This window comes from Arachis hypogaea, chromosome 8, assembly GCF_003086295.3.
Source record: "Arachis hypogaea cultivar Tifrunner chromosome 8, arahy.Tifrunner.gnm2.J5K5, whole genome shotgun sequence".
Taxonomy (NCBI): domain Eukaryota; kingdom Viridiplantae; phylum Streptophyta; class Magnoliopsida; order Fabales; family Fabaceae; genus Arachis; species Arachis hypogaea.
In genome coordinates this window covers 30,613,501-30,685,589 of record NC_092043.1, presented here as the reverse complement: position 1 = coordinate 30,685,589, position 72,089 = coordinate 30,613,501, and the positions used below count along the sequence as shown (strand labels likewise).

Sequence of the window (72,089 nt, the reverse complement as noted above, 5' to 3'; positions counted from 1 at the left end):
AATTTAATAATCTAATAATATATTTTATCCCATACTTAGATTACACTTTTAAATATTGATGTCCAATTGATGGTTAAAAATAATAAATTCTAATGGCCCTCTAGTATTTTTCTAATATAAATAACATCTTATTTCTTAAATTTCTTAATATACCCATACGAAAAGAAAAAAATTATGCAATAGATCATATGTTATAAAAATTAGATAATTTGTACATAAATTAACTATATGATTATTACAAAATACTAAAAAATTATTTATCATGCATAATAGTCCTATATATATGTAATGTCATGTATGTATTAATATGATCTATTTTAATTATGTGAATGTAACTTATTATTATTTTTTATTACATTAATAAATAATAATTAAACCTAAAAAACAAGAAAGAGATAATTACACAAGTTTTCTAATTTGAATTAAAATAATTTCTCGTAACTGTATCCAACTTTTATATATACTAAATAATTATAATATTGAATAATATTGTATTTATTTAGCAATGACTCAAAATATTAATTTAAAATATAACTAGGTCCAATAATCATAATCATATTTACTTCAAGATTCGTATTTCGAAAAACTCAAAGTACTAATATCTTATATTTTTACTTTCTTATATTTAGACTATCATAAATATTAATTTTTTCGACGACAATTCATTAAAAACAATGAACATATAAACATAATTAAGCCATTCTAAAAATATGTAACAATTTTTATTGTATATATATGTATATTAAAATAAAAAATAATTATTCATAAATAAATAAAAATTACTATCAAAAGTTGAATATGCAAATAAAAATAATAAATTATAACCTTTAAAAACTATTTCTAAAATTTTACACAAATAGTAAAGTCATATATTTATATGATGATGTCACTAACCACTAATATGAATTATACAATACAAGTAAGGTGAATTCTATGGTGTAGAATAAAAATTCTTTCTACACCTATAGATGTCAGGTGTCAATTTTTCCAAATAGCCATGAAGCCATGTTATAATTATGATGCACTGTTGAGCGTTAGAAATAACATGATGATAGGAGAACAACTCCTGTGTTATTTTCAGAAGTAGTAGGTTCAGTTAAAAAGGATTACAAGATTATTATTATGAAAATCAATGATGATTAATTAATATGTGGCACGTTAATAAGATGGACTTAGTAGTGTTGTTTGTGGGTCTTAGTTTATGTCTCATGTGGGTCATTTGTAGTTTTTTTATAAGTAGGAATGAGTTGTTGTCAATTGGAGCTCACTTGCAATTAAATATCTATCATGGTTTATCATTTATTCAATTATTATCTATTGTAATAATTATTTTTAAAATATTTAAAATTTAAAATGATATCTCTTTAAAGTTAGAATATTTAAATTTAAATTTAATAAAATAAAAATAACAAACTAAAATTAAACTTTAACTAAATTAAAATTAAAATAATATTATCAAAATCATTTTTTCGTTTTAAGATTGGTATATATAATTTTTTCAATTCTAATTAACGAGAGCAATGAACACAATTATTTTTGGATAAATTTCAGATGTATTAAGAAATTATTTATTATGTAATTTTGTAATTTTAGATGTGTATAAAATTATTTATATTAAGAAAAATATAAACATGAATTTGTTTTGGATGTATACTAAAAATATTTTGTGTATTATCTTATTATTTTGAATGTGTTAAAAATTTATTTATGTTAAAAATAATATAAACACAAATTTAAATAAATTTTGGATATGTACTAAAAGTATTTTATGTATTATCATGTTATTTTAGATGTGTTATGAATATCTGTAAAATAATAAAAAAAAGCCTACCACAAAAATTAATCATGAAAAAAAGAAAAAAATAATGTTCAAGGAAAAAAATAAAATATAAAAATATATTTAGAGACTTACTGATCTTGAGAAAAAAAGATGTAAGGCGATTAGTTTGGTTATTTTCATTTTTATTTTTAACGAAAAGAAAAATAAAATGTAAAAATATATTTAATTAAATAAACTAATATTGTTTTCAATAAATATTTTAAATGATAAATTATGATAGATATTTAGTTGCAAGCAAGCTCCAATTGACAACAACTCATTTCTACTTATAAAAGAACTACAAATAGTCCACATCAGACATAAACTAAGGCCCACAAACAACACTACCAAGCCCATCTTATTATCGTGTCACACATTAATTAATCATCATTGATTTTCATAATAATAATCCTGTAATCTTTTTTAACTGAACCTACTACCTCTGAAAAGTGAAAACAACACAGAAATTGTTCCCTATCACCATGTTATTTCTGACACTTAATAGTGCATCATGATTATAGCATGGTTTCATGGCTATTTGAAAAAGTTAACACCTAACATCTATAGATATAGAAAAAAATTTTATTCTACACCATATAATTCACCTACAAGTAAATGCAAGAAAGTAGAAATAAAATCTCTAAACTCAATCAATATAAAAATTAGAATGAGAGTCTTGATTTTTTCTTTTCAAATGTTGTATTAAATAGAGGATAGAATGAAATCATATTTTTCACGATTACAAAGGTGCATGTTACCGACGACAGCCGTTATGACAGCGTGTCACGCGGTCGAGTTACCAACAACATAACGTCAGCAATCAGGGTATTTCGTCGTTACAATTAAAATTTTAACGATATTTTTCGGACATTAATTTTATCAACGGCTATATCATAGATTGATCCGTCCGTTGGTTATAATTCGGCTCAGGACTATAAATCGGAATCATACATGTTTTGCTTTCCTAACGAACTTATCATATACAATCATATAACTATGTGCCGCACAAGAATCTCTCCGCAAATCTCTCTAAACAAGCTCAGTAAAGAGCAGTTATCACATAATTAGACCCACTAACAGCTCTCCACAATATCAGTACTACAACAATTCTATAAATACGTCTACCTCCAATCTTAGGTACACAACACTATTCATTCTGAGTTATTTGATATTCATCTTATACTCTTACTAACTTGAGCGTTGGAGTCTCTTTGCAGGTCCCAACCTCCTCCGGTGTTTCTTGACGGCTGAAGTATAACTACGGAAGAAAGAGTTATATCTCGGCATTAGAAGGAGTTATACCTCGGCTCAACATAGATAATTGTTGGTAAAGTTTCGCACCACTTTGACGCCAATTAGTGCTCATTATTAACGTCTTGGTCATCAATAAATTATCTAATTTATTTTATATAATTAATTTTTTAATTTATTTTTAAAAAAATTTAGTATAACGTTAATGGTCGTTCGTAAATTTGTCAGTTGAAATTTTTTAATTTTGATGCTTGATCCTAGTCATCCATAATGACGTTTAATGAAATTAAACACACTAAACAATGTAAATAATAAATGGTAAAATATAACCTAAAAAGGAATCACTTAAATCCAAGAAAAACATGTGACGAAATATAATAAATTTATACTAACCGTTTAATAGACACTACTGTAATTGTTCAGTCGTTTTTCTATTAAATTTAAAAAATTATTTTTATATTTTTATTTTTAAAAATTAAAAATCTAATATTAATAATTAAAAAATAAATTATGAAAAAATAAAATGTCTTAAGTTATTTAATATGTAAATGTATAAAATAAATAAATTTAAATTTAAATTAAAAAAAGTAAGATTAAAAAAGAATTACATTGTGTAATAAAATTAAGATAAAAATTTTACTATAAAAAAAACGCTGAATACCGTCGGATTTATCGTCATTCTTGGGTTTACGGTACAAACATTGTCGAAAACTGCTTACTGTCGGATTTATTTTGTCCGACACTAATTAGCTACGAATTTTTCATCGGTTTTTTCAATGGATTTGGCGAGATTATGTTAATGGTTACCGTCAGATTTATCCAGAGTAATGTTAATTTTATAAACCCTAAATTTTTTTGGCACAATCAAGCCATAATTAGGAGACTCTTGTTAACAAAATTGTTAGCAGAAATTTAACATCGCCAGAAATTAAGAAATTATTTTTATTAAAAAATAAATGCTCTGAATGAAATAAAATGTCACAAATGTATAATACAATGAAGTAGGCGTTGTTGTCGCCAGTTCCCCCGAAGGGGCGCCTCTCTTGTGATCATGAAGACAGCTCGGTTCGTCGTGGAGGGAATTTCGTTCGTTCCCGGGAGGAAGCTACCGAGGCTTCCCCTCTCCGCTCGGCCCCGTGGCCTGGTTTTGTGGAACCCAGTATGACGTCCATTTGGGCGAGTCTCCACAGACGGCGTCAATGTACGGTAGGTCGGGTACCGGACAGTTTGGGTTAGTATTTTGATTGATGAGAGGGGGCTCTCGCCTGGTTCCGGGTTACTGGGTTGGAGTACACGACGTCCCGAGCACTTCGTGTGGAGAAGGGGGTGTCACCTGCAAAGACACTCCGACGCTCTAGTCAGTCAAGTGTGTAGGTGAAAGGCGTGAGAATGGTATGTGACGTACTTTGGGGGGAGGGGTAGGACCCTCCCCGTATATACCGTGTCAGAAGTGGGTCCCACAAGGACAGAACCCACCTTCCTCGAAACTTTCTTATACAGCTGTAGTAGAGAGCTGTCCAAGACGCGTGTCCGAGTCGTTATTTGAACGTCTCGCACTCGACCGTTCGAGTCGGGTGGTTCGTGGGTCGGGTCGGCCCATATTTTATTTGGGCCAGACCGTAACAAATTCTATCACTAATGTAATTATGCAGAATCATATTCATTCTATACGAATTCAATTCATCTTCACATCTTTGTTTACATATGCATCTTACTCATTCTCTCATACTCACTTTAAAAGTTCAAGTTAGTTGTTGTATTCCATCATTGAGCATCGTGATTCTTGGATACACGGCATCCACCTCTCAGCTGATACTTCACTAACAACAAAGTATATAAATAAATCCAAAAATACTATTCGTACACTAAAATCAGCTATTAAAATCAGCTACTAATATATTTATGTATAAATACATATGTAGCTTTAATTTATTTCAATGTGTATTATTCCAACATGTATTTTATATTAGTAATTGACTTTGATAATAATTTTAGTATACACGTAACATAGTGGAAATAAATTATTAGAAATAGTACTGGTTACTATACTTATTTGGTTTTAGATTTATTAGTTACTTAACTAATTGTTTTTATATAATTTAACTCAAGCCTAATTCGGTACATTCTGTTCTTTAAAAAGACTATTTTTATTTTATTTGGTTTTTACACACACATATATATATAATTAAATGAAGTGTTCAAGAGTCACCATCTTGATCATTGCATCTTTATTATCATGGTTCTAAAAATCGAACCAGACCGGCCGGTTCAACCGGATTAATCGGGAACCAATCACCTAGTCGATCCGGATAAAGTCAGAAATCGTTTGACAAAAAACCGATAAAAAATGGTCGAACCGGCGATTAACTGGTAAACCGGTAGAACCGTCTGATTTTTTAGCGGGTTTTTGATTAGAATACTCCATCAAAATGACGCTGTTTTATACTTTATTTAAAAAAAAAAAAACCTAAATGGCTACCCGTCCCCCAAGACCCCCAACCCACTCCCACTCTCACCCCTCTCGATGTCTCCTCTCTCAACAGTCAAACTGAAGAAAGCTTGAGATTGAAAGAAGAGGAAGAACCATAGTCACCCACAGTCACCCAACCCGTAGCCACCGCAGCCCCAGAGCCCCGCATCGTTTGTCATCGCTGAACCCTTCTCTCCCTTCTCTCTCTCGCTCTTTTGTCTCTCTGTCGCTGCTTCGCTGCTCCTCGCCGTGACTTGCAGCTAGCCACTTTACCAATTGAGTTTACCCTAAATCCCTAATCTCCCAAAATCTTCGAAGAACACTCCACTGCCACTGCCACTCCCAACCATAAGCTCGAGGTTGGAGCTTCTGCATATGACGGATAACCGACGCCGTGAAGAACACTCCCACTCCCACTGTCACTCACCATCGCGGGTTTTGGGTATCTGGCTTCTGGGTTTCTGGGTTTCTGGGTTTAGGTCGTGCTGTTTTCTGGCTTCTGGTAGTTCTTCTCTTCAGAGTTCTGGGTTTCTGACTTCTATTTGCTGTTTTCATTTTTTGTTATGGGCTTCTGTTCTTCTGTTTTTTAATTTTTTAATTTTGTTTTTTATATGATTAATCAAATGTTGAATAAATTTGTTATATGTTGAATTTGAGAATAAATTTGATGTATGTTGAATTTGAAAATTCTGCTCTGTTCTGTTCTTCAATTTTTTTTATCTTTTTAATGTTTTTATCTTTTCAAATTTTTTTATCTTTTGGTGGTACTTATTAATTTTGTTGGTTGTTGATTTAATTGTTTAATTGTAGGGATTATGATTTCTTGAGTTTGTTTTTTGAACTTTTGATGCCTAATGTAATTCGAAATTTTTTGTTTTGAACTTTTTGATGCATGTATTGCTGGCTTCTTGATGCGATTAGAAATTTTCTGTAAATCTGTTCAACAATCAATATTTGATTATTGGTTGTATTTAATTTGTGTAAATTTGTGTTTGTAAATTACTAAATTGTAGTTGTTACTAACTAGAAATTTTTATTTTTGAAGATTGTTAAGAGTAGTTAGTTGGATGGCTTCTAATTGGTACTCTTCTAACTGGTGGATAATAATTTCAATACCCGATGACACCAGATTTTTCTCATAATTCAAAGTAAGGTTCTTTTCATGATTCAAAGTAAGAGTACCAAAAGAGTACTAATTAGAAGCCATTCAACTAACTACTCTTAACAAAGATAGAACAACTAGATAGTGATCAAATATTACATATATTAATTTTTAATAATTTTATTTAATATTTAATTAAACCGGTTGAACTCCAGTTAAACTCTGATCGGATCATTAAACCAATAAACCAATTGTCTTATCGGTTCATTGACCGTCCAGTTCTCGCAACCTTATTTATTATACACGAGGTCGGTTGGATATAATCACGTATATTTTTTATCCTACAAGTTTTAGAAAATGATAAATAAGTTAAGGATTTAACTATATTAAGGATATATTTTAATTGTATAATAATAAAATTTATTTAAGTTTTTTATGTATTTAATGCATTGAAAATTCATAAAAACAATTATATTTTAATAACTTTTAGTAAAAATCTTTTATAATATTTTTAAAATATATTCTTAGGACACATTAAAAAATTTATAAGTTAATAGTGATTTTTATATTTAGTTATAATTAATTTAAGTTTCAATCTCTTTACACTTTTTGTGTAATTTTATTTTTTTACGTGATTTACAACATTAAATACTATAGATTAATTTTTTAATTTTTAACATGTCAAATATTATTTTAATTAATAACGTCACATAATTTTTAACGGATTAAGTTTGTCATCTAAACTCTAAAGTCTAAACTCTTCTATCAAGTAACTCGTTGTTTTCTACTAGAAACATAATCAGTTAATGTTTGATGGTTTTTGTCAAATTAAACTTAATTAATCTTTTATTTTTAGAGATTCTTTTGTCTTTGGCATCTTTCAGCGTTGTTTTTGTTCGCCTCAGTGGTGTACTCAATTGGAAAATTAACGGAATAGAAATTAAGTGTATAATTATGATTGTTTAATGAACAACAATGAGAATAGGTGTATTCTTATTACTTGTGTAATGATGCATTACATTTTACATTAAATACAATTTTCAAGTGAGGTTTACATATGCATATAGATGTAGACATAATTATGGTATGTTACAATAGATCGAAGTTCCTCGCACTACAAAAAGTTATACGAGAGTTCAAGTTTTTATCTGCAGCTGAGATTTGAAAAATAGAACACCTTGAAGTAATTCTAACTTCTACGGAGTCAGGTGTTAACAAAGCATAGAGATTACAAAAAATTCAAGATGTTTGAATCATTATTTTCTTCAATAACAGCTTTTAAAAATACAATTAAATACCAATTGTGAAGAATAAAAAATAGATGTTACAAAACATTGAATGCCAACCAGGGTAGGAACCCATGGAAGATTGAAATGCATTCTCTCAGACTCTCACACTATTCTGATCCCATATCAAAAACTTCATGAAGATTGAATTGCAATGTCTACCCCATTGCTCTTTTTGAGCTTTGGATCTTGCAGGCCTCCTGGATTTGATTACTTTACCAAGAAGAATCATTAAAATAGGAAGAATAGTTCCAATATAATACACACGTCCGAATGCGGCAAGAGTTTCGTGCAGGTTTAGCACCTATTCAAAATTCAGAGAAACAATAGAACACTATTAAAACACCAAATTTGAATGAGTTAAAACTGTGAAGTATAAGCGACTAAACTGAAGGGTTGGAGAGGGAGGGAGAAACTAACCAAGAAACCGACGCTAGAGTAATTTATAACGACAAGTGTATAAGCAAACTTCAAAAACACGAATGCGTTTGCCATTGATGGGGCCATCGCTTGCTGCCATCTGTAAATGGCTGTTTCAAAAGAAACACAGCATGACATGTTAAAAAACAAGAGAAAAGCATACTAGCTTATTCTAATGTATTACCTCTTGAACTAGCAATCATTAACGCCGACTGAACAAAGAAGATGATGTATCCAGGATACACCCCCTGCAATAATAAAGCTAGAATGTTATAAAGCGCAGATTCAACAATACAACTTACCAGCACAACAAAGCAGTTCTGTCAAGAAATTAAAAAAATTCCTTCAAATTTTAAGGGTAACACTTTTTTGTAATACAAGGACTTAACTTGCAATGCAAGTAACTGGGAAAAAAAATCAATCAAGATGCAGTGTAAGTTTTACTCACATGCCAAATAGCACTGATGGTCTGTGTAGCAAGTAACTGAAAGAATCCGAGTTTCTTACCACTCTGAACAAGCCGCTCATAAACATCTAGTGCGAAACACAAACGATAGCATAATAAGATTTTCACAATTTCAGATTTTGAATCTAGCTTGACTTACAGGCTAAGAGAAGAAAAAAAATTAATGATGTTTAGAATTTGCCAGTTGTAACTATGCGATCTAAGCCTAAGACCTACCTAAATCAAGTTTCATGCCAAACTTTTGAAAGATTGGCTTTGTTCTACTTGAAGAAAAAGAATGCAAAACTCAATAATAAGAAACTCACAACGACGAAGCCATGTGCTGACTTGAATATTCCACACAGTTGGAATCACAACAGAACTCTTTGCAAACTCAACACCTAAAATATCCACATTCTTCGCTCGATCCCATCTTGGCTTTGGTGGAGACGAATTCACCCAACCACTGAAACCAAGACCAGAGATGATAATAGAAGATTCTGAAACCGACCAAATGAAATAATACTTCCAACGTGCCGTGAAGCCGGACATATATTGGTAACCAAACTTTTTCCAGAATGCCCATTCTTGGTATATAGGCTCTGTAAACCTGGACAGAGGAAAATAAGGGACTAGGTACAAATACAAGGCCATGTAGAAACCAGCTTGGATAAGGGCCCGAATGGTTGCTCCATATGGTGATGGTGATGGTCTTTTCGCTTCTTTGCTCCAAATCTGCGCAATAATGGAAAAAAGATTAGGACTAAAATCATCACTATCTGTTACTAATTTCTATTACTAGTAATCAAGGCCATCGGTTTTGTTTCTTATACTATTCTTCCTTCCACTACTATCCTCATAAATAATTTGTTTAATTAACTCTATAGAGTTCAAATTCAAATTTTAACTTAAGAAAGTTAACTAATTTCCACAATTTCATTTCTTTTCCCCAAGTTTAGGTAGTTAATTGATACTTATGTATATGTAAGTGTAAATAATTTAAAGATAATGTCCTAAATTGTAACTAAATTTGTTAGTTCTAGTTAATCAATAACTTGAATTCAAACATAATTACCCCCTTTCCTTCAGTCCAATCAAGATTGTCCTTCATTTCAAAGACAGGACCAGCAAAGTGACTCCTACAGCAGAGGCAGTAACCAATGTACTCAACCAGAGAAGGTAACTTCGTCAACCTGTATTTCCGTTGGGCTTCGCGTAAACCTTCTTCCTCTTTCAACAATCCATCATTGTAATTAAACTAACAAGAGATGATCTTCAGGGTCAACACCATTAAGGCCCCTACTTAGTAGTACCACACAATAGTCAATAAACTAGTCAACCAACCAACATAAATACCATAACCATATGTATATATAGGTAAGCAAAACAACGGAGTTACCACCTTCAATATCAGAAACATGGTACACCTGCAAAGCTACCATATAGTACATCAGCTACTGTATTGGTCATTGTTGAAAACTAATTGGTAGTTGTTACTTAAGTAGTATAATATAAATTAATCCTACGAAAATTAATTTTATTTAATTAAACTATTTGATTTCCTTGTAAATGAAACAAGCAAATAAGTTCGCAGTAAGCATTATAAAAAAAAATAGAAAGTTGGTTATGATTACTCAAATGCAAGGCAAATACAAGAAAAAAATGTTAATCATCTAACATTTTTCTATTTGTAATAATGTAGTCTATCATACTTCACTGGATATATTTGTAAAATATTTTTACTATACAAACAAATTAAATACATTCAGTTATACATTGCCTTCAATCACAGTAAGAAAATCGTAAACTAACAAAATTAAAAAAAGAAAAGAAAAGAAGAAATGAACGATGAACGAGTCCTCACCAGTGTCATCGATGCCACCATCCTTCCATACATCTCCACTCATGTAATACACATGGCTACAAAAACAAACAAACAAACAACCAAATCTTTTTTTTCCTTTTTGCCTCTCACTTTAAAAGCCAAAAATTGGAATGAAATGCATGAACGCAACCTTTGTCGTACACTCCTTCTGTTCTGAAATATATGTCACGTGGAAATTTTGGTACGTTAATAACTATGGAAGTGCGTATAATAATAGAATGGATGCAGAAACATTTTTGGATACATAGGTAGCGTACCAGCCAATGAGATAACCGAATCTGAGGAAGAAGGTGAGGATGCCACATCGGGGGCGATGGAGGAGCATGGAGGAGTAACCAATCATGATCAGGACCAAGAAGTGCATGTTAGAAGACAAACCGAAGGAAATGTAAGAGAGGAAGACGCCGATGCCGGCGGAGTATAGATGCTTAGGGAGGCGGCCGGGGACGATGCGCCACAGGAAGCTGAGAGGAACGGTGGCCGCGAAGCAGAGGAGAAAACGGAGCACGGGAACTGTGACACCGATGGAAGCAGCCATGGGTTCAAGCTCCACCTACATGGCCATGGCTTCTGATCTCTAGCAATAATTACAATAGGTTGGGTTGGGTTGATGATGTGCGATGAAATGAGAAGATGATGACGATAACAATAATGAAAAAGGAGGAGGTCGACCTTAGATTTTGAAACACGATTTTTGAATGTGTGAGTTGGTTCTGTGAAAGAGTTTTGCTAACAAGTAGTGAATACATGTGAAAGTGTTTTATGGAAAAAAAATAATCTTTTACTCTTATGAAAGTTTAATTTTGGGTGTTTGCTTTGCTACCATTACTACTAATTTATACGTCCAGAAATTTTATAAGAGGAACGAAATTAAATATAAAATAAATTAAAATATAATATAATAAAAAATTAACAAAATATAAATTATAGTATATAGGTCAAAATTAATAATTATATTATATAAGAATTAACATTCAACTATACATACTTTAAGATTTTGATATTTTTAAATTTGGTCTGTGATATTTTATATAATTAAAATTATCAATTTATCATCTGAAAGTAAATTTTGAAACATTCTCTTTTTTAACCTATACAATCATGTAATCTGTTAAAAATTTATCTTTCATCTTGTTTTAAAATATTATTTTAATAATTTTTATTGTTTAAAAAATTTATTCAATTATTCCTGTTATCATAGAAAAAGTCAAAATAATTTTTTTATAATTATTACTTTTTACATTAATCCAAACTTATATTTTTCAATAACTTTTTAATTATTTATATATTTATACGCTTTTATTATTTTTTATAATACACAATATAATTTATACATATTAAGTTACTAACTTGTAAATTTTTTTTAGTATGTAACATATAAAAATATATCTAATCTATATATATATATATATATATATATATATATATATATTAATTATATAATAATAATAAATTAATAGTGCTAACTTTTAAAAAAAATTGGGGGGACTATGGCGACCTTAGGCCCCCTTGAATCCGCCACTACGTTTCGGTACATGATATAAAAAGTGAATAAATAAAAATGTCATGTAGATTATATTTATCCATATTAGCATTTATTTCTTGTTTATTTTTTAAAAATATTATATTACTATATATAAAAAAATATATTCATTAATAGTTATAAAAAGATAAATATATTCTTTTAATTATTTTTGTTAAATGGCTAAATAATCCTTTTATTATCCTTCATTGATATTGATTATTGATAAAAATCTTTGAAAATGAGTGATTGATTGAAAAGTGGTATAATTAAGTGTTGAATGATTAGGATATGGTGAATGAGTATTAAGCCTGAGCAGTAATGGTTTAAGATGGTTTGAAATCTGAATTTAAAAGAGGAATTGGTAGAAATGCATAATTATGAAATTTTGGTAAAAATTAATTCTTAACTAATTTTGATGGGCTATAACTTGGTCTTTAGATCTTTAAATTTTGTGAAACTTATCTTAAATGAAAATTGAATTTGTTTAGTTTATGACGTTCGAAGAACAGACGGAAAATTATTTTTAACGAAAAAGTTATGCACGTTTGAAGTTTATGGTTAAAAAATAAATTATGCAGAAGTTGCAGAAAGTTGAGGTCCTGCATACGCACGACCCATGCGTACGCATGAGGGGTGTTACAGAATTGAAAGAGTTTCGTGTGCATATCATGCGTACTCACAAAAGCCAAGTTATACGTAGCATGACCCATGTGTACACATAACTTGCATTACAGAATTGAATATTTTTCGTACGCGTTCTACGCGTACGCGCAAAAGGGGAACTCGTGCGTATGCACGATTGTCATGTTTCTTAAGAAAATGATATTTTAGCTGTTTTTGCCTATCCAGTTCACTTTTTCACCTTTTTAACTCCTGTTTAAGGTTCGCTAACTAGTATTTAGGCTTGCAAATGAGTTTGAGCACAATTAAGGGATGGAATTGATAAGTTTGAATAAGATTGTGGGTTGGAATGTCAAGGATACTGATAAGATTGGTGGTGGTCTGATCATATTTGTGCTAGCAAAGGCCAGGGTTATTCCTGCTTGCATACTTGTGCTGGCAAGGGCCCGGGTTATTCTCGCTTGCGTACTACACTGATGATTACTCTTGGCACGGACGTGGCAAGAAGGACGGTGGTGAATCCCGCTTGCGCATTGAGCTGAATTATGCCAAAACAAGTATGGTAATTAATCCTACTTATTTTGTGGTTCTCTGTGGTTGTAAAGGTGGGGGGACATGTATCCTGGATAGCGCTACCTCCAGCAAGAGGTGTAAGGGCACTACCCTCTTAGACCGGCTTTTGATAAAGTCGAGATTATTATATTCCTCATAGAGATGCACGACAGAGAGACAATATTCGGGTTAGCTACTGAATGTGTCGGGTTCTGGCACTTTAACCGACATGTGAGATTATTATATCTAACCTAATTTGATTTGAAAATAAAATAAAATAATAAATTATAAACCTAATTGATTTTGTTTGTAAATAAAATTAACTAAAACAAAATAAAATTCAACAAATTAAAAGCCAAATCCAACTAAAGATGCATCCTTTAAGTGAAGTTGATCTGCGTTACTGGCATTAAATGCCAGATTTGGCGTTTAGCGCCCCAGATGGCAGTAACTTCCATTTCAATTCTGTCTTTCTAGCACTAAACACCGGGTTTAGCATTTAGCGCCCCTGGTGGCAGTGAGTTTCTCTTCGTATATAACTTTCTGGCGCTAAACGCCAGGCTTGGCGTTTAGCGTCCCACAAGACATAGGCTTGGCACGAATCTCGAGGCACATGGCGCTAAACGCCCAGGTCTGCGTTTAGTGCCAGCTTGGCAGAATGGTTGCACATGTCCCAAAACCCTTGGGTGCTAAACGCCAGATACGGTGTTTAGCGCTAGCTTAGCAGATTCTAAATTCTTCTCTTTTCTTGTAAACGAATTCTGCTAAACCGATTTAAACTTCACCTGAAATAATCAAAACAATAGAACGACTCAAAATAGTACCCAAACAGGTTTCAAACACTTGAATCTCAATAAAATTTACTAATTTCATATCTAAAATAACAAGAAAATAAGAAAAAGATGCTCACCCATCATCCCCTGCTTAGGCCAAGAAGCTTTCAATTCGAAACAAAACATATGCATCATTTTAGTAATTAAAATAGAAAATTAATGAAAACTAAGAATCAACTAAAAATCAAAGGAAACAATGGTTGGGTTGCTTCCCAACAAGTACTCTTTTAATGTTGATGGTAATCGGTGGCTAAGAGAAGGGGGTTGAATCTTAGCTCATTTTTGCTGTGTGTAACTTTTTGCCTTTTAAGATAGCTTTAGGAGATATTTTGCTTTTTATCTCATAACAAGTCAAGATATGTATCATTTTGTGGCTTTGGAAAGCATTCTATCATTCTTTGTTCTTGATATTCCCAATCACAATCAAGATAGTAACATGAATCATTTTGTGGTGATGAAAAATATCTCATGCAATTTGATAGACCAAAGGGTGATGTAAACTCCATTCTTTCTTCAAAATGCTCTGTATCAAACACAATCACCAAGATTAAAAAAATTAGAATCCTCCTTTGTCACAATTGAGGGAACTCCTTAGCGAGGAAATATAGAAAGCACCTACGACAAGCTATCCAATGAGGAGAAAAATATATGACGTCTGCTTTTTGTTTGCTCTACAAATGAATGAGGAAGATCATAATATTATGAGTCATTTATAGGTTAATTTTTTACTATTTTTTGATGTTTTTGAATTTATTTACAAAAAGATAATAATATAAATCACACGCAGTATGATCAAACTGCAATTGGGTGTTGAAGCTTTTTAAGATTTTATTCTTTTTCAAGTTTGATTGGTTTTGTTAACATAGCCTTAAATTATGCAGAGGTCAAGACTACCTTTAACCTACTTGAGCTCTACACTCTCTATCTACACAAACCCCAACCACTTTTGAAGGCGGAAGAAGGGCCTTAGCATTTAACTAAATACATAATTGAAATTAAACTTTCAAAAAAAAAAGAGAGAAATTACAAAGCAATTTCAAATGTAAGGATTAATGTGAGATGAATAATCACGGATTCCTGCTCCTTCCCATCCCATCCACTCTTCCCACAGGTCCCAATCTGGATCATTCATTCCCCTCATTGCTTCGTCGATGCCTGCATCATCATCGCATGCTTTGTACATTTCCATTTCTATTTCATTGGATTCTCCTCTCAAATTGGACATTACAACCTGCATTCCACATAAGTCACATGGAAACCCCAATTAGATCCGAAATTCTGCTACAACCTATGTGACCCACGAAAGTTATGGCAATTAGCAATTCCAATCTCAGCATTTTTATTCAAATCAATCATACCAAAGAGGTCATATTTTGACTTAGCATCACCGTCATAAGCATTATCAATATTAAATTCATGCATTACAAAAGCAATAAGCTCAGCAAAAAAACTCACATCATAAGCCTAGTTGATTTGGTGAAACTGCACCCCGCATTTGCTCCCTCTGCATACATCTGGATGGTACTGAAACACAACAAAAGACCAAATATATTAATTAATTAAGAATTATCAAATGTTTCAATCGATTGTGTTACATTTATAATTGTCAAAATCGAACTGATAATTGAACTGGTCAGGTTACTGGTTTATTAGTTCATTAGTTCAACCGATGAGTTACTGGTTGAACCGATCTTATGTAAATAAAAAATATAAAATAGTTAAAAATCTAAAATTAAAATTTAAAATAAATATATCTTCACTAATATCGGGTTATATTAAATAAGTATATAAAATTTTAGTATTTTTCTATAATAAAATTTTTTTAGTTTTATTTTTATATTAAAGTAAATGTTTTTTTATTTTAATAATTAACTAATTAGTTTATATTTATTATATTGTTATATACTATATGTATTTATTGAGAAATAATATTAACAAATATCATATAATCATAAAAAAATAATTATATTTTAATTAATAAAAATATTTGATATTATTTATACATATTTAATTACATCTATATTAATAATTATGAATAATAAAAAATATAATTAATTTAAATATAAGTGAGTATAAAATTAATATAATGTCTAAAAAAATTATTGTACGTTTTTACTTTTTACTATATAATTAATAATTAGCATTTGAAATAATAAGGAACAATATAATTTAGTGGCAAGGAGAGCATGTAGGCATAAAGAAGACCCAGATTCAAATCACAACTTCATCAATTTTAGAATTTTCTCTCGAACGGTTCGGTTGTATCGGTTTTTACCAATTTTGGGTGGATTTCACCGGTTTTGACCGGTTTTATCGGCTTTGACCGATTCTTATCCTTAAGTGGTTCGAAGATTGGACCGGATTGGTTAAAAGTTTAATTCGCTAATTTTTCAGTCGAGCCGGCCGGTTCGGTCCGGTTCTATGGTTACACTTCCAATCGATTGAATTTTGAAAAAACACATATTGTCATATAACGGATCAAAGGATAAAAAACTCATTGATTCGCATTGTCAAAATATTTTTGGAGGTCACAATTAATGGAATATATATTTTGTTGTTATTTTTATTTCTAAGTGTTAATAAACATGATAGATGAATAATAAAATAATAATTTATAAAATAGAGGGTAGATTTTATAATATATAAAAGATTAATTTGTAATTAAAATTAAATAAGGACTATTTAGTAATTATTAAAAAACTTAAAAAATATATTTTATTACTAAGACCATTTAATAGTCCAAAAGTTATGGGATCGTCGAATTCTTTACTAACTTTCATAACTAGTTTTTTGGGTTAGTTTATTAGTTAGTCACTTGATAAATAATTTTGGTTGCTTGTTATGTGGCATTATCACATTAGAACCTTTTTTCAATGTTCATTTGGGCACAAATTACCAAAAAAAAAAAAAACAAAATCTTGTCCCACTAGATGGGGTCAGAGAGACAGTTTATATGTAGATCTCGTTTGACCACCTCATAAATAATTTTTCTAGGTCTTTCTCTGTCTTTCACCCCTTGTCTATCTTCTATTTTATCCACCCTCCTGACTGGGTGCTCTGTCGGTCTTCTTTTCACATGTCTAAACCACCTGAGACGCGATTCTACCATATTTTCTATAATAGGTCTACTCCAACTCTCTCTCTCTCTCTTATATCTTCATTCCTTATTCTATCCAATCGCGTATGACCACTCATCCATCTCAACATCTTCATCTCTGCCACACTTAACTTATGTTCGTGCTCTCCTTTGGCCGCCCAACACTCTGTACCATAAAGCATAGCCGGTCTGATAGCAGTGCGATAGAATTTATCTTTAAGTTTTAAATGCACTTTTTTGTCACATATAAAACCAGACGCACTCTATCATTTTGACCAGCCCGCTTAGATCCTATAATTTACATCTTATTCAATCTCTCCATTATCCTGTATGATGCACCCAAGATACTTAAAACTTTTAACTTTTTGTAGGATGTTTTCTCCAATCTTCAGCTTTACATTAGGGTTTTTCCTTTGCTAGCCGAACTTACATTCCATATATTCCGTATTTCTATGGCTTATGCACAGGCTATACACTTCTAGAGCTTTTCTCTATAAATCCAACTTCTTATTTAGGTCTTCTCTTGACTCTTCCATAAGGACGATATCATCGGCAAAAAGCATGCACCATATCACAGACTCTTGGATATGTTCTATGAGTACTTCCAAGACTAATATAAAAAGGTATAAACTTAAGGATGATCCCTGGTGTAATCTTATACCAATAGGAAATTTCTCCATCACACCACCTTGAGTCTTCACACTAGTTGTAACTCCATCATACATGTCTTCAATTGCACAAATATATGCAATCTTTACTCTCTTCCTTTTCAAAACCTTCCATAAGACCTCCCTTGGCACCCTATCATACGCTTTTTTCTAAATCAATAAACACCATACGTAGATCCCTTTTATTACTACGATACATCTCCATCATCCTTCTTAATAGGTATATAGCTTCAATAGTAGATCTATCTAGCATAAAATCAAATTGGTTCTCTGTTACTTGTGTCTCTTGCTCAGCATTCATTCTATCACCATTTTCCAAACTTCATGGTACGGTTCATGAGCTTAATCCTTCTATAGTTTTCGAAATTCTGTATATTTTTCTTATTCTTATAGATAGATACAAATGTGCTCTTTTTCCACTCATCTGACATTTTCTTTGACCTTAAAATCTCATTAAAAAACTTGATTGACCAACTGATGCCTTTCTCTCCAAGGCCCTTCCAAACTTCGATTACTTCGAAGTCTCGAATCCTTGGATAGTAGTCAAAGTTTTTATCTTCTTTCCTCATGCATAACCGACCAAGACTCGAAAGAGTCTTCTGTCCTTCATTAAATAATTCGTAGAAGTAGGTCTTCCACCTTTCATTGATCTTCTCATCTTGAGGCAAAACCTCTCCATCTTTATCCTTTATGCAGTTAACCTGATCCAAGTATCTTGTTCTTCTTTCACGGCTTTTTGCAATTCTATATATACATTTTTCTCCTTCCTTCGTGCCTAAAGACTGGTATAGACCATCATATGCTCTTATTCTTGCTTTGCTTACAACCACTTTTGTCTCCTTCTTAGCTGCCTTATATTTTTTCTAATTAACTGCATTGTGGCATAAAAATCACTCTTTAAAGCACTTTCTTTTAGCCTTTATCTTTTTTTGTACACTCGTATTCCACCACCAGGACTTCTTGTCTCTTAGTCCTATCCCTCTAGATTCACCAAAACTTTTTTTGCTGTTCTTCTAATAACTTCTGCCATCTCCCTTTACATCTCCTCCGTGCTTTCATTCCCTTTCCACTTTGCCTCTTCTCCTACCCGTCTTAGGAAGCTTCTTTGTTCCTCACCTTTTATTCGCCACCACCCCATCATTGGGTTTTTTGTATGATGTATTTTCCTCAACTTTTGCTGAACACAAAAATCCATGACGAGCATCCTATGTTGTGTTGTTAAACTCTCTCCAAGAATAATTTTACAATTAATGCAAAATTTTTGGTCGACTCTCCTCAACAAGAAGAAGTCCATTTGAGAGCTTGTCATGCCACTCTTATAGGTTATAAGATGTCCGTCTCTCTTTTTAAAACATATATTTGCGATGAGAAGGTCAAAGGTTGAGGAAAAGTCTTAAATAATTTTACCCTCAATATTGACTATCCCGAAACCATGGATTCCGTGAATACTTCCATTTCTAGTCACTTCTCTTCCAACATGGCCATTTAAATCTCCTCCTAAGAAAATCTTATTTTCCGAAGGTATGTCTTGGACTAAACTCTCTAGATCCTCCCAAAACCTTATCTTGTGTTGCTCGTCCAAACCACTTGCGCTGCATAGGTGCTAATCACATGAAAACTATCTCTTTCCACCATAAGTTTGATAGAGATGATTCGATCACCCACCCTCTTGACATCCACTACGTCCTTCTTCCACTGCTTATCCACGAAAATACCTACCCCATTCCTATTATTCACTTTTCCTGTATACCAAAATTTGAATCCGAAGGTATCCAACTGCTAGCCTTCGCGTCGACCCATTTTGTTTTTTGTAGGCACATGATGTTAATTTTTCTCCTTCTCATGGTATCTACCACCCCCATGAATTTTTCCGTTAGGGCATATCCCAAATCTCAACATTCTGTCGCTCTAACCTTTACCTTTACCTTTTTCTTTTTAAACTAGCTTATTTACCCTCGTCCGTTCACGAAAATGCGGGAATCCGTGCTCATTTAACACTACACCCGGACACTGATACAACAGCTCTTGCTCATTTGACACTGTACGCGAGCCATACAGCGCGTTGCTTTCAGGCAACAACCTAGCTTTAGTGCAATAACATCTTTAATCCATGTCATAAAGATTTGACTAATAAGTTTTTATGTTGACCGTCAAAAGTCTGACAACTCTCCTCTTTTATTCGGGTTTGGAACTAATTATGTACTGTAGATGTAGCATAAACAGAATTTCATTTGGGCACAAATTAATTTGTTAAAATAGATTTATCTTATAATTTTTTTTAGCATATTTGAGGAAAAAGATTAATAATCAAAGTAAAATCACCATTTTTATTGTTTGAAAAGTTGCAATTTTTATTTAACACATTCTTTTTATAATTCCAAAAAAGAAAAAAAGTCTTTAGAGCGCAATAATTTTTCATTTACACATCTCAACCTAATTTTCTTTACTTCTTAAAATAAATAATATTGGAAAAAACTATAATCTTGTTTAAGGAAACTCATGCAACGAATTCAAACACATGTTGAGTTTTTCCATTCAATAAATAAATGTCACATGTCGTAACACGTTTATACATTTTTGTAGAGTTAATACTTAAAGTGGTTCATGAACTTATATTGGCAATCGAGTCTTAAAGTCATCTCTAAACTTATATTGGCCCCAATGTTGTCTCTAAATTTAACAAAAGTGACTTACAGTCGTCCCTTAAACATTTTTCGAAAAATATTCTTTAACGGCATGATGACGGACGGAGAGATGCCACGGTGGATAGGTAACAACTATATGACGTGACTGTTATCGCTATTTAACTCAATTTAGTCCCTAAAGTGGTTTATAACCCTAATGTCCAATTTGAGTTCTAATTTGAGTTCCAGATAGTTGTGTTCCACCATTAGAAGTCACCTTTTTTCTTCTTCTCTGCTCTCCGTCTTCTTCTCCACCGCATCTCCTCCAACCAAAGTAGTATAATCAAATAGGATGAACTCAAATGACATCCATACAAATCTAATTTAGCCTCCGATGAATCACACAAGAATCCAGTAATTCCTTACCTATCATAGGCTCCCCTCCTTCCAATCTAACATTGAACTTCTCAATCGACAGTGGCAACTCATTTAGTTTCGCCATCATTTTCGTGATTTTCGGGCAAGAGTTTGATACAGAATTGTAGGTTCTGATTGAGAATGAGATGCTTGAGCTTCTCGTCTTCTTAAGCCAGAAAATCATTTTCATGTGCTCACCATGAGTGCCAAAAATTGAAAGAACCATATTGGCGCAAACAGTATCAACACTACAAGAAAAAATAATATTTGTAACAAAAAAATTTTACAAAAAATCGAAATTTTGTAACAAAAAAAGGGGCCGTTGCAGTATGTCCCATTACAAAAAAATTTTGTAACAAAAAACGGAACTGTTACAATTCAAAGTGATATTTTGTAATAAATTTTCTGATACAAAAAACCAGAAGTCGATACAAAAGTGGTAACAAATTTTGATCTTCAAGGTATTTTTGGTGACAATCTATTTTTTTCTATCATAAAATTTTATTACAAAATGTAACTTGATTTTGTAACATTTTTTTCTTTAGTTACAAAAGTAAAATAATTATTTTGTAACATTTTTTTAATACAAATTGCATGCATAATTTACTAAATTATTTTTTTAATTAACTAATATTTAACTATTTTACTAAGCAAGTCTACATTTATATAATATGTAAACATACGTAATTCAAACATGCCTCATGTAGCTAAAATTGTTTTAAAACAAAATAACATTAGTGAGTACATTGAACCAAAAGTTAAAAGTTTTAACATAGATTAGTGTCTCTATGAATCAAAATATTCTTGAGCCCTCAAGGTAGCATGTGGTCACCATTTCAGCATTCCTGTAAATAAGAAAAACCAAAACAAAAAGTTAGGTGTATAGTCAAAAGTTCCTTAAGTTCAAAAAGTTTCTAAATTTTCAAAACAAGCAAGTTTGTATGCACTTCTCAATAATTCAAAATGCCAAAACAAGTGATACACATGTATGTGTAGAGCACATAATCAAGTAAATATCAATCACAAGTAAGTGACATAAATTAAAACAATTTGGTATTGACTAAGTTAGAAACATAAAAAAACATGTAAGCCAAAGAAAATTCAAACATCAAATTCCAATGAAGCATAAAAGTCATAAGGTTGAGACAAGACTTGAAAAATTCATGCCCTATGTGACTTAAGGTAAGTTAGGCATGAATAAAATAAATCAAATTAGGCACATAGGTAAAAAAAAATCTTCAACCTTGTGAGAGCATGCAAAAGAGGCTCTTCTTTTAAAAGAATTTCGAGTTCGTGGTCAATTTGAAAATTCACTTGAACTATTCAATGCATAGGAGTAATTTAGTATGAAAAAAAATGGTAAAGAATGTTAAAGAAGCGAAGGACCTAAACTGAAGAGGCAGCAAAGACACCTCCATCAGTGACTCCATAGACAGCGCGAAGCTCAGTGGTGGTCACGGCAGCTTCCGGCGAGCCCAGCAATGACAGTAGCAGCGGTGGTGGCCTCCGTCATTCTTCTTCGCGTGTCTCTCTGTCTCGTTCTACTTCTCAACAGCGACAATGCGGGGCAGCGGCGAAGGCGCAAAGAACACCCCTCCTCCTCTTCTTCGCGGCTGGGACGAGGTCTCCGGTGGCAGCGGCGGCATTGGAGACTTCAGTGGCAAACGAAATGGCCTTCTCCTCATCTCTTCGTCGCGTCTCCTTCCTTTGTCTCTCTTTCTCTCGCGCACCGTTGCCTTCTCTATGGTGGAACTCAACAGAGACGGTGGCGACCTCAACCACGGCGGCTTGGCCGCGACGAAGGCTGCCCCCTTCCTCCCTCATTTCCCTCGCGCTCTTTGCCCTCTTTTCCTTCCTCTTCTCCATTCTTCTGATTTCTCCCTTCTCCCTCTTTGTCTTTGAGTGTGCGTGTGTTAATGAATTTAGGACATAAATTAGAGATTTTGTGTATTAGGGTTAGAATTAGAAATTTTCATAATAATTTTATAAAATATTTAAAATAAAATAATAATTTAAAATTTAAATATGATATTGTAAAGATTATTTTTAAAAAGTATAAAATTTTATTTATCAATAAATCAATGTACTCAAATAATTATTTTTAATTTAAATTATAAAATAACATACTAATCACATTTTACAAAATACAATTTAAATAAAAAAATGTCTTAAATTAAATTATATATTGCTTTCATTATTGAATTTTAATTTCAAATTATATGAAATAACTAATAATAAAATCTTTAATAATAATTATATAAAAATATTATTTAATTATAAATTCTCAAATTATTTTTAAATAAATACTCTAATTTTAAGAATTAGAGATAATTAAATTAATTATTCTTAAAATATAATTTTATTATTAATTTATAAATTATTTTTAAATAAATACTAATTAAGATAAAATTAGAGATAATTAAATTAATTTTTTTACTCATAAAACTTAAAGTATGTAATTAAAAAATTTCTAAAAAATTATTTGATATAATAAATTATAAATGACTTATTATTTAATTTTTGAAATAATTTTAAACTCAAAGTATGTTAATTTGACTTTAATATTTTTAGTAAAATAAATTTTTGAATATAAAATCTTAAATAAATATAATAAATTATAAATTATTCATTATGTTAATTTTTAAAAATTTGAATTCTTATATTTAATATGTTAAAATAAAATTTTTATTAGTTACAAAATTTTTTTGAATTTTGTGACAAATAAATAACTTGTAACAAAAATATTGTATTTTGTGACAAATTAATTTTTTGTTACAAAATATTTAGAGTTTTTGAAACAAATATATATTTTGTTACAAAATATTTTGAATTTTTGTAACAATATAATCTTTTGTTACAAAATATTATAACATTTTGCAACAAAACAACAATTCGATATAAAAGCCAACATAATTTGTAACAAAAAAATCACGTCGTTACAAAATATTGAAATGTTTTGTAACAAATTTTTTTGTTGTTACAAAATATTCTTATTTTGTAACAATAACTAAATATTGTTACAAAAAAACATAATTTGTAATAATTTTAAATTTGATACAAATTTTTTGTTACAAATGCTCTATTTTCTTGTAGTGCAATCTCAAAGCCACCTCTCTTCATTTGATTCACAACTCTCTGCAAATCATGGAACAACTCCAACCTCCCATAACCATACATAATGGACTTCAACTCAAAAGCTGAAGGGTCAATCCCTGGACTTCAACTCAAAAGCTGAAGGGTCAATCCCTCCACCATTGTCTCTCAAATTCTCGGCTTCACGAGGCCTATCCATTGCACACAAATCACTAACCATATATCAAAAATTCTGCATTTTATGTAAACAGAGGGAGAACTACGAAGAAGCTGGTTCAGGTAACAGTAAGCAATATCAAAATGGCAAAACCTTTCTGTGAACCTCACTTGGAGTGTGACTCAAGCAACTTACAATAGAAAAGAGCAAGCTTTCTATTTCAAGATTGGAGTTTGGAAGTGGCCTCAAAGACCAGAACTTCAGCTTCCTCAGAACGACCCAATTGATCAAGAAGCGCTATAAGGTCAGAAACAATGGCAAGGTTCCAAGTGAACTAGAGAGCTTAGGCGATACATGAATAAAGCTGTAAAATTTAGGGAAATTAAAAGATGGGAAAAGAAGAAAAGGGCTTAGGGTTTACGGCACTTACAGGGAGAGCGAGAGAAGAGAGGTGAGTAAAGGAGGAGGAAGGAGATAGAAAAAGAGAGAGAGAGTGGATGGAGCAACCGATTTGGGAGAAACATTAACAAATCGGTGTTTCTATGCTATTTGGGCAACAAATAAAAAACAACATCGTTTTGGAAGTCCGGTGTGGCTTCCGTCAATCCAAGTCATCTTTCCGTTACCGAAAAATACTTTAGGGACTATCGTGAGTCACTTTTGTTAAATTCAGGGACAATATTGGGGCCAATATAAATTTAGGGACAACCTTGAGGTTCGATTACAAATTTAGGGACCACTTTAAATATTAACTCTTTTTGTTTTAATTTTCTTTTTTCATTGGATTGAAACTTAAAAGCTAAAAGATGATATTACATAATATATATGTTTTTTAATCTACCTAATGCCAAAAGATGATATCACATAACATGTTTTTTATCTATCTACCTACCTTTCAAATCATATATAATGAATATGAATTAAAATATATGAATTCTTGCATTTTATTTCAGCAGGTCATTCCAAATAGGTTGATCAAACAATCTTTCAACCCTTTTAAAGAACAACACTCTTCTTATTGAACTATAACACAAGGAGAATCAAAGAAAAGAAAAAAAAAAAAAACATTAGAAGTGAAAGGTAACTTGAAGCACAAGTAACAAGAGGCAGAGGAGGCTACAAAATTCCATCCATCATTTAGTTGTAAGGGGTTGATAGAGCTTTCTCCAATAAATGGATGGTGGAAACATTAGTCTTAAAGGACAAAGCCATAACTCTGTCATCAATGGTAGCAGAGGTGTTAAATAAGTTATTGGGAACTAATATAAGGCCAGGACTAGCACTACCCAAAGAAGAAATAGAGAAAGCAGGGTTTTCGGTATCTTCATTTAGTTGAAAGTGGATAAGTCCTTTTGGGAACACAAACATGTCCCCAGTTTGAAGTCTACTAGTGTAAAGTTTGTTATTTGTGTCTACAAATCCAACTAGAAGACTCCCTTGAACAACAAGGAGCAGCTCCGATGCACGAGGGTGCACGTGCGGGGGGCTAACGTCCCCCGGACGGAATCCAAGGAGAATGGTGGACACACTCAGCCCATCCAAGGCTGGGAATTCATCCTTGCTTGCCCTCAAATACTGAAAATATGAGGGCGAACCGGTTTGTCCAACCCATTCGCGCATGCCGGTGAAGGTGAAGAAGCTCCCGTTAATAGGGACACCGGCCGGGGCTATGAAGTCACCAAGGATATCTGGATCACCACATATTGATGTTTGCACCATGGCAAATACACAAACCATCAATGAAACAATTTTGAAGCTAGTGAACAACATTGTTATATATATAACTGGATGATGAAGTGCTTGGTGTGATCAACACTTATTTATAGTGGTTTTGTAATTTTGTTTGTATCCATAGTTTTTCTGTATGATAACAACGACTATGAAGAATTGAAGATTACGAAGTAAAATTCCATTCACAATAATGCGGCTGTTTTTGTTGTGGCATGTGTAGGATTGTTTCCTTATTATAAAATTGTTGAATTTGGATTATGCATGCAATTTAACAGCTCCATTATTGCTTCGATGTGAAGTTTAACTCAAAATCGATACAATTAGGAAATGTTTTACAAAACTTAATGCTTGTTCTTACACGTAATTTTAGAATGTTAACAAGAATTGGTCTGCAGGACCTTACCACTATAAGAGGGAATATCATTTGCTCTGTTCTTTGTTGTTCTCACTATATTATTCCAAACTTTAACTAAAATTATTTTATGAAATGATTGAAATATAATTAATGGACAAAAAATATTTTTAAATTTTATATTTTTAAAAAATCTTTTAAAAAAATATTACTCAAAAGGAATTTTTTTTAACAAGCTCATTGAAACAGTATGCAAGTGCTAGAAATAAATGTCCTAAACACATTTGAGTAATTAGTAATTACATTTAGATTTTACCATATCTACTGGAATTCCATTTTCAAGTCAAAATAAAAAAAGAAAAATGATGTTTGTATTATTTTTGTATATATATTTTTTTATATTTTTATGTGGTATAAAAAATAAATTTGTTATCAATCAATGTTAATAACAAAAGTAAATAATGCGAAAAAAAAAGTATACGAAAAAGATATGTATAAAAAGAAATGAGAAAGTAGGTATACTTAGGTTACCTAGTCATAGCATGCAATCCTCGTCACGAAACCTATGAAGCACCCATATTTTGTTGAGTCGTTCCGTTCGCGTATCGACACATTTTGAACACGACATTTATTGATATTTGTCTGACATATATGTCTGTTGTATTCAACTGTATCTTAATAAAAAATAAAAAAATTTTCGGATACACTTCGACACACCTAAATTTTATCACGTGTTAGCGTGTTCAGCCTTATTCTTAATATATATTCTTAAAATGAGTTTAGAAATAATATATATCATTATTTATTAAAACAAAAAATATTTTAAATACTTTTATATAGTTAAAAGAAGACATTAAAAATAATTAAAAAATTATTTTATATTTTAATACCAATAAAATATTAAAAAAATTTTGTAATTTATCTAAAAAATACTTTATATTTTATATATATATCGTATTTCCGTTGTTTTATAAGATTTTAAAATTGTGTCTCGTATCCGTGTGTATCATAGCACGAAACTAATTAATGCTTGTTTTCATCATTATCATTTATTGTTTTTTCTATCTTCTTTTATATTTCTCTATTTTATTAATTTTTTAGTAGATTGTTAGTTAGAAAAAGTGCGTGTTAATTTTCTAATAAAACTGTTGTGAATAGACAGTGAAATGAGATCGTAATAAATTGATTATTTACTAAAAAAACATATTATAAAGAATTTAACCTAATTCAATTCCAGTATAAAATTTAAAATTAATGCTCACCATGAAAGACAAGATTTTTTTTATTACTATATAATTCGAATATCCAAAGTACAATAAACCATAACATTAGGAGAAAGAAAAGGAAAAATAATAGGAGATAACTTGAAGCACACGTAACACAAAAGCATAAAAGATTATAAAGGATGTCATAAAGTTTCTCTCAATTGTATGGCGTTGACAAAGATTTCTTCAAGACTTGAATAGTGGAAACGTTTGTCTTAAAGGACAAAGCCAAAACTCTGTCATCAACGGTAGCTGAGGTGTTGAACAAGTTGTTAGGAACTAATATAAGGCCAGGACTGGCACTACCCAATGAAGATACAGAAATAGCATGGTTCTTAGGGTCTTCATTGAGTTGGAAGTGGATTAGTCCTTTTGGGAATACAAACATATCCCCAGTTTGAAGCTTCTGAGTGAAGAGCTTATTGTTTGTGTCTACAAATCCAACTACAAGGCTTCCCTCCACAACGAAGAGTAGCTCCGACGCACGAGGGTGGATGTGCGGTGGACTAACGTCTCCCGGACGGAATTCAAGGATAATAGTTGCCACACTCAGTCCATCAAGAGCCGCAAATTCTTCCTTGCTCCCCCTCAGATACGTGAAATATGAGGGCGGAGCAGATTGTTGCACGAACGCACGCATACCAGTGTAGGTGAAATATTTCCCATCAATAGGGAATCCGTCTGGAGCTATGAAATCACTCGGGATATCTGGATCACCTGCCATTGTAGTTTGCACAATGACAGATGCAGATATAACGAGTGAGAGAATTTTAACAATAGTAGAAGAAGACATTGTTATATGATTATAGCTTCAATGAAACTTAATTGTTGCTAGAGGCTAATTAAGAAGAGGTGATTGCATGAAGTGTGGTTTTATACAAGGAGAATACAAAGTAAATTGTATTGAGTATGCGGCTGTTTTTGTTGTGACTGCTTCATCAAAACTGAATGGTTGATTGAACAGCACATAAGTGGAATAGGATATTCAAAATCGATAGGATTTGTGAATGTTTCATATAACTTACTACTTGTTTTTATATGTCCTTTTAGAATATGCCATCAAGCATTGGTCTGCTGGGAAAATAATCTGATCTGTTCTGTTTTGTTATTGTCTTCCGACATTTGATTAAATTAGATTGATTTCAGTTATGAAATGGATAATAGACTCTAAATTTTATGATAAAAAATTGAACATGAAGGATAGAACATTATTCTTGTAACATTACAGCTATTATATTCGAAAATATTATACATCTTGGGCCATAAGTAATACCCAAATCAATTCTTAAAGAATGTTTTATTGAACACTTTAATGGAGACCTCATTTGGGATATGAAGTTAGTGAGGATATCTGGATCACCAGCCATTGTTGTTTGGACAATAGCAAATGCAATTATCATCAATAATGAGAGAACTTTAGAGTTAGTTAAATCAGACACTGTTATAATTATAATCAAGATGATGATATGAAATGATTGGTGTTAGGGACACATTTATCTGTGTAATTGCAGGCCATTTGTATGATAACAACTATGAAAGTGCTTTTCAATTTTATGATCCTCTTAATTTCTCAGGAAAAGTAAAGTAGTTAATATTATTATTTTTTGGGTTTACACCAGGGTATCCATCAGGCCGGAAGCCCAATGACTAATCCCTCGGGTACTGCAGAGGCACACAAAGTGGGCGACCCTCCCAAGCAAGCAAGCTCCATTCCCATCCTCCAGTGAGTATCGAACCCGGGAGAGATGGTTAAGGGACACAGACCCTCATCCATCTGTGCCAACTTGCGTTGGTACAGTTAATATTATTATATTCAAGCTTCATAGTATTTTGGGCTGTTTTTGCAACTTCTGCTTGTCATGAAATGTCCTTTTGGCGATACAGGATCCTAAGCCCATGTGGGAAAAGAATTTACACTGTTTTTCTTTTGTTACTCTATTCCAAGATTTAATAAAGACCGACCAAAAAAAAAGATTTAATAAAGGGACACTCTATTATGCAGATTAAAATTATATAGAGAGAGTATAAATTTTTTTATAATTATTTTTTATTATTTTATTAGTGTTCAAAATGTGAGTCCTAACTTTCTCAATCTCTCTTTCATCCTATAAAAAAAAATCTGTAAAATTACTATTTTACCATATAATTCACTTTTAAGTACACCAGATATTTTAATAAATTTTAATTGTTGATCTTAATTATATATATTTTTTATAATTAAGATCGACGATTAAAAATTACTAAAATACTGGTGTACTGATTTACTTAAAAGTTTTTCTAATAAATATATTTGTTATGAAGTTCATTGGATGAAGCATGAAATATCTCTTGAGCTGCTAATATTTTTGGAACAGCTGTACCTTACTAATGCTCTCAACGGACATTTTTAGAAATACTATGCTTCATGACTGTAATTTTCTGAAAAGTCATTAGCTTAGTACTGCTGTGTATAATTGCTTTTATAGAATGAAACTTAGTCCACAGAAATTATTTTCACAATAAATTTCAATTCAAGATTAATTATGTGTTGTTCACACTTGAGAGATTTCATCCACTCAAATGCATCATTACACTTCCCCAGGTAGCATAGTGCTATATATAAATGGTTAAAGTTAAAGACTTAAAGTAGACATGCATGGATATGATGATGACAAAAATAGAAAGTAATTAATGTCTGGTGGAGTATGGAGATCTAATATTGATCGAAATACCACATGACTAAAATATATTAAAATTAACAATAAACAGCGTGGGTCTAATAATGCTCTTTAAGCCTGCTTCAACTTATAAAAATTATAAACATTTTTTTTCCGTTAAACCAAAAGATATATTCTATCATTCTCAAATTAAATAATGTATTTGGACAATCTCTTTATTTAGATGCATTACGTTTTCAATAAATTTAAGAAGTAAAAAAATACTTATTTTTAAGAAAAAATGAGTATTATTTTTACTCTTAACTTTTGAAACTTAATATATATACTCAAATAGGGTTGCAATAAAAAAAAACTGTAAATATAAACATTTTTTAAGAGTTTAATTACATAAAATAAAGACAGGAATAAAGACTTTTTAATTAACCTGAATGTTAGGAACAAAAAATTGATTTGATATTTATAGAAAGAAATAATATAAAAAATATTGTAACATTAGAATTAGATGAATTTTATGGTGTCTTTATTTTATTGTGGTGTCTAAATTGTCTAACTTACTGTAAAAAATAAAATGTATAAAATAAAAATAAAATATTTAAAATTTATTAAATATTATCTATTTGTCTCTTTTTAATAAGTTAGACACAATATCATAGGTACCATAACATTCACCTTAGACTTAAAATTATTGAGAGTAACAAAAGTTTATACTTTAATTATTACAATTAGGTGGATCAAACATTTCAGATCCTACTTATTAATGAACCACAACATGAGGGAAAGAAGAAAAAAACAATAACTTAGAGAACAAGTAACCAATAAAGCACAAAAGTAACAGATAAAATTGTATCCATGATCATCAAGATTTAGGGGGAAAATGCTTTCTTCAAAGTTTGAATGGTGGCAACATCAGTCTTGAATGACAAAGCCAAGATATTGTCATCAATGGTGGTATTAAATAGTGTGTTAGGGAGTGACACAAGGCCAGCACTTGCACTACCAAAGGCAGATATAGCAAAAGCATAGTTCTTTGAATCAGAATTGAATTGAAAGTGCACAAGTCCCTTTGGGAATATGAACAAGTCTCCAGTTTGGAGACTCTGAGTGAAAAGCTTGTTGTTTGTGTCCACGAATCCCACCTGAAGGGATCCCTGGACAACGAAGAGGAGCTCGGAGGCGCGAGGGTGGACGTGAGGAGGGTTCACACTTCCTGTTGGGAATTCAAGGACAGCATATGAAACACTCTGTCCATCTAAAGCTGGAAACTCTGCCCTGCTTGCCTTCAATACATGGAAGGTTGGGGGAGGAGTTTCTTGTGTAAGAAGGACTCTCATGCCTGTGAATGTGAAGAAGCTTCCATTAATATTGCTCCCTTCTGGGGCTATGAAGTCAGTGAGAATATCTGGATCACCAGCCATTGTTGTTTGCATAATTGCAAACCCATGTATAATCAATGAGAGGATTTTAAAGGTATTGGAAGGATACATTGTTATAATAATTAGTATCAATTATTGTTGATTAGATGATGAAATGCTTGGTGTTAAGGACACATATTTATAGTAGGTCGTTTTTTTGTATGATAACAAGTATATATGGAGATTACAATGTATCTTATTGTTGTTAAGGTACCAAGAATGCAACAGATTAAACGCCTTATCCGACACATATATATGGTCAAATGAGTAGTGTTGGTATATGCCTTTAATACCTTCATTTTGTGATCTTTTTTAATTGGTCAGGGAAAGTAAATTATTGAAATTTGTATACAAAGTACTTCGTATTTTGGGATGATTTTTCAGGTTACTGCTTGCTTTGACATGTTATGTGTGTCCTTTTTTTACAATGTTTCTTATGACTTTGTGGGAAAAGAATTTTGCCATAATGATGTGGGGTCGGGAAAAAAATTTGCACGGCAATTTTTGTCAAACAATGTAGACTTAACAAATATTTTTGGTAATCATTTTCTTTTATATTTCATTGACTTATAATTCTAGGCATATTTTTTTGTATGGTATATGACTCTCCATCGGATGATGTGTTCACTCTTCTCTTGATGATAATAATATTTGTGAATATTACATTGTGTCCCTTGGGTTTTAGTTTTTTTTTTTTTTATTTTAACAGGAAACATCGAATTAAATTTGTATTGAGAATTTAGTTTGGAAAGTAAATATAATTCTTCTAAAAAAGTTTAACTCTATGACTTATCAACTGTACTGTAAGGTTGTGTTTGTTGTTGAGAATTGGATAAGGTAAGACATTAAAAATAAAACATAAATAATAGAGTTATAAAATTTTGTGTTTTTATATTTTATTTAATAATAAACAAGAATAAATTAGGAAAATAAAATTTATTCTCATTTTTTCTCATTCAAAAAGTATAAAAGAAAAATATAATAATAAAAAATATAATTATAAAAAATTAATAAAAATAGTGAAAGAAAAAATAAAAAAATAAATTGTCTTTTATTAGTATTTTTGTGTTTTTTCTGTCAGGATGAACACAAAATACACTAATTCAGTGTTTCTAAACACAATATCCCTGTTCATGTCTTATCTGTCATGTCTTAGTATATATGTTTCAGTGTCCCATTTTTTATAAACAAATACAGTTTAAGTGTTGAGAAAAATTTTATAAGTAGTAAAAAAGGTAAAAACTCAGGTGAAGTCGTAGTCGATACCTCAGAGCCGTTAGATGAAAATTTAGTCAAATCAGTCAAATCATCTAACAGCTCTCAAATATCACCTTCACGTGAAGTCGACTGCATTTGAGTTTTCACCGTAAAAAAATATAAACTTTATATTATTAATTGAATAAAATCTTACAAATAAGTTTCTCTAAAAGATAAACATAAAAATAGAATAAAAAATAAATTTAAAAGAAATTTAAAACTAAAAATGGAAGAATTGCTTAAATGTTCAAAAATAAAAGAACAAAGGAATAACAATGAGTAAAGAATTGAAAGACAAACTGAAATTAAAATAAACAATAAAAAAAATAACTCACAATATCTATATGCACTTCCATTCTATAATTTTTTGTAGTTTCATTTTGATTAAAAATTTTGCAAAATTTTAGTATGATTTGATGTTTTGGAATGGAAGTCCCATCAATCCTTCTCTTCTATTTGTAGATAAAATTTGAGGCTCTTCTTGATGGTTATGCAAGTTACCCACATTCTTATTCTTCTTGCTATCCAAAATTTTACACCTCACTTTCTGTTTCAACTTGGGAGTTAAGTAATTTACTCCACATTCATGGCAGTTATCAGATTACATTTTTAAACACGTTTAATTATGATTCTTTTGCTCATACTCTTGACTGATTTTATATATCTTCACATCTTTCTCAAGTATTTATTTAAGTGTTCCTTCTCCGTCTTTCTCAAGAATTCTTATTCTTCCATCACTCTGTCACGCTCACTTCGACACGCTCGCATGCCGTCGCTCTGCTGCTGCCGTGCCACCATCGCTCCATCACACACTCTGCACCGTTATTGTTGTTGCTCTAATTAAAAGTACTCAATAAAAATCAGGCAATTTCATTCTTCATTAGTAATGTTCATTTCTTAGTTGATTTGTTATAATTGTATCAGCATTGTTATGATTTGTTGTGTGTGTTCGTTGTGACCTTGTTTAAATGTTTATATCTGCCGGTGTTACAAATATAAGTGTTAGAAAATTTGCTGTGATCTTTTTTAAATTGATTCAGCTTTAGAGTGAAATCGTTGGGAATACTTCTAAGGTAATTCAAAATTATTTTCTGCTGCTTTTTGCTGCTTAATGTTGTTGATTGATTTGACTCTTAATCCATACAAAAAAGAATAAGAGTGATTTTAGGTTTGTGTATTCTTGTTACTGTTATTAATTTATTTCTTATATCTAATTTGATTTATTTATTTCAAGTTCATAAATCTGGATGTGTTTATGATTTTGCATAATAGCCTTTACTTCTAACCTCATTCAAACCAAATCGTGAACCAAGTATCTCCAAGAACAAAAAGATTTACTTAGCGGTGGAAGGAGTGGGATAAGTATTATTGTGGATAAGTAATAGAAGAAGGACATAGTAGATGTTAAAAGAGTGGGTGATCGAATTCTTTCTATCAAATTTGTGGTGGAAGGAGATATTTTTCATGTGATTAGTGCATATACATCACAAGTGAGTTTGCACGAGCAACACAAGATAAGGTTTTGGGAGGATCTAGAGAGTTTGGTCAAAGACATATCTTGTTTGGATATGGAAGTATTCACAGATGTCATGGTTTCGGGGTGGTTAATACCGAGAGTAAAATAATTTTAGACTTTTCTTCAACCTTTGACCTTTTCATCGCAAATACTTGTTGTAAAACAAGAGACGAACATCTTATAACCTATAGGATGAGTGACATAATAAGCTCTCAAATTGACTTTGTCTTGTTGAGGAAAGTCGATTATAAATTTTGCATTAATTGTAAAATTATTCCAAAAGAGAGTTTAACAACACAACACAGAATGCTCATCATAGATTTTCGTTGAGCAAAAGTTGAGGAAAACACATTATACAAAGAACCCATGGACGATGTGGTGACAGATGAAAGGTGAGGAATAAAGAAGCTTCCTAAGACGAATAGAAAAAAAGATAAAGTGGAAAGGAAATGAAAGCACGGAGGGGATGTGGAGGGAGATGACAGAAGTTATTAGAAGAATAGCAAAAGAAAGTTTTGGTGAATCTAGAAGGACAGGACCAAGAGACAAAGAGTCCTGGTGGTGGAATGCGAGTGTACAAGAATAAATAAAAGCAAAAAATGAGTGTTTTGAAGAGTGGTCTTTGTGCTGCAACGTAGATAATTGAAAAAAATATAAGGCGGCTAAGAAAGAGACAAAAGTTGCTGTAAGTGATGAAAGAACAAGAACATATGAGGGTTTCTACCAGTCTTTAGGCACAAAGGAAGGAGAAAAGAGTATATATAGAATCGCAAAGAGTCATGAAAGAAAAACGAAAGACTTGGATCAAGTTAAGTGTATAAAGGATAAAGACGGAGAGATTTTGGCTCAAGATAAGAAGATCAATGAAAGGTGAAAGAGCTACTTCTATGAGTTATTTAATGAAGGACAGAAGACTCTTCCAAACCTAGGTCGGTTATGCACGACAAAAAAAGATCAAAACTTTGACTATTATCGAAATATTAGAGATTTCGATGTAAAAGAGGCTCTAAAGTGGATGAAAAATTATAAGGCAGTATGATCCGATAATATTGAAGTTTGGAAGGGTCTTAAAGAGAAAGGCATTAGTTGGTTAACCACACTTTTTAATGAGATTTTACGGTTAAAGAAGATGTCAGATGAATGGAGAAATAGTACATTGGTACCTATCTATAAGAATAAAGGAGATATACAGAGTTGTGAAAATTATAGAGAGATTAAACTCATGAGCCATATCATGAAGTTATGAGCAAGGGTGATAAAACGGAGGTTGAGACAAGAGACATAAGTAACAGAGAACCAATTTGGTTTTATGCTAGGCAGATCCACCACTAAAGCTACATCCCTATTAAGAAGCATGATGAAGATATATCATAATAATAAAAGGGATCTACTTATAGTGTTTATTGATTTGGAAAAAGCGTACGATATGGTGCTAAGAGAGGTCTGATGGAAAGTTTTGGAAAGAAAGAGAGTAAAGATCGCATATATTCGTGCAATTAAAGACATGTATGATGAGGTTACAACTAGTGTGAAAACTCAAGGTGGTATGGCAGATAAATTTTCTATTGGTATAAGATTATACTAGGGATCATCCTTAAGTCTATACATTTTCACATTAGTCTTGAAAATACTCACAGAGCAAATACAAAAGCTTGTGTCATAGTGCATGCTTTTTGCCGAGGATATCGTCCTTATGGGAGAGTCAAGGGAATACCTAAATAAGAAGTTGGATTTATGGAAAGAACATCTAAAAGTGTATGATCTACGCATAAGTCGTAATAATGTCTTGGGTGCATCATACATAATAATGGAGATATTAAACATGATGTAAATCATAGGATCCAAACAGATTGGTCAAAATGACGGAGTGCGTCTAGTTTTATATGTGACAAAATAATGTCTTTAAAATTTAAAGGTAAATTCTATCGTATTCTATCAGACCAGCTATGTTTTATGGTACAGTGTTTGGCGGCTAAAAGAGAGTACGAATATAAGTTAAGTGTCACAAAGATGAAAATGTTGAAATGGATGAGTGGTCATACGCGATTGGATAGAATAAGGAACGAATATATAAGAGAGAGAGTTGGAGTAACACTTATTGCGAAAAAGATGGTAGAATCGCATCTCAGGTGGTTTGGACATGTGAGAAGAAGACCGATAGAACACCCAATCAAGATATTGGATGAGAAGAAAGATGGATAATATATGAAAAGTAGAGAAAAACTTAAGAATACTATCCATGAGGTGATCAAATAAGATTTACATGTAAACGGTCTTTCTGTAAAGATGATACATGATAGAATTCAATCACGTCGTTTGATTCATATAACCGACCTACCTAGTGGGACAATACTTTGTTGTTATTGTTGTTGAGGTATTTGTTGCATTAGCTAATAAAAAAAATAATTCTAACATAACTTCTAATCAAATTAAGGGGTATTCTTATAAATAATGAATATAGCTTGATGTCCTGATGTTCACATGCCAACACGCATGCAGGTACCTAGCTCCTGAATATGCATCAAGTGGAAAATTGACAGAGAAGTCTGATTGTATTCTCCTTTGGAGTGATGATGTTAGAAATCCTAAGTGGAAAGCGCCCTGTGGATCTCTCAGGTGCCATGGATGATAACTTATTAGTGGACTGGGTTAGTATCATGCATGCATGTTTAAACTTTAGAGTGGATTTTCCTAACTGAATTCGTCATTAACTAATACATTAGTGTACTAGCGTAGTTGATTACACCTGAAACTTGGAAGTTTAGATATATTAATGTAACTAATACATATTTAAATTTTCTTTTATATATTAATGTAACTAAATTTAGTCTATGCTTAGAAGTTTGGATATATCAGCTAATGATCCAATAAGATTTGTCCAGCTAAAGCACCACTTCGATCCACCAAGACAAGGACAACTTTGAATAAATTGTCATTTCCGTTTATTTCAAAATTAAAGAAAAAAGTATATTGTTATTCATGTACCAGATACATCAGCATCTTTTATGTACAGTGGATGAGCATCTTTTTGGCAACAAGAAAAGAACAAGATGACAGTGCACTGAATTGAGTGATTGGAAGTGATTTTTGGGCTTCAAGAGGTAATGTGAAATTATTTTCTTTTCCTTTTGTTGTCATTTGGTTTCGGATTTCTGGAGCTTCTTTTGTTTTTATGATGCCCTCAGTTCATGCTTAAGAGTTAAGAGCTTGGTCGGAGGTGGTTTTATTAATTACCCTTGTTACTTCTTGTCATGTGTGTCTTGTTTATTTTTGTAATTTTACCCTCCCATATCTTACATCTTTTCTTATAACGAAAAGCAAAATTTTCAATAATTGAGTTTGTATTGTAGTTAGCACATACTTTTATGAAATGTAAAATTATGTATTTTGCTTGTACATTTTCATCATTTATTGTGGGAAGTGACTTAGCATGTTGGTTGATGAAATGCATCTTTTGAACCGAAAAAAAAAGAGTATAAGGAAATGATCAGTTTGAAATGTTAAAATGCCAATCTCTCTCATTTATTACTTTGATAAAATTATAAATTTATTATCTAATATTTAGTATAAATTTTATTTTTATATTTAAAAATTTATTTATCTCATTATCTAATATTTATTATAAATTCTATCTCTATATTTAAAAATTTGTTTGTATTAATTATTTATTAATTTTGCATTAATTCTAATATTTGCAATATTCATTCATTCTTAAAGAAATTCACATTGCTCTTTTTTTCGGATCTGATTTTCTTTTCTCTCTCTTCTCTTTAGAGAACACTTGAGTTTTTTTAAAGAGTAAACTACCATTTGTACTCACGAAAGTTGAAAACGCTGACATATCTACCCATAAAAAAAGAAAATTACCATTTCTACTCATGAAATATGGATTTCGCATAACAAAATTATTCAAACACTAAAAAATTACTTAAAATCCCTAAATTACGCTTATCTCCACCACCACACCACCTCCTTCACCTAATCACCTTTCTAACCCTAACCGTCTTCACCCAGCCACCACCCCTCTTTCCCTTTCCAATCACAAATCCCACCACCACCCTCTTCACCCAACCACCATCCCTCTTTCCCTTTCTAACACACTCTCACTATTACTTCCCACTGAGTCCCCACCACTGCTCCAATGGCTCCTTACCACACCCTCCTCTCTTTCATCCTCACAGTCACAGCAACACTTGCTGTCGCTTCACCAAAAAAGAAGAGCACCTTCATAGTGCAATTCCACCATGAAGCCAAGCCCTCCATCTTCCCAACCCACAAGCACTGGTACGAATCCTCTCTCGCTTCTATTATCAACCATGCCACTGCAGCTGAAACTACCACCACCACCACCATCGTCCTTCAACGACCGCAACCTTGGCCCTGTTCCTCCCAACTAGAAAGGAAAATTAGGGAAATCAATGGTGGAGGAGAAATACAAAACCCTAGAGGTAGTGGAGAAGAACCCCAAATCAGGGGTGTTCCACCTTTATTTGAATCGTCCGAGACAACGCAACGCTCTGACGCATGATTTCTGCACTGAATTCCCCAAAGCCCTGTATGCCCTGGACCACAACCGTGACGTCAACGTCATCGTGTTATCCGGCGCCGGTGATCACTTTTGCTCCGGCATCGACATTTCCCAGTTGAAATCTATCACGCAGTCCTACCACGATGCCGGAGAGAGTCTCCGTCGGCAGATCCTGGCGATGCAAGATTCCGTCACGGCGTTGGAGCGGTGCCGGAAGCCAGTGATTGCTAGTACCCATGGCGCTTGCATCGGTGGTGCAATTGACATCGTGACAGCCTGTGACTTAAGGTATTGCATGGAGGAAGCGTTCTTTTCGGTGAAGGAGGTTGATGGCCATAGCACCCACACCGTTTCCATCGTGATTGAGAGAGAGAGAGAGGAGGGGGGAGGAGATGATAGTGGTAGTGGTAGAGAGAGGGGTAGTTTAGGAATTTTATTTAATTTTTTAGAGTTTGAATAATTTTGCTTGTAAAAATTATTTTTCATGGGTACAAATGATAATTTCCTTTTTCTATGGGTAGATATCTCAGCGTTTTCAACTTTCGTGGGTACAAATGGTAGTTTACTCTTTTTTAAAAGAGTGATTGCATTCTGTTACCTAGATATGATTTTTTTATAATGAAAGAATATAAAAAATACATAGTATATAAAGTGTAATAATTCAATAAATATTTTTTAAAAAATTTTTTATTCTTTTTAAAATAAATTATTACCTAAGATTATTTTTTTATCAATAATAGATGTAAGTTTATTTTTTATAATTTTTTAAAGTAAAAGTATATAAAAAGTATATAGTGTATAAAGTGTTAATAACTTAACAAATATCTTTTAAAAAAAAAATTTCATCTTTTTTTTAAAATGAGAAGAACTTATTTTTCTTTATATCTAAATCTCTTCTGACATTACAATTTGACTTAGAGCATGTAATTTTCTTTACATTCATTGCCGTAATAAGCTATAGGCCTGAGTTCATCCTTGATGAGGCCGTCTTTTTTGTTTTTCTCCTCTCCTCTACTGAAAGAAAGCCTTTTTCTTATGGTCAGGATAGTTCGGCTGATTCATTAGAACAGATGAATAAGAATTTTTTCCGAGGCAGAGCTGCCAGCACATTTGAACGGATTTGGATTGGTAATAGCTATAGATTTTTAATCGGATTTGATTACCTTGACCATGTTCATTTTTAATGGTGTTTTCTTAAGTGTGTACTTCCTGCAGCGGCTGCAGTAGCGGTAGCAATCGTGGGAGGATCAGCTGTGGTTGATAGAGATGCTTCATAGGGCCCTTAATCAACTGCTTGTAGATGAGCAAATACGTTAAGGATAGCGATTGATGAAACGATGACGGTTATTTCTATTATAAACTTCATGATGTACTTTTTGGTAGAAGAGTTGTTAAGGTTGGTTTTTTTCACTAAGTGGAGATTAATGTGATTTTTCATCTATGCAATTACGATAAGGTTATTCTTGCTTGGTTGAAGAAAGGACTCGGCCACCGTCAACTGCCTAACAATCAGTGGCGGTTAGGGAGTCTCGCTTCAGCTGCGGTGGCCTGGCCCTTCATGATGGCTGCCATTTGATTTGGCATTCGGGTAAGGAGATAAAAATTATTTAGCCTCTGCATGTTATTTGTATTAAATCAACCACGTTAAAAGTTTATAAAAAAATTTAAAATTTAAAATTTTGCAAGTTTGTTTTGTTTTGTTGTGTACATATCATTTTTTTATTTTTAATTGAATAAAAAATACACCAATTATCTTTATATACTCCCTCAAATTTATTATGATATTTGAGTTTCTAATAATTCTGTCGGCCATACATGATTAAAACAATCAATTCGAACCATTCAACTTCATTCTTTTAGTGTTTCACTTTCACTCACCATAGATGATATCAATCCCTCTCAAAATCCAACTAATCCTTTTTACATACATCCAAAGAAGAACCTAAAAATAATTACCCAAAATATATGGATTATAGATTCTTTATTGGCACAATTTTTTCTTCCTGATGACCCTTTGTCTCTATCTGGAGAGATGTAACAATCTTCCTCTCCTGGTTTTTTCGTTTTTTTGTCACTATCCATAGTTCAAAGTGTAATTTATCTCTTTAATGTCTCTTCTCTTCACCTTCGTGAGAAGTTACATATACTGACTTTTTTTGTATTGTCCAACTCCAAGAAAAAATATATGGATTGAAACAAAGTTTCTTATTTTTACTGACTTCTACACAACACTCAGAACTTTATGGAAAAAGATAAAAAACTCTCCCACATTATTACTTCTTTAAAAATTATGTTTGGCATCCATTTCATCCTAATAAAAACATTTTATTTTTAAATTTATCTATCACTTATCTTAAAATATATATTAAAATTATAAATTAAAATTTTAATACTCGTTTGCATAGATGCCACCAAATCTAAAATTAATTTGTACTAACATTCATGCTTTGGAAAAAGAGAAGTAAAAGTTAAAAATATATATATATATTGAAAAGAAAAATGGACTCGATAGAAGCTAGTAAAAACTTAAATGGCACGTATTAAGAAGTATCGATTAACATTGTTTTTGTGTTCATATGAATTTTAGTACTCACCAATCACCACTATTTCTTTAAAAATTGTGCCCGTCATCAATTTCATCATAATAAAAATATTTTATTTTTAAATTTATCTATTTTTTATCTTAAAATACATATTAAAATTCCAAATTAAAATTCTAAAATTCGTTTGCATAAATGCAAGAAAATATAAAAATAATTTGTACTAATATTTATATTTTGGAAAAAGAAAAGTAAAAGTTAAAAGACAAGAAAAGACATTGAAGAGAGGAATGAATTTGTTCGAAGCTAGTAAAGACCTAAATGGCACATATTAAGAAGCATCGATTAGCATTGCTTCTGTGTTCGCATAGATTTTAGTGCTCATCAGTAGCCACTACTTTTTTAAAAATTGTATCTGACATTAATTTTATCATAATAAAAATATTTTATTTTTTTAATTTATCTATCACTTATCTTAAAAATACATACTAAAATTATAAATTAAAATTCTAAAACTCGTTTGCATAGATCCAACAAAATCTAAAAATTATTTGTTCTAACATTCATGTTTTGGAAGAAAAGAAATAAAAGTTAAAAAAACAAACAAAAGCTATTGAAGAGAGAAATGAGTTCGAGAGAAGCGAATAAAGGCTTAAATGACACGTATTAAGAAGCATCAATTAGTATTGTTTTTGCGTTCTTATGTATTTCAGTGCTCATGAAAATGGATCTTTTCCATTATTTTTTTTGTTACTGGAGAGAATAAAATGTAATCTCCTACCATTAATTTTATAAGTGGGACCAGAAATAAATAAGAGAGAGAATACAATGAAAAATGAAATCTTCCACTGAATACCATCCAATTTTTTTCACTGGAGAGGATCCACTCCCTCAGTCACCACTACTTTAAAAGTTGTGCCTGATATCAATTTCATCATAATAAAAATATTTTATTTTTTAATTTATCTATTTCTTATCTTAAAAATACATATTAAAATTATAAATTAAAATTCCAAAATTCGTTTGCATAAATGCAACAAAATCTAAAAGTAATTTGTACTAACATTCATGTTGCGGGAAAAAAGAAGTAAAAGTTAAAAGAAAAAAATATATATTGAAGAGAAGAATGGATTTGCTGGAATTGGAAGCGAGTAAAGGCTTAATGGCACGTATTAAGAATTATCGATTAGCATTGTTTTTGCGTTCACATGGGTTTTAGTGTGTACTAATCACCACTACTTCTTTAAAAATTGTTTCTGTTGTTAATTTTATGGTAATAAAAATATTTTATTTTTTAATTTATCTATCACTTATCTTAAAAATACATATTAAAATTATAAATTAAAATTCTAAAACTTGTTTGCATAGATGCAATAAAATTTAAAAGTAATTTATACTAACATTTATGTTTTGAAAAAAGAGAAGTAAAAGTTGAAAGAAAAAAAGATATTAAAGAGAAAATGAATTTACTCAAAACGAGTAAAGACCTAAATAACACGTATTAAAAAACATCGTCTAATTAAGGTTGTTTCTGCATTCATCTCATGGATTTCAGCACTCAACCATCTTTATTACTTCTCTAAAAATTATACTTAGCATCAATTTCATCATAATAAAAATATTTTATTTTTAAATTTATCTATGACTTATCTTAAAAATATATATTAAAATTATAAATTAAAAAATATTTTATTAAAAATATAAAAAATTAAAATTTTAATATATTTATTTTACTTATTAAAAATTTTCATTAACAATAAATTTATTATATACTTTAAATATACTTATTAGTTAAATCTTTTACTTTTGATTAGCTTAAGTTAGATTAGTAATTAATTCATTAATTTGTCTAAATAAATATTAAAAATTTAAATTTTATTTTATATATACAATAATAAATTAATTAATAATAAATTTTTAATTAAAATTTTGATTTACTATAGATTAATTTTTAGTGCGTCGAAATAAAAGTATTATAAAAAAAATAACAATTTATTTTTCTTTTTAATTATTTTGTGGGCCTAAGCTTAAGAGTGAGCTTATAGTACAGTGGTCAACAATAAAAATATAAAGTTTTTCTTAAAAATTAATAAATTAATGTGAATCTTAATTAGCCTTATTAGATAAGTTTCGGGTGTATAGAGTAGAATACAAGGTTTCATTGAAATTTAGAACAAAAGAAATAATTAAGATCTCCCCTGTAATTAATATTCCATCACATTAACCTTACGGTGTCCCAAACATTGACGACACTAAAAAAGAGTTTCATTAGAGCTGTTTCTTACTTTCTTTAATTTACTGCAAAAACATAAATAAGCCATTCAGCCCCCATATATATTGCAATAATTTGTTCCTGGATGAAATAATTTTAGGTATATATATATATTATTTTATATATATTTAATATATATTTTATATTTAAATATATTTTTATAAATAATTATTTTAATATACTTCATCGTCTTTCTCTTAAAATTTATTATTGATCTTGCCTGGGAAAAAGATCGGCTTCCACTCCTCGGGATTGGCCGAGCTATAGGCTGGAATGTTGAGCGTCCGTCCTTCTGAGTTCGAGCTTCTTATGGTTATTGTTATGCAAGAATGCGGGCAATGAAAAATGGGGGGAGTGTACCTGCAAAGGCACTCCGATGCTTAAGTCAGTATTCGGAATACCGTAAAAAAACTTACCTTAACGAGATTTTTTCCCGACCTCTCTGAGGATTTTTTTCTATCTCTTTCATATGACTAAACCCTTCAGTGGGCTAAACAATAAGCAACAGTGGGTGTCTTTCCGAGCCATACAGGGTCGGAGAGTTTTCACCCTTTTTGACGAATCCTTCCATGACTTCAAAAATTATTTTTTCAAAGTTCAAGGTGTAGAGGGTCACCACCCCTTTTTTCTGGATGATAATTCTTCTCCTCGCTTTCCTCTATACTGGCTGGAGGCCTCCCCTTGTGAGAAATATAGTCTTGATGACCTGGATGAAGTAGAAGCGGCCATTGTGGGGTTCCTCCGAGAAGTGTAGGGGAGGGTCCCATATTTGGACACTAAAAAGTTTCTCCAGGGGTCTCCAACCTTTGTCCAGTCAATGCTAGGTAGCTTTTACTTGTTTGTTAGATTTCCGACTTGTCTGACTGATATTTCCGACTTGTCTGACTGATCTTTCCGACTTGTCTAATCTATTAGCTATTGTTTTTCAGAGATGGCGAAGGCAAATGCTCAGGAGTCTTACCAGAGAGTCCAGGAGGCCAAAGCAAGGTCTCGCGTCAGGACTGGTAGCGTCAAGGCGGTTATCTCTCCTCCCCCTCCTCCTCGGAACGTTGGGACTCCTTCCCAGCCCATTGTGATTTCTTCTTCGGTTTTCTCTCAGCCGCCCCCTCCGCTCGACCTTCTCTTGAGCCAGAGAAGAAGAAGCGCAAGACCTTAGAGTCTGGCTCTTCTGGTGAGGTTAAGGCGGATGCTCTTGCATTCGTCCGAAAGAACATCTACCCCCATGCTCACATAAGCATGGATGATGTTTCTGTTCGGCACCACCTTACCACTTTGGTTGAGGAGAGTCTCAAGGCGGTGGGAGTTTGCAGCAAACTCTTGGATATTTTTGAGAAGGCTCCACTCAGTTCTTTGGGAATGACCTCGAGGGTCGAAGAGCTGGAAGGGAGGCTTCTTATGTTTCAAGAGCATGAGAGGGAGTTGAAGGAGGAAGTCGCCAAGTTGAAGGAGGAGAGAGATAACCTCCGGAAAAAGGAGAGGAAGTTGCAAGCCCAATGCAACATGGAGGTGGACTTGAGGAAAACAACGCAGGCCAACTACCAAAGTTTATTTGATGATCTTGTATCTGTGAAGAATGATCTGCTGAATTCTCGGAAGGCCTATACCGAGTTGGAGGACTCTATTGCTGATGGCGCCGAGGAGGCTTGGAGGATCTTTAAGGAGCAGGTCGAAGTCATTGCTCCTGACTTGGACCTTTCTCCTTTAGATCCTCATAAAGTCGTCATTAATGGTGCCATTGTGGATCCTCCTGCCCCCGTGATTGTTTCCGAGTCAGAATTGAAGACTCGCGGGCAGAGGATCATTGAGTCCCCTCCTCGCCCTAAGGACGCTCCGAGCTCTTCTATCGTTCCTCCGACTTCCTCTTCATCTCCTATGGATGCCTCTCTTCCCGGTCCTGGTGGTGGTGATCCGTCTATTCCTTTTCCGAAAAAGTAATTTGTTGGCTATTTGGGGGCCCGGCCTGTGGGTCCCCTCTTTTTTAGACTTCTTTATTTGTGTTGGTGGTGATGTTTTGAACAATTTTTTGGCCTTTTAAGGCCGTAAACAAAACACTTTATAATACCCTTTTTAATAAGGGTTTAAGTTAAAAAATAAATACCCTTTTTTGGATAAGGGTTTAGGTTACCTTATGCGTGCATGCTTCTCTGATTGTAATTTTTTCGAATTTCCCTTGATCTTTTCTGGAAAAAAAAACTTTTCTTGGGCTTGTTTTGTCTTTCTGAGACTTTTTGATATTTCAGGACAGCCTTTCAATCTTTTCTGGGGTTTTTTTTTATCTCTTTTGTTATTCCTAGTACTCAATTTTGTTTTATTGAGTTTTCATGATTTAGGCTACTTCTGTGATTCATTTTTGCTTTACTCGGTTTTCCATTTCGACTTATAAGTCGGAATGTTTCCGAGTTTATCATGATCAACTTCTATAACCTCTTTACACCGACTTGTACCTCGTCGTTTTATCCTAACGACCTATCTAGGTCGGTTCATGGGATTTTTACGTTTTGTCGAGCTTAAGTCGGCGTGTTTCGTCGAAAGAGAAAAAAAAAGGAATTTATAAGAGATATTTGTAAGATGAAAAAGATCTTTATTAATTGGGGAGGTACTTTATTGCTACTAAGGGTTTTTGACAATCTATTTCCCTTAGCCCCTACTATGATGCCTCGTTAAAAACCCTTCTCCAGAAAAAACCCTTTGGGAAAAAATCATGAAGTTGGGAAAAGAGTACATCAGGGAGTAGGGTTCGCTTTTAACTGTAGTACCTTTTCATATTACAAGCATGCCACGACCTCGGTAACTTGGTGTCGTCCAGGTCAGTCACCTTATAATAGCCTTTTCCTAAGACCTCATTGATTTTGTATGGTCCCTTCCAATTTGCAGCGAGCTTTCCTTCCCCTGATTTGTTGACTCCAATGTCGTTTCTGATCAAGACCAAGTCACTTGGGGTGAATGCTCTTCGAATGACTTTTTTTGTTGTATCTTGTAGTCATCCTTTGCTTCAACGCTGCTTCTCTTATCTGGGCTTCTTCTCGGACTTCTGGGAGCAAGTCGAGATCCTCTTTGTGCCCCTGTATATTTCCGATCTCGTCATGGAGAATCACTCTTGGGCTTTGTTCGTTGACTTCTATTGGTATCATGGCTTCTACGCCAGAAACTAGTCGGAAGGGTGTTTCTCCAGTGGCGGATTGGGGGGTCGTCCTGTAAGCCCATAGCACTTGTGGGAGCTCTTCAGCCCAGGCTCCTTTTGCATCTTGTAACCTTTTCTTTAGCCCTGCCAGTATGACTTTGTTGGCTGCCTCAGCTTGCCCATTGGCTTGCGGGTGCTCCACCGAGGTGAACTGGTGCTTGATTTTCATACTGGCTACTAGGCTTCTAAAGGTAGAGTCGGTGAACTGGGTTCCATTATCTGTAGTAATGGAATGAGGTATCACATACCTTGTATTGATATTTTTGTAGAGGAACCTCTGACTTCTTTGTGCGGTGATGGTGGCCAATGGTTCTGCTTCTATCCACTTTGTGAAGTAATCTATTCCCACGATCAGGTATTTGACTTGTCCTGGCGCTTGGGGAAAAGGACCTAACAAATCCATTCCCCATTTTGCAAAGGGCCATGGAGAAGTGATACTGATGAGCTCCTCTGGGGGAGCCACGTGGAAATTTGCATGCATCTGACATGGTTGGCACTTTTTCACAAGTTCTGTGGCATTTTTCTGCAAGGTCGGCCAGTAGAATCCTGCTCGGATTACTTTCCTGGCTAGTGACCTTGCTCCGAGATGATTTTCGCAGATTCCACTATGGACTTCCTCTAACACCTCGGTGGTTTTTGAGGTCGGTACGCACTTTAACAATGGTGTTGATATCCCCCTTCTGTAGAGAATATTTCTCACCGAGGTGTAGTGTTGTGCTTCCCTTCGGATCTTCTTAGCCTCTTTCTCCTCCTTGGGGAGGGTGTCGAATTTCATGTATTCGACCAAGGGGTTCATCCATCCGAGGTTTAATCCGACCACTTCAAAGATTTCTTGTTTGTCTTCTATTTTTACCACTGAGGCTTCTTGTTTTATGTGCTTGACCTCGGTTTCTGTGAAGCACCCAAGGTGTTCCAGAGTTTTTCCAAGTACCTCTTCATATTTGGGTCCTTTGCCTGATATTCTCCACTTATTTGGGAGGTCACCACTTGTGAGTCGCTGTATATCATCACCTTTGTAGCACCGACTTCTTCTGCCAGCTTCAATCCAGCAATCAAGGCTTCATACTCTGCCTGATTATTTGAAGCTGGGAATTCAAATTTTAGGGAAACCTCTATCTGGGTTCCTCTTTCATCTACCAATATTATGCCTGCACCGCTTCCTGTTTTGTTGGAGGATCCATCTACATAGAGTTCCCATGTAGTTGGTTTTTTCTCCTGATCCCCTGCGTATTCTGCAATAAAGTCGGCGAGGCATTGGGCTTTAATCGCCGTCCGAGTTTCATATCTTAAGTCGAACTCGGAGAGCTCTATTGCCCATTGAACCATTCTTCCTGCAACATCCATCTTTTGGAGGATTTGCTTCATGGGTTGGTTCGTACGGACTCTTATTGTGTGAGCTTGAAAGTAAGGTCGTAGCCTTCGTGAGGCTACTACTAAGGAGTAGGCAAACTTCTCTAGTTTGTGGTACCTTAGCTCAGGGCCTTGTAGAACTTTACTGATGAAATATACTGGATGTTGGCCGACCTCGTCTTCTCTTATCAGGGCTGATGAGACAGCCTTGTCTGCTACAGATAAGTATAGGACGAGGTCTTTTCCAGCTACAGGTCGGGTCAGAATAGGAGGTTGGTTTAAGAACTTTTTGAACTCCTGAAACGCCTCCTCGCATTCAGGGGTCCATTCGAACTGACATCCCTTTCTCAATAAAGAGAACAGTGGAAGGGATTTTAGTGCTGATCCTGCCAAAAATCTGGAGAGGGCTGTAAGTCGGCCATTCAGCTGCTGGACCTCTCTCAAACAAGTTGGGCTTTTCATTTCCAGGATAGCTCTACACTTATCGGGATTGGCTTCGATCCCTCTTTGTGTTAGCATAAACCCTAGAAATTTCCCTGCTTCCACCGCGAAGGCGCACTTTGCGGGATTTAGTCTCATCCCGTGCAACCTTATGGTGTCAAAGACTTGTGAAAGGTCTGACAAGAGGTCGACTTTCTTCTTGGTCTTTACCAACATGTCGTCGACGTATACTTCCATTAGGCCCCCAAGGTGAGAGGCGAACACCTTATTCATCAACCTTTGATATGTGGCCCCTGCATTTTTCAATCCAAATGGCATGACCACGTAGCAGAAATTAGCTCTGGGTGTGATGAATGATGTCTTCTCCTGATCTGGCTCATACATCGGGATTTGATTATACCCCGAGTAGGCGTCCATGAACGACAAGTGTTGATACCCCGAGCTGGAGTCTACTAGAGTATCAACACTTAGCAGTGGATAAGGGTCCTTGGGACATGCCTTATTCAAGTCGGTATAGTCGACACACATTCTCCATTTGCCATTTTGTTTTTTGACTAGTACAACATTGGCTAGCCATGTTGGGTACTTGACTTCTCTGATGAAGCCAGCTTCTAGGAGCGCCTGTACTTGTTCTTCTACTACTAGGGCTCGTTCTGGGCCGAGCTTGCGTCTTCTTTGTTGTACAGGTCGGGACCCCGGGTAGACCGAGAGTTTGTGGGACATGAGCTCGGGGTCTATCCCAGGCATATCGGAAGCCTTCCAAGCAAAGAGGTCGGAGTTTTCTCTTAGGAGCTTAATCAATCCTTGTTTTAGGGTTTCCCCTAGGTTGGCTCCTATGTGAGTATTTTTTTCCTTCCTCTTTACAGACCTGTATCTCCTTGGTTTTTCCTCCCGGTTGTGGTCGCAGCTCTTCTCTAGCCCTTGCGCCACCGAGTTCTATTGTGTTAACTTCTTTGCCTTTTCCTCTCAGGTTTAGGCTTTCATTGTAGCATTTCCTTGCCAACTTTTGATCTCCCCTTACCGTTGCTATCCCTGCTGAAGTCGGGAATTTCATGCAAAGGTGGGGAGTGGATACCACTGCTCCGAGTCGATTAAGAGTAGCTCTGCCGATTAAAGCGTTATATGCTGACCCCACATCGATGACTATGAAGTCTATACTCAGAGTCTTTGATTTTTTCCCCTTTCCAAAAGTGGTGTGGAGGGGTAAAAATCCTAGTGGCTTTATTGGCGTGTCACCCAACCCGTATAAGGTGTCGGGGTAGGCTCTTAGTTCTTTCTCATCCAACCCTAGTTTGTCAAAAGTGGGCTTAAAAAGGATGTTGATAAACCCCATTTGTAGGGTTTATCTTGTGCTTGATTTAAGGGATTTTATGACCTTTTGCCCACATTTATTCAATGAAATAGCATGGTTTTATAACTTCTCCCTTAATTGTGCTTAAGAGTGAAAACATGCTTTTTAGGTCTTAAAATAGCTAAATCTAATTCACCTTGATTCCATTAGATGCCTTGATATGTTTGTTAAGTGATTTAAGGTTTAGGAGGCAAAGATTGGATCAAGAGAATGAAGAAAGAAGCATGAAAAGTTGGAGAACTTATGAAGAAATGAAAGAACCGGAAAGCTGTCAAGCCAACCTCTTCGCACTTAAATGACCATAACTTGAGCTACAGAGATCCAAATGATGCGGTTCTAGTTGGGTTAGAAAGCTAACATCCGGGGCTTTGAAACGATATAAGATTTACCATAGTTGCTACACGTATGGTGGCGCGCACGAGCATAGTACGCGCACGCGCCGTTGCTGCCACCTGGTTCACTTAAAGCAAAACGTGGCCAGTGAATTCTAAAGCCTTGTGGGCCCAATCCAACTCATTTCTGATGCTATTTAACCCAAGGAATGAAGAGGGAAACACATGTTAGTTACCATTAGTTTAGTTTAGTAGTTAGAATTAGTTTCTAGAGAGAGAAGCTCTCACTTCTCTCTAGAATTAGGATTAGGATTAGGATTAGTTCTTAGATCTAGGTTTTAATCTTTGCTTTCTTCTACTTCTACATCTCAATTCCTTGTTGTTAGATTCATTATTCTTCCATTCTTTTGTTGTGATTTCCTTTATGTTGTTCTTGTATTTTGTTGTAGATCTAGTATTGTTCCTTCCATTTTCTTTCAATTCAATAAGAGGTAATTCATAATAATTGTTCTTCTTTACTTTTCTATTGTTGATCTCTTGCCTTCGTAGTTAGATCTTTCTTTAATTCTTGCAATTTATGTTGTTTACTTTTATTGCCTTTTATGTGTTTGTTGAAATGCCTCTTCTAGATATGGTATAGATTTTGTTCCTCTTGGCCTAGGTAGAGTAATTAGTGACTCTTGAGTTATCTAATTCCTTTGTTGATTGATAATTGGAGAGATTGCTAATTGGTTTGGAGTGCACTAAAGCTAGTCTTTCCTTGGGAGTTGGCTTGGACTTGTGGCTCAAGTCAATTCATCCACTTAACTTTCCTTTATTTAGTAAGGGTTAACTAAGTGGTAGCAATGAACAATTCTCATCACAATTGAGGAGGATAACTAGGATAGGACTTCTAATTTTCATACCTTGCCAAGAGCCTTTTATAGTTGTTAGTTTACTTTCTTGCCATTATCTTTCATGCCTCTTATCAAAATCCCAAAAATAACTCAACCAATAACAAAACACTTCATTACAATTCCTAGGGAGAACGACCCGAGGTTTGAATACTTCGGTTTATAAATTTAGGGGTTTGTTTTAGTGACAAACAACCTTTTGTATGAAAGGATTATTGCTTGGTTTAGAAACTATACTTCGACGAGATTTTATTTGAGAAATTCTAAATCGTCAAAAATGCAATCATCAGATGTCCGCCGAGCTTCCTTGGTCTACTAGGGTTCTGTAGAGATGGGCATTTGCTAGGATCATAGTTATTACCACTGGATCATCATGTCCAGGGATTATTCCTTGCCCATCTTCTTTGGTGAATGAAATGGTGGGGAGGTCGGCGGATTCACCTCTGACCTGTTAGACTCGCTTGAGATGTCTCTTGCGAGAGGACTTAGTGAGGCCCCCTCCTGCAAACCCTCCTGAGATCATATGTATATGTCTCTCCGTAGTCTGTGGTGGTGGGTCTCTTCTATCTATATCATCTCGCTTCCTTTTTCCGTGACCATCCGACCTTTCTATGAGATATCTGTCAAACCGACCCTCTCTAGCCAGCTTTTCTATCACATTCCTAAGGTCGTAACAGTCATTTGTGGAGTGACCGTATATTTTATGGTACTCACAGTAGTCGCTGCGGCTCCCCCCTTTTTTACTTTTAATGGGTCTAGGGGGCGGCAGCCTTTCAGTATTACAAATCTCTCTGTATACATCCACTATAGAAACTTTCAGAGGAGTATAAGAGTGGTATTTTCTTGGCCTCTCGAGACCGAGTTCTTCCTTTTTCTTGGTTTCCCTCTCCCTCTCTTTTGTTGAGGGAGGGTGCCCAGGTCGCCAACTCGGGTCTCTCAGCTTAGCATTTTCCTCCATATTGATGTATTTTTCAGCTCTTTCCTGTACATCACTTAGAGAGACGGGGTGTCTTTTAGATATGGACTGTGAGAAGGGACCTTCTCTAAGTCCATTGACTAACCCTATTATGACTGCCTCTGTGGGCAGGTTTTCAATCTCTAAACATGCTTTGTTGAACCTTTCCATATAGGCTCGTAAGGATTCTCCGACCTCCTGTTTTATTCCCAGGAGGCTCGGTGCATGTTTCACTTTGTCTTTCTGGATAGAGAACCTCATCAAAAACTTCCTTGAGAGGTCTTCAAAACTGGTGATCGACCTCGGGGGGAGGCTGTCGAACCACTTCATCGCTGCTTTCGATAGAGTAGTCGGGAAAGCTTTGCATCGCGTAGCGTCGGAAGCATCAGCTAGGTACATCCGACTTTTGAAATTGCTTAAGTGATGCCTCGGATCCGTGGTTCCATCGTAGAGGTCCATATCGGGGCTTTTGAAGTTCCTCGGAACTTTTGCCCTCATTATGTCCTCACTGAAAAGATCCTCCCCTCCTAGGGGCGGTTCTTCTTGCTCGTCACGGGAGTTCCGACCTTTGAGGGAGGATTCTAACTTTAAGAGTTTTCTTTCTAACTCTTTTCGTCGTTCCATCTCCTTTTTAGGTTCTTTTCAGTCTCCTTTTGTCGCTCCCGTTCTTGTTCTAACTGTTCCAGGCGACTGTGGACTAATTCCATGAGTTCAGTTGCATGGGAGGGTCCCTCTTTCTCTGATTTGCGCCCTTCTGAAGAATTCACCTTCGGGTTTTTTGCTCCGGAGTGTTGATCATTGGTTCCATGGTGGAGGGTCAAGTCTGCATCATTATTACCTGTGTCCAGAGCTCTTGTTCAGAATCTGACTCCACATGACCCTCTTCGAGGGATCTGTCCGCCATCACTGGTTGATCTCTTGGTTCCCCGGCAACGGCGCCAATGTTACGGTGGGTAACCGGAGATTAATGGATTGGATGGTGTTGGTTGACCCAATCGCTTGAAAGAGGAGGCCTTCGAGTGGGTCTGCACCTTGGGGGCCTCCGTCCGACTTGCGTGTGTGAAAGAATGGGGGTGGTACCTGCAAAGACACTTCGATGCCTAAGTCAACAAAGGATTAAGCAGGTTTAGAATGTATTGGAACTTAGAGATACCTGAGGGGTGTCAGTGTATTTATAGTGGTGAACCAATAACCACTGCTGAAGTAGTTCCACCTTTTAAGGTGGATAACCGTCCCTTTATCTTAGGGAAGTTGAGATATGGTTCTTGGAAGTGAGTAGAGAGATTTTAGGGGCAGTTACTCATTTGAATGAGTGCTTATCTGCCAGCTAACTTTCGTCCCGACTTCTTTGGAGCAAGTCGTGGTGATGACCGACTTCGTAAGACAAAGATCGGTGCTGGGTGAGGCTCAATCATTTGGATCAGGCCCTTCGTTTGGACCTGGGCCTTTACTATTGGGCCATGGTATGAACAATTATTATTATCCGATAAATTAAAGTATGATTTATTCGTGGAGTCACACCAAAATTAAACAATGTCATAATCATATTTATTAATTACGAGTAGAGTTGTATCAAATTCATTAATAATAGGGTAAATACCTATATGAATAATTTTTTTGAAAGACTATGAGATTTTTTAAAAAAAATTATATTTTAATTTTTGATATTTAATTTTGTGGGATTAATTAATTTTTTTGTCAATGATCTCTTTAAAAAATATGTTTATGTGATACATTAATTATTAATATATTATTTATTTAATTTTTATAAATAAAAATAATTTAAAAATTATTAATATTTTTTTTAGTTTTACATAATAAATTTAACCAATGTAATTGAAAAAAAATAACAAACAATAAAAAATACTAAACGACTTTAACAATTACTCCTAAAAGACAATAAAATTCCTAACAAATAAGAATTTGTTAATTCTAATTCGTTCTTAACGAATAAATTAATAATTTAATATGTCATGTAGATATTATTTTATTAATACAAAAAAATTATTAATAAAAAATTAATCAATCTCACAAAAAAAATTAAAAACTAAAAATAATATTTTTTATTAAAGACCTTGTTATTATTTTTTGAAGTAATTACCAAGGCATTTAAAAGTTTTTCTCTTAATAATACTGATACGATGAGTTATTAATTTGTTTAGTAGAGATAATATAAAATGAGTGAATAAATCTATTGTTATTAAGAAAAACTAGGAGAAGTAATTTTTTGTTAATCATCATTAATTAATTTTATTTTAAAAATATAATTTAAAATTTAGAATTAAAATTTTATAATTTAAAAACTAAAATTTAAAATAAATAAAATAATTTTAAAAAATAAATTAATATTAGTTAAAAAAATTAAGTCCCTAATATTATTCTATTATTAATTTTATAAGTAAATTATTCCTTTCTGATATATATTCCTCCTACATTTTATCCATAAAGAAAAGGTATGCGATGTCATAAGTGGGTTCCTTAAATTTTGTGCTGCAAGGATGTGGTATTAACTATTAACGCCAAATATGATGATATTATTCTTGTAAAAGGTGCTCTATGAAATATACATCACATATATATTACATGCTCCCAACTTGCTATTCTTTTTTCTTTTATTTCTTTTTTCCTAAAATATATTTGTTTGCATGTGTTATACTGTTATCCCTTTCACAATCGTATATTCGTATTGCAATTGCCGTTTCGGGTTCTCGTCTTCTGGATTCTAAATTATCTGTTCGATATCTACTTTCGTTCTATTTTGGTTTTTCTATAAGAAAAAATAATTAGATTAAATAACATAAATAAATTAAATAATCTTTAATATTATATCAATGTCTTAAAATAAAATAATTTACATACATGTCTTAAATGTTTTTATATAAATCGAATCAATTAAATTTAATTTACACTTTTTAATAGTAAATCGAATCAATTGGATTCAATTTAGCATGTGTATATTGTACCAATAATAAATCGAATCTATCAAATTTAATTAATATAAAAACATTCAAAACATGCATATAAACTATTTTATTTTAGGATATTATTGGTGTAATATGAAAATCATTTAGTTTGTTTATATTATTTACCCTAAAATTATATTAATTAATTATGAGATAATACTTAATTTGGTCCGTGAATTTACATGCGAGTATCAATTTAATCTCTGAGGTTTCAATTACCTCTATTTAGTCCTTAAAATTTATAAACGTGCCTCATATTAGTCCTCGAGAAGATTTTTAATATAAAAACGTTAATGGAGCACTGTTATAGACCATCAGATGTCACGTTAAAACTTGAAAAATGATTTGATTTTTGCCATTTAAATAGCTCAAAAACGGCATCGTATTACTTATTTTGTTAGGTAAAATTTTAATAAACACCATTTACAATGTTGTTTTTGGGTTATTTGAATGCCAAAACTAAAACCACATCATTTTACAAAGTTTAGTGTGACATCCGGTTGTTCATGACAGTGTTCTGTTAATCTTTGTATGTTAAAAATTGTTTCAAGGACTAACTTAAGTTATGTTCACAAAATTTGGAGACTAAACAGAAGCAATTGAAATATCAGGAACTAAATTGAGATTCGCATGTAAGTTCAAGGAATAAATTAAATATTAGGGAAAATTCTACTCCCCTCCCCTGCAAGATGTTAAAATGACACTCCCCTCTCCTCTATTTTATAAATGTACATTCCCCTCCCTTCTAACTTTTAAAAAATCTCCTCTTTAATCTATTTAAAACTTTTTGTGTTAACTAATGTTAACTTTATCCATTTTTTAAGAAAAAAATAAATTATTTTTTAAAAAAATACCCATTAAAAAAATTTTTATTTTTTATTATTATATTTTTTTACTAAAATATTTTTTAATAAATTATTTTTTATTGATTAAATTGTATTTTTTAAAAAATTTAATAATTATATTATTTTTTCCTAAAATATCCTTCAATAACTTTTTAATTATTAAATTATAATTTTACCAAAATTTTCGTTAACGATTTTTTTATATTTTACTATTAATTTTTCGATATCTATATATATTATTTTAACATTAAATAAAAAATTTTAGTAAGATTATTTTTCAATATCAATATATATTAATTGTTATATATATTAACAGTGGTAAAATTTTTTATTTAATGTTAAAATAATATATATTGATATCAAAAAATTAATAGTAAAATATAAAAGTAATTGTTCATAAAAATTTTGGTAAAATTATAATTTAATAATTAAAAAATTATTGAAGGATAGATATCTTAGAAAAAAAAATAATTTAATTATTAATTTTTTAAAAATTATTTTAATAAAAATACAATTCAATCAATAAAAAATAATTTATTAAAAGGTATTTTAGTAAGTAAAATTTAATGATAAAAAATAAAATTTTGTTAATGGATTTTTTTTAAAAAATAATTTATTTTTTCCTAAAAAATGGATAAAGTTAATACAAAAAGTTTAAAATGGATTAAAGAGGAGGTTTTTTAAAAGTTAGAAGGGAGGAAAATGTACATTTATAAAATAGAGGGGAGAGAAGTGTCATTTTAACATCTCACAGGAGAGGGGAGTGGAATTTTCCCTAAATATTATCTCATTATACGACAATTAATTAATGGAACATGCCAGTCTACCTTCTTCATCGGTAAAAGTAGTTAGTTTTCCCTTTTTAGCTAAATTTATTTATAAATTAAAGCAACTATATATATCATGTATGACGTGAATTTGGGTAGAGGAAGTTAGGTATCAATGTATCATATCTGACTTTGTTCACAAAATTGAAGAAATATTGTAAGCATAACATTATTTCAAATGTTATGCATACTTATTTCCTTCTAGAAGCATTAAAAATTCTGAAATGGTCAGAATGAATGGCAAGATTGAAGGAATATAGTTAGAGACTTAATTAGATTTAAGCCAATCATTAAAGTTTACACTTGAGGTCCTCTTTTGGTACATATGTATGTCAGAGGCAGTTCTTTAATTAACTTTTTACTACAAAATAAACCAGAAAATTATACATGATCTCATATTGCAGGGTACCAAAACTTGCATAAAAAGGATAATTCTTTTTCCCATTTCCCATGAATAAGAAACTAAAGATACTAGCTACTATTATATAATTAACAAGCATATGCATTCATATATGTTCTTAATTCTTCATTTACATGCATTATGATGATCATTATTCACACTTACACAACCATCATTTTCTTTTAATTTCCCTTGTTTCTGCTCACTACTCCTCTTCTTCTTCTTGTTCTTCATCAACATCATCTTCTTCTTCTTCTTCTTCTAGAAACTCATCATCATCATCATCATCATCAGGATGAATAAAATGGAGCTTCAACCTTCCATCCTCTCTAGAAGCATGTAAGAACTCCTGTGATGGTACCCGTATCTCTTCCAAGACAAACCTGCCATTACTCCTGAATGATCTGAACAAAACCCCAGGCTTCCCACTCCTCCCTATGCTTGAAATTGGAGGAGGGTAAGAGTTCCCTCCACCACTACTCATCCTTGATGACCTCCTCCAATGTTCCCCACCGCCACCACCATAGCAATCATTATATTCTTCTGAAACTTGTGCTGCTGCATGGTTTTCCACACACTCTTTCTCACCACTCTCATGACTCTTCATCATGTCTTCAACATCATATGAGCTCTCAAAGCCAAGGCCTTCAGTGCAAAGCTGCAAGCTTTCAGAACTCCAAGATGAAAAGCTGTCACTGCTCTTGTGCCTCCTGCTTTTGTTGTTCCTTGATTCACCAAAATCTTCACTGTTATTCTGGTTTAGCTTTGTGTAATTTGATGACGATGATATTAGAGTAGTCTCCTTGAAATGGAGTTCACCAAATATCTCAGTGAAAGAGTGCTGTTGATGCTCTAAGGGATTCACTACTACTGGTTTGATTTGGTTCCATGAAAGGGATTCAATCAGTGTTGGATTTTCTGGTAACAGCTTATTCTCAAATATATGCTGAAGGCTCCCACAAGCTGCCATGGCCTAATGCCTATAATCACACACTAGTTTTATGCTTAATTGGTTTCTGAATACCACAAAATAAGATAGAGTATAGTAGAGGGAATGAAGCTAAGGGTAACTCAACTTTTGTTTAGGTGGTTGAGTGAGATATAAAAAAGGAGAAAAGATGCATGGAAATAGCATGATAATGCCCAACAAAAAATCAAAGCTGAAGCTGCTATTATATAGGTAGCAAGTTCTGATTTTTTTGCTACCCTTCTATTATATTGGCTTGGAATTTAATGGGTGGTTATGCTATGCAGCTTGGTCACTATTTGGTAGCCACAAAACGTTCCTAGTAATTTAGTCTCATCATGAGAATTATCTTACTTTACTACTTGTGCTATGTGTATACACTTGTATGCTGAATCAAATTCTTAAGTTTATGCGAGTATTCAAGTGGGGCAGGTTAAACCGAATAATAGTGATTGGTATATATATGAAGTAAATAACTCATCAGAATTTAATCAGTTTTTGAATTTAGAATTTAAAAGTTATATGAATACCCTCATCCAAATTAAAAGTTACCTTTATTCCACACATTCATGGTAATATCTTGTTTGAAGGACCAAGTCATGAGTAGTAGTGTTGTATGTGATACACAAATTGCAAGATGCAATTATAATCTTTAATCTTGTACTCTTAATCTTTAAAAAGCTATGACTTAGAGAGGTAGTAGTGCATGCTGAAGGCGATAGGATTCACACTAGCTATTCCCTTTATTAATTAGGACCACAAACTTTCTTGCTTGGTTTAATTGTGAGGGTGTAGATGAGCAAGGTTATGAACCTTTCTTGGTGCCGTCCAGAGTACAATGATGTGAACGGCAAGACTAGTTAGTTGTACACATATATACAGCTTCAACTCCAATCTTCGAAATCATATGCACATTAATTAAATTAACCACTTTTTATGTTCACAAGTGGCTTTACACCATTGGATGTTGGAAGGCAACGTGGCATGCTTGTGTGCACTGTTTTCATGTGACTGGTGGTGGTGATTCAGCACTTATTAATTACCATACTATATCATGTTTGCAAATTGGCTAAAGTTGAACCATGAATTTTTTGGATAGGATGCTGATGATGATGATGAGGCTACACCAAATCTTAGTTCATATGGAATTATCTTTGTTCATAAGAATAAAATATGAATCTATCTATATCTATCCCTTGTAAGCTACGTTTTTGGTTAATTAATATCTCAAGTACTAATTGGTGGTTGGTTCACTTCTTAGCTCTCAAGTATAAGATATTATTAAATGTTTATAAAATTTACCACTAAAAATTTTTATTAGTACCTAAAATTGAAAATGAGTGAAGTCAACTCATGAGATAATTTAAACTCAATTTGTGAAGTGCTTGATAAATTAAGTTTGTAAGTTAGTGAGTCAAATTTGAGCTTAGATTTAAGTTTATATATTAAATGTGTCAAATTTAAATTTAAATAACTTCAACTTATTAGCTCGTAAATTGACTCGAATAATAATAGTCATTTTTATATGGGCGGGATACTTCCATAAAAATGCGTAAAACATCTTTTTGTAAAGACGCTTACGTGCCACATTATTATTGGACATATTAATGAATCGGTTATTTTTGAATTTCTTAACAAATTAGAATAAAACCGATTTTTTTTATAACAATAACAAGAAATCCAATTTTTTTAGGGATATAATTGTATTTTCAAATTTTTAGGGATTCAAATGTCTACAAAACAAAAAATTAGAGATATATTTGTCTTTTTATCAAAAAATTTAAAGATATTCGATTTAGATTGTGTAATTCGATCCGATCAAAACGGGTCTAATAATTATAATGCAGACAATTAGGTTTATTATTGTTGTTATAATAAACCGATTTTGTTCTGGTTTATTAAAAAATAAACTATTAACTAGTTTAATAAAGATGTCCAATAATAACATGACATGACACATATAAACATCTTTAAAAAAGACATTTTTAGTGTCTTTATTAAAGTGGTATCCTTTTTGTATATAATTTTGATAGGAAACATAAACAAAAATATTTGGTAACAAAAAAATATTAGTCAAATACAATCATAATTTATTTTATTTAACATTTATTAATAAATTCTAAATAAGGTAAGTTGTGACTTTTTTGTTTCTCTTCTTAACATTACTAAAACATAAATTATATATATTTATAAATAAATAATATATAAAATTAATAGTTTTTTTTATAATTTATATAGAATTATAGATTAGTTCATGTTATTTAAACTATTTCGTAAATTTTTTGTGACCGAACTTGAGTTTAAACTATTTTGGTTTAACTTGGCTCACTTCTAGTAGTATTATGGTATCCCAAATGTGACCTCATCATTAGAATTTCTTAATAATTTCTGATTGAGGTTAAATTTGGAATCACCCTGCTGCTGTATGTGCTAGACTGATAGTAGTTAAACTCTACAATAACAATCACATGCTGCTTTTGGGATTAGGGGAAGGGCAAAGAACATTCATGCATCACTCATGCATGTGATTTTTTCATTTACTATTATCATTGCTGGTGGAAAGAGGACTTGGAATATTCGGTTTCAAAACTTTTATACATGCCTGCTAATGCTATCTATGCTACCTTCTAGGAAAGTGCAGTGGTTGGCTCTCATACTTAGCAACCTTATCATCATAATGCACATACATGGAAATATATAGAAGCATTCTGCAATGCGACATTTTTCCTTTTCATTCATTGTGTGGTTTTCTTTTCTCGTGATATTTCCCACCTTCATGAAACACCACCACATTTGTATAAACTTTCTTTGTGGACCTATCACCTCACAAATCACAATCATGGACTCATGTCATTTTCATCATCAAAAGTTTGAGATAAATCTTACTTCCACTATAGTATGGGCCAACTGAAGAAAAAATGCCTCTACTTGAAATGAAACTCGTAGCATATCATATTACCATGTATTTGCAACTAAAGTTTATGATAAGGATTTCTTTTGAATACAATATTAGGATATAAAAAAAACTCAGATATTTTTATATCAGCAGAATTGTTTGACTCAATTACTCTCTAACTTAAGAGTCTTATATACACAATTAAATACCAATACATTATCAGTAAATAACAATTAAACTGTTATGATAAACCTATTTTAGCAGCCACACATTGGCATGGAACCTAGTTAGTACAACATTGACAGATGAATTGATGTGGTTTAGGGGGTGATTATGAACAGAGGTAAATAGAACACACAGGAAAATGAGATTTGATTACAATATTAGTGTGATGATCATAGTGTTATGCATGAGCTCAGATAAATTAATCAAACTAGGAAACAATGAAAAAACATAAAGGGACAACTTCACAAACTACACCTAGCAATTTTGCAATAACTTCACAGACATAAACATACAATTCCAATGTCAAAATAATCAAATTTACACACACTATTATGCTTCTTTCACCTCCAGGGTTTAATCTGCTCAGATCTTGAATCTGAGCTGTTCAAATTCCTAGTTCCCTTTTTCTCAACATTTTCATGGATCACAGCTAGCTGGCCTTTGGATTTTTTAGACCCTTTCCTAGCATTTGAACTACTTGATTGGCCACTCTTGTTACTCTTCATGTTTCCTTTTGGTGGATAATCACAGTACAAATTCTCATTGGAAACTTGATTCTCAGAAAAGCATTCCAAATTTTTAGCTTCTAACTTGTTCTTGGGGGATTCAGGGCAACATTCTAAGAAAATTTCCTCAGAAGCAGAGTTTTTCTGAACCTCTTCTTCATTTTGTGCAGCAGTATCTTGCTGGCTAGACTCCAAAGGGGTATGGTCGAAATTTTCATCAGGAAGCTCCAAACATGATCTAGAAGGTTCTAAATACGATCTAGGAGACGGTTCTACCACGGAATCCCTTCGCTCCCGCAGTGTCCTTAATATCAGTGTCTTCAAGAAGTTCATCACTTGAACTGCATACATCAATGCAGTGATAGGGTCTGCCATCTGCAAGAAAGAAAACACCAAACACTTTAGGATTATATGAATAAGCATGAGGTATATCAAAGATGTAATGCAAAAAATACTTAGCCCAGAACAAAATTCAGTATTTTGCTAATCAGTTCATGTTAGTTAATAGTGGAAAGGTTTCAAATGCAATTAAGACATTAGAAAGGTTAACAACCTGAGTCATGTTGGGAGCAAAAACCATAGCAATGTTGCGTGCATTCATCTTATTGAGATGTTCATACTCAGCAACATCAGCCATGAGATTGATGGCCCAATCCAAGAGTGAAGCTTCAGTGTGAGGCAGATGCCTCACTAGTTCAACACAGTCATCTTCAGTCTGGCATTTCAGCACTTGATCTTGAGATAATGAATCCAGAATCCCAGTTGGAAGTTCTCTAAACCATGCCTTGCAAATTACAACAATATCAATCAAAATTATCATATCACTGTCTCAAAATCTAACAGGTTCCCTATATGGAAACTAAATCACAAAGTCATAAACAGAGAAAGCAGAGCAAAATTATTATGTTTGTCTTTGTACCTTAATTAATGCAGCCAAGGAATGAACATCAACAGTTTCTGGGACCACACCCAAATTGAGTTGATCCCTAACATATTCCTCTTGACTATTGTCTGCATTTATTCTGAAAATCCCCTCAGCCTGAATCATAGAAACATTGTTTTGACTTTTGACTACATTTATTTATTTTGTTGAAATGAGAGAAATAAATTAAAGGTGATGAACCTGCAAGCCTCCTTGAGAATACAAGCGGCTTTGCATCAGCAGCAGAATTGTTGGCACACTGTTTCCTCTTGAGTCATACGATAACTGCATGGAGTCTGTTGAAACTCCAAAAACCGTTGCACTGCCACCTCAAAGTTCAAACAATAAATCATCAAGAATGTTTAATCATCAACTCTGTCAAATGTACCAAAAGAATCAAAAGGACAGTATTGTAAACTGGGAAAAATACATGTCTTATTGAATCAATGTGTATTCTATACAGATGACTGATTCGATAGCTAATTTTCTCTACACGGCTAACATGGTTGTTTATTTATTTCAATATATATTTATTCAAGGGTAATGCCACTCCAATAATCCAAATGTTGAATCATCAATGTATTGTAAACTGGATAAAAGTACCTAGCACTGGGAGGCCTTCTGGGGACTTCAGGTTCGAACTCAACAGGCAAACCCAAGAATCCATTGAAGCGATCAAAGGTGACATGCGCAACGTGGCGCACGTTAGTGGGGGAACCAATGTTCATGGTGAGGAAGAGAGAGGAAGGCTTGAGGGTTGAGCAATGAATGGGAAGAAGAAAAGGTTGTTGGTTTATGTTTGTTTAATTTGTTGAAGTAGTTGTTGTTGTTGTTGTCCTTAGTGAAGAAGCAAGATTGAAAATGGGAATGTGGGGAGAGTAGTAGAACTTGGTCATGGCTGGCAATGAAAGAGGCCTTTACTTGGAATATAAAAAACAAGAAGAAAAGATTTTTGCCATTTAAGAAAGCCATGATCAGGAGAAGGACTTTTGCTTATTTCAAATTTACAAACACAAACCACAAGGAAGACTCTTGAGCTTGAGTTGAGTTGAAGAAAAGTGTTGCAACAAAATCATATAGTGGGGTGGAACGTGAGAATCATTAACTCAAATTCGTGTTTTTAATTTTTGAATAGTTAATAAGATATGATGTAATAATCTATGTTGCGTGTTGTGGAGCGTTGAACAAGCAATCGCAGTTCTAGTAATAGAGGAGGAGTAGAGGTAAAGCCACATATCTGTGCTTTGTTCCTCAACTATATCTACTAAGTAATAACAATCCAACACTGATTTTCAACAAAAATGCTATTTGTACGCCAAATAAATATATGTGTAGTTTAATTTATTTTTAATATGTATTTGTAATTTAGTATATATTTTATACTGGTAGTTTATTTTGGTGTACACGTAGCATATTTCGATAAACCTATTTATATAAACAACTATACTACGTATACACTAAAATTAGCCATTAAAATTAGTCACCAATATAAAATATATATTAAAATATAAATATATATTAAAAATAAATTAAACTAGATATATATTTATATATAAATACATTAGTGACTATTTTAATGGTTAATTTTAGTGTATAAATAATATTTTTATTATATAAAATATATTTTGTAAATAAATATAACAATACATGTCTTTATATAAAATATATAAAATAATTGATTTAATAGTAAGTTAAGGTTTTAGTGTTTGGTATTCACATAGCATGCATTTTTAATAAGGGAAAGTGTAGAGATAAGTACTTTTATTAAAATTTGGTGTTTGGTATTCACATAGCATGCATTTTTAATAAGGGAAAGTTTAGAGATAAGTACTTTTATTAAAATTTGGTCAATATTTAAAATTTGTTTGGGTGAATTTTAAAAAAAAAAAGATTTTTTAAATTATTTTTTTTCCAAATATCTTATATAAAAGTAAAAGTAATTTTATGTTTAAATATCTCGTGTAAAAAGATCTTTTAATTTATCAAATATGTTTTAATATAATCATATAAAAGCACTTTTTTGTTTATTTATTATGTGAAAAACATCTTTTTTTAAGAAAAAAATATCTTTAAAAAAATATAAATTATAACTTTTTAAAAAAGATATTTTTTCCAGTACTTTTACTTTTACTATCAAAAATTTACTAAACACGTTAAAAAATAAAAAATTTATTTTTTCAATAAAAAAATATTTTTTTATCAACTTAATAACGTCTAAACAAACACTCAACCAGTAAAAAAGAAGTGAATAATTCCATATCATTAGATATAATCTCACACTATTAAAAATATTATAATAACTAATTAATAGCTACAAATCACAGAACCTACTCATCTTTTAGTACTCCTCTTTTAATAATGAGAAGATCATCCATAAAAAATATTTTATATTTAAAAATAAATATAACAATAGATGTCTTTATATACCATATATAAAATAATTGATTTAGTAGTAAAGTAAGGTTTTAGTGTTTACTATTCACATAGCATTTTCAATAATTGATTTAGTAGTAAAAAAATATATTATATGTATAAAAAATTAACTATTAAATTAATTGTTATGTATTTATATAAAAATATATGTGATAATATTTAATTTATTTTTAATATATATTTTATAAAAATATTTTCCTAATTTAATAACTATTTTTTTTATAAACATCGCATAATTGATTTAACAAATATCACTCAACTGATATAATATAAGGTGACTATACCATGTATCAATATTTTCATATAAAATGATAATTAAATAATGACTCTTATTATATTAAATAATTTAACTAAATATATTAAACTATCTAATAAGTAATAAGTAACAACAATCAATTACAGCATGAATGTAATAGAAACAATTTGAATCTAAATATCTAATGAAATCTTATTTTCTTATAAACACAAATATTATATGATTTTGAAAGTTAAGGGCATTGAATGCAGGGACAGATGTATTTATAAGTTTTATGAGCAAGCACTCCTATTAATATTTTAAAAAAATATAAAAAAATATATGTACAAATATATATGTATTTTTATTGAAAAATTATATTTATTTTATATTAAAAATATTTATTAAAATTTGTCAAAATATTTATTTTATATATATTTTTTAATTTTTAAAATTAAATTTTAATATATTGTTAGTATAAATTAATTTTATATGTGCATTCAATTACATAATATTTTATTATAAAAAATAATTATCTTTTATATTAAATATTGTATTTGCATAAATAATCATCTAAAAAAATAGATATAATTAAATAATTATGTAAAATATTTTATACTATTAATATATTAAAATTTAATTATAATTTATATCTAAAAATATAAGATAAAAATATATTAAATCAATTTAATTAATAAAAAATAAAATATCATTGTAGAATTATTTAACTAATAAATTTATTTAATTAAAGTTTATATCCTTATTTTTACTCAATTTTAATATTTATTAGTAAATTAAAAAATTTTGTACTAAATATCTATTTTGATAATTCTTTCTCGAATATAAATTGGAGTAAAAATCAATTGAAATAATAATATATTTTATATTTTTATTTATCTAAGTAACTAACTATTCTATTATTATTATTTGAAGTTAATTTTTATTAAATAATTAAATAATTATTAAGTAATCTATAAAATATATAAAGAGAATACGAGAAATTTGGATAATTTTTTTCTTAAAATATTATTGATAATACATAATTCATGAAAAATATGTTTCACTTTTATTATTGATTAGAAGATAATCTATTTATTATTTCGATTAATTTTATTTATTAATATTATTATTATAATATATTTAATTTATAAAAAAATGAATTAATAATTATATTATTAGTCATCAGTATATCAATATGGATAATAAATAAATAAAAAATTATTTAATATTTAATATTTTTATATTATTTATTTTTGTATATACTTTGATATATTTATAAAAAAAATTATTATTATTTTTGTATGCTACACATGTTTGCTCTTAAAATTTTTTGATCCGTGACTGATTGGGTGTAATGGTGTATAGCACGCGTGGGCATGAGGAAATGAAGAAGAAATAGTGTGCGAGGAGAGAGGGGAAAGTGAAGCTAAGAAAGTCGGTTTATGATTTGTGAAAGAAGCTACACTGAGGTGAATTCTGTGCGCGGTTTCTACATCCATGTCTAACTACGGCAGATACGATCCCCATTCGCCCTACGCTCCTTCGGCACCATCCTTACCTGAAAACCACCCTCCCTATTCCACTTCTTCTTCTTCCGCTGCTGCTCCTCCTCCTCCTTCAAATTACCAATATGCCCCTCACACCGCTACTCCTCCTCCGCCACCTTCAACCTACAACACCTATGGCACCACCGCTACTGCTGCTGCTGCCACTGCTTATGATCATGGTTCCACCTACCACGGGGCTGGGACTGCATATGGCCAAGCTCCATCATCTGCGTATCCTCCTCCTTCTTCGTCTTCACATGGCTACTCCGCTTTCCCACCAGGGACGCACCCCGATGTCATTAGGAGCTTTCAGATGGCCGACACAGATCGAAGCGGCTTCATCGATGAGGCGGAGTTGCAGCGGGCTCTTTCTTCTGGATACCAGAAATTCAACATTAGAACTATCCGTCTCCTCATGTTTCTCTTCAAGGATCCTACTCAGCCTCCGAGAGTTGGTATGCGGGATTTTCAATTGCTCCTATATAATTGCTTCCTTTGCACTCTCAAACCCTATCTTCTTTTTCTTTTTCTCTCACAGGGCCAAAGGAATTTGCAGAAATCTGGAATTGCATTGCTCATTGGCGAGTAAGTCACTTTTCCCATAAACAAAAAAAAAAAAAAATGGTTCACACTATAGAAAATTAGCTTCATGTGTAATTTTTCTCATAGAATCTATTCTTGAAAAACCCTAAGGCCTATAATATGCTGTATTATTCTAGACTTCCCTTATTCAGTTTGTAAACATCTCTAGTTTTGTGTTTCATACATTACAAAATCTCTTACATCTTAGGGAGAGTTTTAGTGCCTAGTTAATATGGCGATGCTACATGAATAAATAGATATCTGCATCATTTCATTTAATCCCAGATTGTTAAGTATTTCGTATGCTTACATTTAATTCAATGTAGACATTTTCACTTTGTTACTAAAGGAAGTCTAACCAATGATATTAAATAACTGAAGTTTATCATTATCTGTATGGAGCTTTTAGGTTTTAACTATTTCTCAAAATTTCATTAGATAGTCCACTTATGGTGTTAAAGGTGATCAAATTTGAATTACACTTGTTTTCCTGTCACATACATGTACCATAACTAGTTACTGACACATATATGTTGGATATAGTAGTGATAGGCTCTATGCCTTTTGTGTTTGTTAATTCTATCAAGGAGGAGGTTAGACTGTTAGAGTTACATTGCATAATAGAACTTCACTCCATATGATTCCTCTGATTTTGTCGCTTCATTTGTAGGGCATATTTGAGAGATATGATAAAGATAGAAGTGGGAAGATTGATCCACTAGAGCTAAGAGATGCTCTGTATGGTATTGGCTATGCAATACCAGGCACAGTTCTACAGCTGCTGCTTGCCCAGTATGGTGATGGAAATGTTAAGAGGGTTGAACTCGGATTTGATAGTTTTGTTGAGTATGACATCTGAACCTTTCATATGCTTATTGTATACTCCAATTCATTTGAAAAGAGTAAACTTCCATTTTGGCCCTTAAAAATTAAGAGATTGTAACATCAATGTGCTCAATGTGGTCATCCGATGGTAGCATTTTGATGTCAAATTCAAAATGGTCCAAAAGTAATTGATTATTAGGACTAAATTGATTTCTTGGTCAAAAAATTGTTTGATGACTATAACAACATCCTCTAATGTTTCGAGAATCAAGTTGATTTTTTGGAAAATTCATCTTTTATATTTGAAGATGTCATTTATATATCTAATGTTCTGCTCTTGAATGTGTGCAGGTGCGGGGTAATTATCAAGGTAAAACACACCAAGCTTTTTGAAGCTTTGAACCTGTCTCATGTTTCTTTACTTATTCCTTTACGTTTCTTATTAATTCCTTCCATTGATAGAGGCCAGTCCAACTTACCTGCTTCATGGTTTTCCTTAAAATTCAGGACATAGATACTTTCTACATTCATATGCATTGACTTGATTATGTATGTGGTAGGAAACGAGTACTAGGGAGGCATTCATTATCCTTGAATTACAGTTCCTCATGCAACTCCCATCTCAATTCTGATGATCCTTCAACTCAAGGGAAAATCTAAACGTTGCAGCATTTTAGATCGTCATTTATTTTGACTCAGTTCTTAAAAATTAGCATTGTCATTGGATTCATCTTCTTAGAACCAAGTGTATCTCCTCATATGTGTGTGTGCATGCATGTTTGTTTTACCATTCTAATTACTTGTTGCATTTTCAGGGTCTGACTGAAAAGTTTAAGGAGAAGGACAAACGTTATACTGGTTCAGCCAGACTTTCATACGATGAGTTTATGGCTATGGTCATCCCATTCCTTGTAGCATATGATGATTGAGAAGCTTGTCATGTGCTGCTTTCCAAGAGTTTATAGTTTTTCTTCTCCAATAGAATGTTTTACAAGTTTGATAGTCGAGGAATTTCTTAAAGGTGTAATGCTTTGTTATATAGATATTGTTCGGAACAAGTTAGTTTCAGCTGTAATAGTATAATAGATAATCCGCAAGTATAAGTAAAATCCTCTTGTATATTCGAATTTTTTATTTATTTCAAAGTCAATATTAACTTATTAACATCATTTCTAATCGAAATTGAGACATCTCGTGACCAAGACTTTCGAACAAATCTCATTATGTAATTACAGGTTGGAGTTTTAGTTGGCACTGGCAGCATTTGCTCAAGCAATCAAGCCTGTCAAGTGAGTTGCTTCTTGTGTTTCTTTATTTTGGCTGCATACTGATTAGTAGTTAATTAATGCGACTATCATCTTTCTTTGACTTTAATATATCAATCATTTTTTTAATATTAACTTTATTTTTCCATTTATGTTTTAACCATAATATTGATTTTCATCTGTATTATATAATATATATCTAGGTGGTGTATTTCAATATGTATGCCTGAGACATATTATGATACCACATGATGACTAAATTTACCTTTCCCTTATTAGTGTATCAACAGATACATATTGACAACCACATTAGATTAGAATACAATTCATTGAATTTGCTGGTAAGCTTTCATTATCATGATGGGACCAGTCTAATTGTTGTTGTCTTCATATTCCCCTTTCCTTTTTCCAAAACGGTGTTGTAGGTCCAGAGTCTGAACAATGCTTCACCGCAAGAACCAAGAGCCTTGAAGCAATTAACATGTTATGCTTGCACGAAAATTCAATTATAGATAGTGAGAATAAAGTTTGAATAATTTTGGAATTTAAGTAATACTTTCTGACCTTTGATCATTGTTGCTTGCACGATTAGTCTTTTATACAGTTACCTTAATTATTTTATTAGTTATAGTTATATACTTGTATTTTTATCTTATCTACACTTCACGTGTTTTTAATGTGAGATCAATGTTGTATATTAATAACATCAAATTCAATGGGCAACATTAAAATTTGTTACAAGTGTACACAAAGTGGAACGAAACAGCTTCCTCATTATCCAACATTTTCTTTACATATACAACTAAATCTATTTTCTTTTTCCCTTTATATCCAAAGAAAACTCTACTTTTTCCAACAAAGAAAAAAAGAAAAAGAAAGAACAGAAAACTCTAATCCGTATTACAAAATCCAACATCAGCCTTCTACCTTTAGTTATTGTAGAATTGACAAATCAATAACTATATGAATGGTTTGAGCAAAGCTATATGTACGAACTAAGCCTCCAACTTGCAACCATAGCTATCTACCAAAAGCGTAGAATTTGTTGCGAAAAGAAAGTGTACTGCTTTTACATTTGTCAAACTTCCTGCAAAGAAGTCGCCAAAAAAACCTTCCTGCAAAGATTACGTCAATATATTAAGTCAATAACTCAAAAAGTTAATTTCTAACAATATTTGTCAAAGCTGGAAGAAGGATTTCTTATGCACACAATAATTGAATTAGTTCAATAGTTATTTATATCCACATTACTGTTTGGAGCAGAATTTTATTTAGAATAATGTTAAGTAACCAATAATTTTTTTGAACAATATAAATAACCACTAATAAAATAAAAACACATTATACTTTCAAATTATCCACTTAAATCTTAATATTAGAATAACCATATGATATATTTATTGTTTACGTATATTTTTGCTTTTATTTATTTTATAACTAACATGCTATCACTAGATAAACCTATTAAGTAGCATATGGGCAATAAGGCCAACACGTCTCTGGTCTGAATTTGCATTAAATATTTCAAATTTTTTAATTACTCTAATAATCTTTGATATGGCCTATGAGAGACAATAACAGAACAAGCTAGTGCTGAGTGTGACATTGTACACCAAAAAAAAATCTAAACTGCAAAATGTGTAATATATAAAATATTTATATTTTTATTGAATTTTTTATTTAAATAATTAAAATAAAAATAATAATTATCGAAATAAATAATTTAAAAAATATTTACTAATTTACGTTCTCCATTCATATCTCGTTTATACTGTAAACGAGATAAAATTGCATGTATTTCATTTATAATGTAAACGAGATATGACACGTCGACAAATAAACATAAAAATTAAGTATTATGTATTTTAGATGTGTAATACTTAAAAAAATATTCTAGTGCATACAGAATATGTTATATTTACGTGGATGTATATATTTAAAGTTTTGTGCACTTAGAATAAAACTAAAAAAATCCAACTCGATGTATCCGTGATATATTAGTATATTACTATTTGACTTTATTTAATTTTATATTTTTATTTTATCTAATATTATTTAAATAATTTAAAATTTAAAATTATATTAGTCTAAATTTTAAATTAAAAATTTTATAATTTTAAATTATTTAAATAAAATTAAATAAAATAAAAAATAAAATCAATTTAGACAATAACATATTTTAAAGTAGATTGTCATGAATTTTTCTTTTGTTTTATTCCTAGTGTACAGTATCTTAAATATGTACATCTCTACAAAGGTAACATATTTTAGGTGAACTGAGATATATTCTTTTAAAAGTGTTACATATCTCGAAGGTACAATACTTAATTTGTGTGCTTATTTATCTTATATT

The 72,089-nt window shown here is 32.3% G+C and overlaps 7 protein-coding genes and 1 pseudogene across 9 annotated transcripts in view; 1 reads left to right on the top strand and 7 right to left on the bottom strand.

Moving 5' to 3' along the window:
- Window positions 1-8,025: 8,025 nt before the first annotated feature.
- On the bottom strand, window positions 8,026-11,243 carry LOC112705231 (lysophospholipid acyltransferase 1-like; annotated as a pseudogene).
- Window positions 11,244-25,193: 13,950 nt separating this feature from the next.
- Window positions 25,194-26,035, bottom strand: LOC112705229 (putative germin-like protein 9-2). Its single transcript, XM_025756070.2, has one exon. It carries the CDS (start codon window positions 26,033-26,035, stop codon window positions 25,403-25,405), a length of 633 nt encoding a protein of 210 aa, XP_025611855.1. The 3' UTR covers window positions 25,194-25,402.
- A 1,735-nt stretch (window positions 26,036-27,770) lies between these two features.
- On the bottom strand, window positions 27,771-28,459 carry LOC112705228 (germin-like protein 9-3). The gene has a single exon (XM_025756069.3). It carries the CDS (start codon window positions 28,404-28,406, stop codon window positions 27,771-27,773), a length of 636 nt encoding a protein of 211 aa, XP_025611854.1. The 5' UTR covers window positions 28,407-28,459.
- A 2,463-nt stretch (window positions 28,460-30,922) lies between these two features.
- Window positions 30,923-31,761, bottom strand: LOC112708388 (germin-like protein 9-3). The gene has a single exon (XM_025760551.3). It carries the CDS (start codon window positions 31,752-31,754, stop codon window positions 31,134-31,136), a length of 621 nt encoding a protein of 206 aa, XP_025616336.1. The 5' UTR covers window positions 31,755-31,761; the 3' UTR covers window positions 30,923-31,133.
- Window positions 31,762-57,275: 25,514 nt separating this feature from the next.
- On the bottom strand, window positions 57,276-59,143 carry LOC112706920 (protein FAF-like, chloroplastic). Its single transcript, XM_025758445.3, has one exon. It carries the CDS (start codon window positions 58,301-58,303, stop codon window positions 57,539-57,541), a length of 765 nt encoding a protein of 254 aa, XP_025614230.1. The 5' UTR covers window positions 58,304-59,143; the 3' UTR covers window positions 57,276-57,538.
- A 2,401-nt stretch (window positions 59,144-61,544) lies between these two features.
- LOC112706919 (rho GTPase-activating protein 5) lies at window positions 61,545-64,136 on the bottom strand. 2 transcript variants are annotated; one of them, XM_025758444.3, is made up of 5 exons: window positions 63,453-64,136; window positions 63,051-63,224; window positions 62,847-62,966; window positions 62,481-62,711; window positions 61,545-62,302 (listed from the first exon to the last, which is right to left on the bottom strand). In XM_025758444.3, exons 2-5 carry the CDS (start codon window positions 63,138-63,140, stop codon window positions 61,763-61,765), a joined length of 981 nt encoding a protein of 326 aa, XP_025614229.1. In that variant the 5' UTR covers window positions 63,141-63,224; window positions 63,453-64,136; the 3' UTR covers window positions 61,545-61,762. The 2 variants fall into 2 exon arrangements, with proteins under 2 accessions (XP_025614229.1, XP_025614228.1); XM_025758443.3 differs by having other exon boundaries at window positions 63,051-63,171; window positions 63,453-64,133.
- A 2,674-nt stretch (window positions 64,137-66,810) lies between these two features.
- On the top strand, window positions 66,811-69,653 carry LOC112706918 (probable calcium-binding protein CML48). Its single transcript, XM_025758441.3, has 5 exons — window positions 66,811-67,519; window positions 67,603-67,649; window positions 68,317-68,492; window positions 68,823-68,841; window positions 69,287-69,653. Exons 1-5 carry the CDS (start codon window positions 67,015-67,017, stop codon window positions 69,398-69,400), a joined length of 861 nt encoding a protein of 286 aa, XP_025614226.1. The 5' UTR covers window positions 66,811-67,014; the 3' UTR covers window positions 69,401-69,653.
- Window positions 69,654-70,489: 836 nt separating this feature from the next.
- The window catches only part of LOC112706917 (glucan endo-1,3-beta-glucosidase 14-like), a 5,111-nt gene continuing 3,511 nt past the window's right edge, over window positions 70,490-72,089 (bottom strand). For both annotated transcript variants that reach the window (XM_072201691.1, XM_072201692.1), the window contains exon 4: window positions 70,490-70,851. The gene's annotated coding sequence lies outside the window, so the exon portion shown is untranslated. The remainder of the gene's footprint in view (window positions 70,852-72,089) is intronic.

What these genes read in the sequence shown, in the direction of transcription:
- LOC112705229 (XM_025756070.2), bottom strand. Translation starts at nt 26,035, where the DNA reads ATGTTGTTCACTAGCTTCAAAATTGTTTCATTGATGGTTTGTGTATTT.
- LOC112705228 (XM_025756069.3), bottom strand. Translation starts at nt 28,406, where the DNA reads ATGTCTTCTTCTACTATTGTTAAAATTCTCTCACTCGTTATATCTGCA.
- LOC112708388 (XM_025760551.3), bottom strand. Translation starts at nt 31,754, where the DNA reads ATGTATCCTTCCAATACCTTTAAAATCCTCTCATTGATTATACATGGG.
- LOC112706920 (XM_025758445.3), bottom strand. Translation starts at nt 58,303, where the DNA reads ATGGCAGCTTGTGGGAGCCTTCAGCATATATTTGAGAATAAGCTGTTA.
- LOC112706919 (XM_025758443.3), bottom strand. Translation starts at nt 63,577, where the DNA reads ATGAACATTGGTTCCCCCACTAACGTGCGCCACGTTGCGCATGTCACC. An exon ending in ATTCTCAAGGAGGCTTGCAG is followed by an intron (nt 62,967 to 63,050) that starts GTTCATCACCTT and finishes TCTATGATTCAG; the next exon opens with GCTGAGGGGATTTTCAGAAT. An exon ending in CCTTGGCTGCATTAATTAAG is followed by an intron (nt 62,712 to 62,846) that starts GTACAAAGACAA and finishes GTAATTTGCAAG; the next exon opens with GCATGGTTTAGAGAACTTCC.
- LOC112706918 (XM_025758441.3), top strand. Translation starts at nt 67,015, where the DNA reads ATGTCTAACTACGGCAGATACGATCCCCATTCGCCCTACGCTCCTTCG. An exon ending in TACTCAGCCTCCGAGAGTTG is followed by an intron (nt 67,520 to 67,602) that starts GTATGCGGGATT and finishes TTTCTCTCACAG; the next exon opens with GGCCAAAGGAATTTGCAGAA. An exon ending in ATTGCATTGCTCATTGGCGA is followed by an intron (nt 67,650 to 68,316) that starts GTAAGTCACTTT and finishes CTTCATTTGTAG; the next exon opens with GGCATATTTGAGAGATATGA.